Source organism: Muscardinus avellanarius, assembly GCF_963383645.1.
Source record: "Muscardinus avellanarius genome assembly, chromosome: 6".
Lineage (NCBI taxonomy): Eukaryota > Metazoa > Chordata > Mammalia > Rodentia > Gliridae > Muscardinus > Muscardinus avellanarius.
The window spans coordinates 52772632-52844720 of NC_137791.1; positions in this window are offsets into that span (position 1 = coordinate 52772632).

A 72089-nucleotide genomic window follows, 5' to 3' on the forward strand; every position below is an offset into this window, starting at 1 on the left:
TTCAATATAGGAATTAAGCTGGAGAAAGTGGACTGAAACCCAGGGACCTCCTGGAGCCTGCCCTTCTCTTTGACTTTCTTTAACTTGTGGCTGGGAAAGTTCCTTTGAGGGCTCCGATGGGAGTTTGCAGGTCATGTTTTTGGAGAAATCCCTTAGGAGTAAAAGGTTTTACATGTGTCCTTGGACAGAGCATCAACTAAGCGCTAACTGAACTCTAGACAGTACTAGATTCAGGTCACAGGTGAAAGAGTTCAGAACACGCCACCCCTTCAAATATGCCACCCTGGGACAGTGATTATTTTGAGTTAAAAGCACTTGAAAGCAGCAGGTGCAAGAAGGCCATTCTGACCTCTCTTCTTGCTGATAGTGTGTGAAAGGTGCCCTTCTTGTACCGGGAGGAAGAAAAACATTTTAACACCAGAGCTGGGGGAGACAAGGTCAAAAGAAATCTGTAAAAACAAACCTTGTTAGACTAACCCTCATCTGCCTTGGCATTTTCTCACCATTAGCTACCAGCCTAGCCCAGAGATCTTTTGTCTAGATACACGGTCATGACTTACTACTTTTGTTCGAGCCCAGTGAGTGCACAGCAATTGGTACTAACTGCTTCTTTGGGCTTTCATTTTTCTTAGGAGGGTTCCCTTGCACATGGAAAAAGTTATTACATTTTTTTTTTTTTTTGCTTTTCTTCTGTTAATGTTTTCTGTCAATCTCATCCAGACACTAAGAGGGTTGGAGGCAAGCTTCAACTCCCCTGCACAGGTAATAAGAGAGGTCCAAGTCTGGCTTCTACTGTGGAGGAAAGGGAAAGTGGACTTGAGAACACAGACCACTGATGGCGAGCTGATGAACAGGGGCAGGGTCAGCAGAGCCGGCTCCAGTGCCGCCCTCACCCGTGCATCAGGAGAGGACGGAAACACACTGCACCTTAAGCGGAAAACCAAATAATAATAATAATAATAATAATAATAATAATAATAATAATACCCAAACTGGAAAAACAGGGATTTTTTTTTTTTGGTGGCACTGGGGTTCCTGGAAGCCCCTCTACCTCTGGGCTTCACTCCTAGATTTATTTTTATACTTTTCTTCACTCCTAGATTTATTTTTATACTTTTCTTAGTTTGGAAACAGGGTCTCTTAAGCCAGTGTGGCTGGCTTCGAACCTGCGCCATCCTCCTGTCTCCGCCTCCCAAGCACGGGGCTTACAAGCGTGTGCCACCACGCCCGGCAAACAGGGATCTTTGAGATGCCAATTAAGAACAGAGTTGGCCCTCTCTATCAGAGTTGGTAGTCATAAAATAAGTTATTCTCGGTGAGTTATCCCATAGAATCCCTGCCATTTATAAAACACTACTGTATGCTTAATAACCACCTAATTCTATCTAATACTGTATGCCCTATGCTTTGCAAAAGTATTTTATTTTATTTTTATACTTTTATTGGTGCATTATAGTTCCATATCATAAGGTTTACCATGATAGTGACATACATGCACACAGCACTTGGTACACAAAAGTAGTTTAGATGCAGTCAAAGTTACTACTATCACCTAAATTGTTTGAGATGATTAGTATTTTCTTTTCTTTTTTGCGGTACTGAGGATGGAACCCAGGGGCATTCTACATCTGAGGTACACCTCCAGCCCTATTTTTTTATTCCTTATTTTGAAACAGGGTCTCACTGAGTTACAAAGGGCCTCACTACTTAGCTGAGGCTGTCCGCAAACCGTGATCTTCCTGTCTCAGCCTCCCAAATGCTGGGATTACAAGTGTGTGCCACCATGCCCGGCTTGATGATTAGTACTTATTTATTTACTTACAGTACTGGAGGTTGAACTCAGAGGCATTCCAACTCTGAGCTGCACCTCCAGCTCTCTTTTATTTCTTATTTTGAAACAGGGTCTCACTAAGTTGCTGAGACTGGCCTTAAGTCTGGGGTCTGGATGCAGGACTGTCACTCACACCCATCCACTCGCATGTGCCTCCGGCTTCACCGAGCAGGTGGGGGGCTCCACTGAGAGTACAGAAGGGGCCTCTCTGGCCTGGGTACTGGACGCCCTCACCCACCTGCAACAGGTGCCTCCAGGCTGCTGAGAGACAAGTCCGAGTGCAAGCCACATGTGGCCCCCCATCTCCTGACCTGGGGGAATGAGACTCACGGAGTAGCAAGCATGTTTCTCAGGGTTGTAAGAAACAAAGCAAGCAAGTACTTTACAGAACAAATTAGATAGGTGCTGTAGACTTTCTTTTTTTCTTTTTTTTTAAGAAGAAAAAAATTGATTTGCAAATCAATTTCAATCACTTTCCAGCAACTCATGGAACATACTCCAATTTCCCAGCCAAAGCCACCTTTTCCACTCACCATTACCTCTTTTCACCCTGAACTTTAAAGCAATACAATCAACACTTGGAGGGCAACTCATTAAGAATTTATTTTTGGAACAGAGTTAGCAGAAGTGTGTGACCCACCTGTGGCAATGGAGCATCCTAGCGTGCCTGGCGTGAGCTTGGAGCTGGCACCCCAGGCACTGGCCGTCTCCCAGACTTGGCTGCTATATTTAGGTGCACTAAAAGTTCTCCCCTGCAACTGAGCCCAAGGCCACATTTTCAGTTCCTGAGTTTTGCATGTGGGGTGGCTTGTTTCCTTGGGGGCCTTACCTTCTGAACCTGGCTCTGCCATTGCTCTGTAAGGGATTATCAGAGGGCCTGTCATTCAATCCCCGGGACTCAGCCTGGCCATCTATAGAATGGAATGGTTCGTGGACACCTGCCATGAGGCACAGCTGATTACTGGAAATGACTCTGGAAATGCGGAATGCTCTGTGTCACCAGCATCTTCCATTCTCAGTAGGATGGGGGCAACATGTGCACATGGCAGTTTTTCACGGGGAATGTGGTGTGGGCATGCTGGCAGATTTAGACAAGGGTAAGCAGAAGAGGCCACAGGTCAGGAACGAGCCAGATGAGGCCTGGGGTAGAGAAGACTTAACTTGAGATGGCGTCCAAGGCGCGAGAGGCCTGCACTTTGCACTCCTCTTTAATATCACACTGATCTTGCATCATGGAAATTTGCAACCCAAGAAGCCGTAATTACCTAAAATCATTTCCATTAGTAGTAAGAAGGTGAATCTTGCCTTCTGAACAAAGAATACTGTTGTCCTCTTTTCTTGAAAGTTTGCATGTTCAGAATGTGTGGTAAAACACAGTCTTGTTGAAGCGTCTTTCTTTGTTACACATTTGCTGATTTCTTTTGTTAACACACACACACACACACACACACACACACACACACACACACCACATTAGCTTTGTGGAAACTACCTAAAAATCAAAGAAAGAAGTACTGAAAGAAGTGGTGAATTTCGCAAGTGTATTTTTTCTTTTAGATGACTTTGTATTCAAATCGTAAAAGTGATGAAATAATAGAGGAATCAAGAAGTCTTTGGATAAAGATGGCCAGCTACCTGGCAAACTTAACTAAATTGTCTGATACAAGTGGAGGCAAAAGCCAAACATGCATGTGTATCTAGGCTCACGATTGCTCAGGACTCCTTGGCCATGAGTACTCTTTGTGAGTGATGCATATCATTATAGCATGCCAAATGGTTCAACATTGTTTCAGAGGATAGCTACGAATGAACTTTTAAGAGTTCCGAATCTGGCCAGGCGTGGTGGTGCATGCTTGTAATCCCAGCATTCGGGAGGCTGAGACCAGAGGATTGCGGTTCGCGGACAGCCTCAGCTACTTAGTGAGGCCCTCTCCAACTCAGAGACCCGGTTTCAAAATAAAGAATAAAAAATAGGGCAGGGGGTGTAACTTGGAGGTCAAATGCCCCTGGGTTCCACCCCTAGTACCATCAAAAAAAAAAAATAAAAAAAAAGTGTTGATACCTAATTTGTTCAAGATGATTATTTACATGCTATGCAAGATTGGTTAGAAGTATTAATTATAATGAGTTGATCTTTTTTGAGGTTTTAAACCAATAAATACTTAAAATAATTATTCTGGATTTACATGAGGGTGTTAGCTTTGCCAGAAAGGAATCTAAAAATTTCAGCACATTTTCCATTTAACTGTGTACTTTCAGCTACTGTTGAACTGTGTGGCCAGAGAGTCTCTTCTGACCCCCAGGCTGACCCGAAGAACATTTCACAAAGTCTTCTGACTCGAAGGCTGCCCAGGGCAGAGGTTTGTTCTGGGATCCACCTCTTTGATGTTTCCCCAGGTAAAAGAGTACCTGGAAAAAGAGTAAGTATAGCTCTTGTAACACACCAACAACAATTGCTAATGTTTTCAGTAGCTGAAATTAAAATAAAGGAAACTCAGTCTGTGCCATCAGGTCAATAGCTGGTCCCTCCTTAAAAGGAAGAAAGACCATGGCCTTCATAGTGCTGTTATAAGACCCCATGCAGTATTTTCTTTGACTCTTTGCTGAAGATTTCCAGGAAAAATTTGATCTCTGAGAATATTTTTCATCTTTTTTTATTTGGAAGATTCACTGGAAAAAGAATAGTCTTAGGCTGGGCGTGGTGGCGCACGCTTGTAATCCCCGCACTTGGGAGGCAGAGACAGGAGGATCGCGCAGGTTTGAAGCCAGCCTTGTTGGCTTAAGAGACCCTATTTCCAAATAAAAATATAAAATAGGTCTGGGAGTGTATCTTGGGGGTAGAAGGGTTCCATCCCCAGTGCCACCACCACCACCAAAAAAAAAAAAAAAAAAAAAGAATAGTTTCCCCAAAGTTTAATTTTCCAGACAAACAAAAGAGCCCGATGAACACACTGTCACTATCACTAAGAGCAGGTCAGTGTTTGACAGACAGGCCTCCCTCTGTCCAGTGCTGTAGAGAGCAGCGGGGAGCGTGTCTAGTTACTGCTGGGTGGATTCCATGTTTGTTGCTGGCCCACACGCGGCTGAGCATCATAAGTGTCCCCCTGGCTTCCTCCATCCTGCCTCTTCCTTGCTTCAGATTTCTCGCCAGCATGAATCCACTCAAAGCAAATTCTCATCCGGAGATAGGCAGCCCTAGGCTAACAAGTGCAAGTTTCTATGTTTGTATATGGTTCTGGTCCTGTTCTGGGAGGAATATTTATTTATTTATTTATTTATTTATTTATTTATTTATTTATTTATTTATTGGTAGTACTGGGGTTCTTGGAAACCTGTCTACCTCCGGGCTACACTCCCAGACCTATTTTTATACTTTTTTTTTTTAAACCAGTGCGGCTGGCTTTGAACCTGCGCGATCCTCCTGTCTCTGCCCCCCAAGCGCGGGAATTACAAGCATGCGCCACCACGCCCGGCTTGTGAGGGGCATTTATGAAAAGTCCTGTGGAGGCCCGCACGCCCTCACCACCCAGACCGGCAGCTTGGGAGCCAAGCTTGGCTTCTGTCTGCACTCTGACCATGCACTCAATCTGCTTCTGCCCATCCTTCTTACTCTCTCTGAACCATGTCAGGTGTCCATTATTATCTCACTGAGTAACGTGGTTTCTGGTCTTAATCAGCCTTTGGAAACACCTCTGCTTTGTCGGTCACATCCTGGTAGCATACTAATGCTCATGTATGAACATGCCATGTCCCCCGCTCAAAACTTTGAGAAACTCTTTCTTATTTATGCATAGAAGAAATTATATACCCTTAGTCTGGCTTTTAATTTCTTCCTCATCTAGTTTCAATCTACTAATTTTTCGGGGGCACTGGAGATTGAACCCAGGGGCATTCTATCTCCAAGTTATAACCCCAGCCCTTTATATTTTTCTGTTTTAAAATGAGGTCTCAGTTGCGAGGTTGGCCTCAAACCTGTGATCTTCCTGTTTCAGCTTCTTAAGTACTGGAACTATAGCTGTGTGCCATTGTACATGACTCAGACTACTTTTTTTTTTTTTTTTGGTGGTACTGGGTTTCCTGGAAACCCTTCTACCTCCACCACACCTGGCTCAAACTACTTTTTAAAACATATTTTAAACCGGGTGTGGTGGCGCACGCTTGTAATCCCAGCCTCTGGGAAGCTGAGACAGGAGGATCACAGCTCAAGGACAGCCTCAGCTACTTAGTGAGGCCCTTTACAACTCAGTGAGACTCTGTTTCAAAGTAAAGAATAAAAAATAGTGTTGGGGGTGTAGCTCAGAGTTAGAATGCTCCTGGGTTCCATCCCAGTACCACACACATACACACACCAAAAAAAAAAAAATAAATAAAATAAAATAAAATAAAATAAAATAAAAAAAATAAATAAAATTTGCAGTTGGGCGTGGTGACTGATGCTTGTAATTTCAGGACTTGGGAGTCTGAGGTAGGAGGATCACACAAGTTTGAAGCCAGCCTCAACTACTTAGTGAGGCTCTCAGCAACTTAGTGAGACCCTGTTTCCAAATAAAAATATATATAAAATAGATCTGGGACTGTAGCCCAGAGGTTGAAGGTCCCTGGGTTTCATGCTGAGCACCACACACAAAATAAAGGGGCAGATCGCGTGGAGCACGCCAGACCCCTGGAGAAACTGGAGCCCAGTACCAAGGCCTGGGGTCCGGTGGGGGTCAGGCGGGGCACGCCGGACCCCGGAAGAGCCGGCCCGGGTTGCAGGACTCTGGGCCCCAGGACTCTGGGCCCCAGGCGGGATTGCGTGGAGCATGCCAGACGCCTGGAGAAACTGGGGCCCTGGGCGGGGGTCAGGCAGGGCACGCCGGACCCCTGGAAGAGCCGGGGTCCAGGTCGCAGGACTCTGGACCCCAGGCAGAGTCATGCGGAGCACACTGGACCCCTGGGGAAACTGGGCCTGGGTCATAGTGCTACTGAGTACCTGATCCCACAACCTCCTCAAACCACACATACTGTCTTCTCTTATTTAAAAAAAAAAAAAAAAAAAGGAAAAAAAAAGGAAAAAAGAAAAATATTGGAGAGGGGTCAAGAAGGTCATGGCAGATGCCAGGATACTAGAGATGCAGACAAAACTTATCCAAATGAACTGGAACTTTTGGAAAAAAGGGGTTAGGCCAGTGCTGGGGCCAGCGAGGCCAGGATTGGAGCCTGCCATGAGGCAAGGCTGGTGCTGGGGCCTCCGAGGCAGGGATCGGAGCCTGCTGAGGGGTTAGGCCGGTGCCAGGGCCAGCGAAGCTGGGATCGGAGCCTGCCGTGAGGCAAGGCTGGTGCTGGGGCCTCCGAGGCCGGGATCGGAGCCTGCCAAGGGGTTAGGCTGGTGCCGGGGCCAGCGGCTGTCATCGGAGCTTTCCATGAGGCAAGGCCACTACTGAGGCCTCCGAGGCAGGGATTGGAGCCTGCCATGAGGCAAGGCTGGAGCTGGGGCCTCTGAGGCTGTGATCGGAGCCTGCTGAAGGGTTAGACTGGTGCCGGGGCCAGCGGCCGGCATCGGAACCTTCTGTGCGGCAAGGCCGCTACTGAGGCCTCCGAGGTCAGGATCGAAGCCTGCTGAGGAGTGAGGCCGGTACCAGGGCCAGCGAGGCTGGGATCAGAACCTGCCGTGAGGCAAGGCTGGTGCTGGGGCCTCCGAGGCCAGGATATGAGTCTGTTGAGGGGTTAGGCCGGTGCCAGGGTCAGCAAGGCTGGGACAGAGCCTGCCTTGAGGCTAGGCCTGTGCTAGGGCCACTGAGGCCGGGATGGGAGCCAGCCAAGGGGTTAGGCCAGTGTGGGGGCCAGCGAGGCCAGAATCGGGTCCTCCCATGAGGCAAGGCCTCTGCTTGAGCCAGCGAGGTCTGGATCAGTCCACCGGGTAGCCAGGCCACTACTGGGGACCTCAAGAGTGGGATCGGTACTTGCAACGCGGCATGCACAGAGAAATATCGCAGAAAATAAAAACCTGATTCCCCTAAGCAGCAAAAACCAGGAGGAAAGGGGCAACAGGAAGATGTTGAGTTATAGAAAGGGCCCTATAATGAAGCAACTAAGGTGACCAATCAGAGGGTATGGTATAGGGGAGGATGGAGCCTCTTTAAAACTCAGGAGGTACATAAACAAATGTAGCAAAGTTAATCACCAAACAAGCATAGGATCGAGGGAGGGGGAGAGAATGGGATGGGAGCTGGATGAGGGCTAATTGGATGATATGTGCTTGTATATCCTCTCAAGTCTTGTATTCCAATGTGATATATGATTACAATGCACCAATAAAAATAAATTAAAAAATAAATAAATAGCATATTTTGCATTACATCTTCTCTAGCACACTGGGTTTCTCTTCATATCTTTGTATACTTTTGTGCCTTCATTATTTATGGAGTTTCTTTATTATGGAACATTTCTTTTCCCAGACCATCCAGAAGAATATTGTATGTTTTCAAAATCCAAGTAAAAGTAAATACCTGAGTATTTATCCCAGAAACCCTCTCTCAAAACTAATTGCTCCAGCCTCTGCTTCTCTTTCGCATATCAGTGTCTTTCATTTTGCTTTAGCCCACTCTGATCTCTTTAGCCTACATTTCATGTATTTAGCTTGTTTAGAGATTTTACACCCTTTGAGGGCAAAAATTGCCTCTTTGATCTTGTTGCTTCACTTCAAACATTTTGCAGAGGGCCATACACACAGAAAGTATCCATTAAATGTGTTTTGACAAATTGGAAAAACAATAACAAATAAGAAGTTGTGCCTCTGCCTAATGTATTTATTTATTTATTTATTTATTTATTTATTTATTTATTTATTTATTTATTGTGGTACTGGGGGTGGAACCCAGAGGCTTTCTACCTCTGGGCTATACTCCCAGACCTATTTTCTATTTTTATTTGGAGACAGGGTCTCACTAAGTTGCTGAGAGCCTCACTAAGTAGCTGAGGCTGGCTTTGAACCTGTGCGATCCTCCTGTCTCAGCCTCCCAAGCGCAGGGATTACAAGCAGGCGCAACCACGCCCGGCAATTTGCCTAATGTATTTAGAATTCAACTGTAGCTCAGAGAGACACAGCAAATGGCCGGAGTCACTTTTCCTAGGTCCCAAGCTCAACAGTGTTATACTATTACAGCTTTGTGATCCTTTTGGGACAAAATGTCAGGCGTAGATGTAGCCATTGACTGTGACAGTTAATTAAGTTCAGGTGTCCTCAGAAGCCACATGCAAAGAAGACGCACTCATGGGCCTCTGCATGCTTGCTAATCTCGAGGGCTGTGGAGCAGCCCAGTGTGGTTTTAATTGAGTTTGACTAGCAGCAGCTTTGTTTAGACACCTGCTCTTCTTTAGTAACCAAAGGTAACTGATCTCTCTGTGCTTGTACGTGCTCAGACAGCCTTCCAGTTCCAGTCAACTAAAATTATCTTTCTTCAGGGATCTATTTGAATCTGACATTTGCTTATTTATTTTCTTCAAAACATAGTGGAGAAAACAAGAGGCTACTCATGACTATTTGGGGGATAGATTTCCACATGTTCCTGTAATGAATCCACATGTTTCAGGCTTGGGGGTTTTTAGAATCCCATGGGGGCCAGGCAACCCTGCATTTTGGAGGAAGGGAAGAATGGGCTGGAGACAGTTTTCCTCCATGGAGAACTTCTCGGGAGACATGTCCCTGGCTTGGGCCTCTGCCATCAGCACCCTCTTGACTGAATCTTACTTTCTGGTTTAACCTGAGATACTGCCCGTGTTGCTTGAGCCTCCCTTAGCTTAGCATAGGACATCATCTCATCATCTCTTTTTGCTAAAGGGCCCCCACTTCTCAGCAGAACTGCCTGATTTGCATTTTTATTTGCATTTTTTTGGCATCTCACTGTTCTGAAGATGTTCCTTGACCTTCCCAGACAGCAGGCAAGCCCTTGGTGCTGTTGTTATTCTTCTCTTGCTGGCCTACCACCATGGCCCCGCTTGGCAAATACTCCTTGGCTGATTGGAAGCCACAGAAATTAAGCTGAATATAACGTAATTGGTGCTGTAACTACCAGAGCAGTCTCTTGATGCCCCTGATTCCTTGAGCTCCTTCAGAAATTAAAAAGCAGACGGAATCCTTGCTTAAAAGGATAGCTTCTAAAAGAATTAAAATATTACAGGGAATGTTAGGCTAATGACAGCTTCAATAATTTGTAGGCAGCTTTTATCCCAACATGAATAACAGTCATAGAATCTCAGAGGAAGAGACTTGAGGGGTAGACATTTTTAAATTGTGTTAGCATATGGAGAAGGTAGCAATACAAAAAGGTCCCTCAAAAAGGACAGGATTAGCTCAGGGACTGATTGGTGACATACTGAAATAGTAGAAGCTATGATTTGCCCCACTGAATTCTTAAAATCAGCCTGAGAATTTTCCAGGCCATATATACTATGTATATTTAAACATAACATTTCTGATTATCTCTTGTTGAGTTCGACATCTGGTTCAATCTTTGGATGTTAAGAAATCTATTACTGCTGATTTTTAGCATGTTATTAAAGCCTATGTGTGTGTGTGTGTGTGTGTGTGTGTGTGTGTGTGCGTGCGTGTGTATGTGTTTGTGAGTCCATGCTTGGGACTAAACCCAGAGGCATTCTACCTCCAACCTACATCCCTAGCCCTTTTTATATTTTGTAACAGGGTCTTGCTAAGTTCCTGAGAGTCTTGCTGAGGTATTGAGGCTGGTCTTGAACTTGTGATCCTTCTGTCTCAGCCTCCCAAGTACTGAGATTACAGGTATATGCTACTACACCTGGCTCAAAGCCTGCATGCTTTTAGTGGTGGTGAGAATTTCTTTTTTTCATGTAGACAGTGTGCATCTATAGGTTTGCTGGGAAAGCAGACACTGTACATTTGCTGCAGTAAGGCAGCAAAATTGGATAAAATTTGGATAAAACAAGGGAGATGTTTATTATAATTCAAATTCTATAAAATGAGGATGGACTTATGGAATGTTAGAATCTTATTGCCGGAAAAAGTCTTCTGAATGAGTGTGAGGGAAGCTTTGGATTAGCCAAGAATTTTTATGTATTTGATTTGTATTCTGTTTACATTATCAAAAAAAGCAAAGGCACCATTGACGGTTATGAAGACTCATTCTTGCCGGGCGTGGTGGCACACGCTTGTAATCCCAGCATTCGGGAGGCTGAGACCAGAGGATCGTGGTTCACGGACAGTCTCAGCTACTTAGTGAGGCCCTCTGCAACTCAGTGAGATCCTGTTTCAAAATAAAGAATAAAAATTTGGGTTGGGGGTGTAGCTCAGAGGTCAAATGCCCCTGGGTTCCATTCTCAGAGTCTCTCTCTCCCTCTCTCTCTCTCTCTCTCTCTCTCTCTCTCTCTCTCTCTCTCTCACACACACACACACACACACACACACACACACAAGACTCAGCGGGGCGTGGTGGCACACGCTTGTAATCCCCGCCCTTGGGAGGCTGAGACAGGAGAATAGTGCAGGTTCGAAGCCAGCCTCCTCTGGTTTAAGAGACTCCATTTCCAAATAAAAAATATATAATAGGTCTGGGAGTCTGGCCTAGAGGTAGAAGGCCCCTGGATACCATCCCCAGTACCCCCCCATCCCAAAAAAAAGCGCCTCATTCTTTTCTGAAACTGGCTAGGATTTAAATTTAGTTAAATATGGTGTGATAGGTTAATAGAACTGGTAAAAGGAGCAAACATAGTTTTATATAACAAGAGTGCTGTAAACCTGTGGAAGAGGATGAAGTTATCATGACCAAGGTTTTTCACTTAGGAAGAAGAAGAGTTCCAAGTGGGAGATGCCTTCAAGAATCAGTTCACCGATTCACTCAAAGCTTATTGAATATCAGGTTTGTGTCTGGCATTGGAGATAGAGTAAAAGAAATAGACAAAAGTCTTTGGCCTCAGTGGGACTTATATTTTAGCAGGGTGACAGTTGAGAGTAAAAGACAAATAAATTACACCTATCTTAAATAGTTACATGGCCCCGGGAGAGGAAGAAAGCAAGCAAGGGGGCTAGAAGTTGGGGTGAGGTTTGTTATGTTAAGAAAGTGACCACGGATACGTGGTCCTCATCAAGGCCTGGAGGAGAGAAGACGCAGCCAAGGCTGGAAAAGAAGTTGGAGCAGAAGGCCCAGTCCACATAGGCACCTTGAGGCAGGAGCCCGGGAGGCTGAGGGCACAGCCAGAGCGTCCAGAGCTGACCGCTTGCAGTTGAGCAGGGCGGGGATGACAGGGCACTGCAGGGCGGCCTGTGAACGGGCTTTGAGCAGAGCAGAGATATGACTTGACCTTGGTTTTAACAAGGTCCCTCTGGCTGCTGTGGAGAACAGAGTGAAGGAAGGTGTGTCTGTTGGCAGGCAACGCCACAGGCTCCTCCTCTCACAGTTCTGGAGGCAGAGGTCCCAAGTCAGGGTGGTGGGCTTGGTGAAGGGAGGACCGGGCCGGGGAAGAGCCCAGCAACTGCTGTGTGCACCTGCCACCATCACTATGAATTACACTGCACTGTGAGGCTAAACGACTAGAACACACCAACAGAAGTATAAAAAAATAAAAGCCAGAAATAACAAAAAATGACCAGAAACCAAGTATTTATATCATTTGAATATTCTTCGTAAAAGAGTACCCATCGATAGCATCATGGCATTTGTGTGCCTACAGATCCTGAGAGATGCTATACTTAGAAGAAAGTAGTTTCTCAAAAAATGGTAGTTTGGGCAAAAGGAATGAGGAATGAGGAATGAAAAAAATACAGAAAGATAGAAAAATACAAGAATCCACCTCTTGTTATCTGGGTGGCCACAGGCAAGATAACTTCTCTATGCTTCACTTTTCAATTTCCTTTGAGCCTTATTCCTATTTTTATTTTATTTTTTATATTTCAGTTGTACTGGGGATTGAACCCAGGAGAATTCTACCTCCGAGTCACACCCCCACCCTTATTTTGAAACAGGATCTCTCTAAGTTGCTGAAGGTCTTGCTAAGTTGCTGAGGCTGTCCTTGAACCTGTGATTCTCCTCGCTGAGCCTCCCAAGTGTACTAGTATTGGGAAGAGGTTTTAAAATGTATTAATGTACCGCCGGGCGTGGTGGCGCACGCTTGTAATCTGCTCGCTTGGGAGGCGGAGACAGGAGGATCGCGCTGGTTCGGAGCCAGCCTCACTGGCTTAAGAGACTCTGTTTCCACATAAAAATGTTAAAAAATAGGTCTGGGAGTGTAGCCCGTGGAAGTGTATACCAGAGGTAGAAGGGCTTCCAGGAACCCCAGTACCACCAAAAAATAAAAATAAAAAAATAAAATGTATTAATGTACCAGTATTGGGAAAGATTTCCAATTTAAAAAATATATCCTTTATACTAAGAAGGCCAGGGCTAGCAGAAAGGAGGGACTTGTAATTTACATTTTTAAAGAGAAGGAAAGAAAGCTGGAGTTAGGGATGGGAGGAAATCCCAGGTCCTGGAGAAACAATTTCACACATCTTGGGGGATGGAACAAAAGATGATGGGGCAGCCCCCCCCCCTTCCAGGGCAAATCTGCCTGGAGACAGCAGAGACTGGGCTAGAGATAGGGCTAGCATATCTACAGATCAAAGGACCTGCCACGGACTTGGGCGGGATAAAAACACTTAGTAAACTGGAGTTCTTTGGTATTTTCATTTGAATTGCCCCCCTGTGCCCCTCTCTGGCACAGGGCTGTAACTATCTCTGTATTTCTATCTTTTTAATAAACTTCTTTAAATCTTCAGCAACTGTCCAAGCTATGCATATTTATTCTTAGCTTAGGACAAGAATCCACTTTTTTTTCTGTTTTTGGTTGTTTTGGGTTTTGTTATGGGTTGGGGGTAAGTGTGTCCGGGACCCTAGCAGGGGTTTCCGGGGAACAATTTCCCCACAACCATATTCTCCCAATCCGTAACACCAAGTACTGGGCTACCAGGTGTGAGCCATCATGCCCAGCTTATTTCCTTCTTTAAGATAATTATGGTGACAGTGTCTTTCCCATTGGAATATTGTGTATGATAAACAAGTAGTCTAATATATACATTTAGAATAATGACACCTCAGAGATAATTTAATATTATCATAATAGGCGAGACCAATGGAGAGAATTCTGATTTTTTTTCTCAATATCAGAAGCCAGGAGTATATGTTTTTAACATGTCAAAATGCTCTTAAGGAATTAATAGTGATGCTCATTGCTACCGCATCTCATGCAGATCTTGAGAAAGCGCGATCAGGGGATCCGCAACGGCGTAGATCCCCCATGAAGGATGTCTGGCATTCCTTTTTTTCATAAATTTATTTTAGGATTATTTGGATTAATATGTATAATTGGAATTTTATGTATAAACATTATAACTAAAACTGATGGGGAGCGGCTTGTGAGAGACTCAGGCGGCAAAGATATCTTCCCAAGGATAAGCATATTGGGCCAAATATTAAGTTCACATTGACCTTAGTTAGAGCCACTGTACAAGAGGAAGTCTGAGTCAGCTTTGTGACGTGAGACAAAACATACCATGATTATTTAAATGTCTGGCACCCTTGCCCTAAACTTTGTAACAAATAATTTTTACCGTCCTTGGCAGTCCTGCTTGCATGACTATGCTCTTGCTTTTCTGCCAAAAATTAAAGTATAAAAACTATAACAAATCCTGAATAAAATGGAGAAGATTGATCTCGTGTGGCAATTCTTTTCTCATTTCGACCTCGGCTCTTTTCTCACTGGCACACGAACCCCGACTCTGTTAGGGCTGGACCCCGGCAGTTCATGAAGATTTTAAAAGCAAAACTGTCCCCATTTCCAACCACAGAAGTTAAAGAAAAGTAATTCAGAGAATGTCAGAGCATGCAGAGGATAATGGGGCTATTAAAAATGCAAGTGGCCAAGAAGGAGGAATCATGTTTTGAAAATTACAGGGTGGTAGTAGCAGAGGGTGGTGTTTGGGGAAGGAAATTGAAAGGGAATTCAGGAATGAGAGGACAGTGTTATTTCGTGATTTGATTTTTAAAAATTTATATAAGTAATCCATAGTTATTATATAGAAACTTAGATACACATGTAAAATAAAATAGTAACAACAACCCCTAATCCTACTGTGGAGGGCGGAATGAGAGATGACACAGGTGTCTCTGCCTGACTCCTAGGCACTGCAAACGTGCTAGGTTACACAGCAAGGTGGCATTCAAAGCTGCAGATGGAATTAAGCTTGCTGACTTATCCTCTTTTATCTGGTCAAGCCCAATGCAATCACCAGGGTCCTAGAAAGTAGAAGAGGAAAGAGGAACAGGCTTATGAGCTAGTGGTATCAGGAGGACACAGTCCAGTCGTGCTGATCTTCTGAGCAGAGGAATGGCGCCAAGGAATGCAGGCAGCCTCCAGATGCTGGAGAGGGTGAAGAAACGGATTCCCCCTAGGGCCCAGAAAGGAACGCAGCCTGCTGACATCTTGATTTTAGCTCCCTGGCACTCCTTTTAGACTTCCTAACTATAGAACTGTAAGAAAATGAATTTGGGAGCGTGTAAGCCACTATGTATATGGTAACTTGCTGCAGCAGCCATAGGAAATGAACATTCACTACTACCTACCAACATCGTAATATATATATTTTGTGTGTGTATTGCTCATATAATCAGAATTTTGAAAACAGAGTTCTATAAGGGATGGCTTAGGAAGCAGGAAAAGTAAGGAAAGAGAAATAATGTGGGTTAAGTTTCAGTTACCAGCTGACACCTGAAGATGGCCTGAGTCAACATGGCCACATAGGAAAATGCTGTCACTGGTATCCAGAGGCCCAGCCATGGGCCCCGCGGGAGTCGCTCATGCCAGTGAGCAGCTGGCCAAAGCAGAGCCGCTTGTAAGCTGAACAAGGCTGAGGCTGAAGATGAAAAAAATTGTCTTCTAGCCAGGCGTGGTGGCGCACGCTTGTAATCCCAGCATTCAGGAGGCTGAGACCGGAGGATCGCGGTTCGTGGACAGTCTCAGCTACTTAGTGAGGCCTTTGCAACTCGGCAAGACCCAGTTTCAAAAAAAAAAAAAAGAATAAAAAATAAGGCACGGGGTATAGCTCAGAGGTCAAATGCCCTTGGGTTTCCCAGACCCGCAAAAAAAAAAAAAAAAAAAAAAAAAATCTTCTGAGGTAGGACACGTTCTGTCTCGGTTCCCAGTCCTGCTGCTCAGCTGCCAGCTGTTCGCCTTTCCACCAACAGGTACTGGGCTAAGTGCTTTACATGCAAGGTTTGATATACTTATTTATGGCAGCCTCAGGGGGGCTCTGTGTAAACATAATTCTTTGATGGACACCGCTGTGTGGTGATCCTTGTACGGTCCTGTCCTCCACAGTGCTAAGTGAACCTGTGCCTTGCTTAGAACCCACAGAATGTGGCAAAGGTGATGGGATAGCAGTTCCCTAGTTAGGTTACATTATGTGGCAAAAGTCACCTGATTATGTTGTTATTCATGGCTGGGGTTTAGCTAGAGGCCTTCCCTCCTTGTGGCTGTCAAGAGGTAGCAATATTGGAGAAAACTGTTCTCAGCCTGTTAGGCCTGAGGGCAGCCTCCAGCCTCTAGCTTCCAGCCTCCAGCCTCCAGCCTCCTGCCTCCAGCCTCTGGCCGGTACGGATCTGGGATCCTCAGGCTTACAGCTGCAAGGAAACAAATTCACATAAAATAAAGGAGTTTGGAAAATATTCTTTCTCCAGACTCAGAAACTATGAGATAATTAGTATAATTTATTTATTTATTTATTTATTTATTTATTTATTTATTTATTTATTTATGGGTCTGGGGATGGAACCCAGGGGCATTTGACCTCTGAGCTATACCCTCTGCCCTATTTTTTTTATTCTTTATTTTGAAACAGAATCTCACTAAGTTGCGGGGGCCTCACTGAGTAGCTGAGGCTGTCCGTGAACCGTGATCCTCCTGTCTCAGCCTCCCGAATGCTGGGATTACAAGCGTGCACCACCACGCCCGGCTTAGTGCATGTTGTTTAATCCACTAATTTGTGGTCCTGTATTACACAGCACAACAGGTTGACTTTAGAAATGTTGTCTTTGGTGGGCACACGAGAGAAGTGAAGTTGGAAGTTAGCTCAGTGGGTCACGTGCTAGAAAGTCACACTGAGTGCTGCCTCTGTGTTGAACCCGGATGCCATGCTGCCCCCTACAAAGCCAGGACCCACGAGACAAGGAGCATCAACGTGTTAGAGAGGTAAGAGGAGGGGATGTTTTAGAGAACTTGGTATGCCGTTCAGAGCAGGAGGCAGCAGAAGAAACAGAAATAAAAGTTAAAATGTGGGAAAATACCTTGGGCTGGGAAGGAAGTGGAGAGAGGAAAGGTCTTCAGAAAACAGAGCACAGTTGGACACGTGGCCCCTGGTGCTGTGTTTGGATGGGTGGTGGTGGTAGAAATCTGCGGAGAGGATCTGATGTTAACCCTGAAGTGAAGCACAGTAGTGGCTGGTGAATCCTGACACAGGCCACCACGGGTCAGGGGTTAGGACTCTTATTTATTTTTCTAAGTTCGGATAAGAGATGACAATTACAGAATGAATTCTTCCAGTTCTGAAAAGATACACGAGAAAGAGTAGTTAACATAGGGATTTTGCTAACAGGGAAGGAATCCTCTATAAAAAAGATGCTTTAGGTGGCTGTGGGACAAGAGAAAAGTCCCCAGAGAGAATCTCAGGGAAGTGTAACGTCAACAACTCCAGGATCACAGCTCGGCTGTCAGAAGAATAAGAAAGCCGGTCTTGGCCCTCTGTGCAGGCCCACTCTTGTATTTTATTTAGCAACCCTGTTTCTTTCATCCGTGGCATTTAGCACAATCAAATCAAGATTTGTTTACTTCCTATTGCTCCATAAGAACTGGGCTGATATCTGTTCTGTTCATTATTGAATTGGCAGAGGCAATAATACTCCTGTGCCGTATGTGTACACAAGTTCAACAAACAGTATTTCAGATGAGTGGATTCAAGGGGATCCACGTCCTTGTTTTATAAGATGTAAAAAAAAAATGGAGAAGAGCTATAGAAAGGAGTAGCCCCATCATCGAGATCTGGGGCGCGCACTCAGGAAACAGTCATGAGCGAGCAGCAGTGATCCACATAAGCCACAGGATATGAGCTGGCTTTGGGCGCTGGAACACTCGAGGCCGAGAGCAAACTGCTGAGCAAAACAAGGAGGGAAGAGGGGAAGGCCAGACCTGCGCCTTTGAAGGCTCTGAATAAAGGATGTCTAGAGGTGGGCAAACTGAAGGAAGAAGGAGAGCAGACACACACTTGTGTGGAAGTGGCTACTGATTTAGTGGTAATGCAGCTGTGAGAGAAGAACTAACTTGAAGAACAGGATACAGTCTTGACTAGATAAGATTCTGATAAATGAAAGGAAAATAGTGAATGCTTGGGACACCACAGTTATAAGGAATGGCTCTCATTTACCAATGGGAAATTCTTGATAGTTGAAATAGGTATAAATGCCATAATTAAATATATTTTAGCATCACAATTTGCATATTTAAATACCTGTTTTAATAGAAATCTGAAGTGATGTACATAAAAGAATTTGCAAAAGTGCTATAGTGCAAACAATTTTTCTCCTTATAATCCCAGCAGTGAGGACAATTGATGTAAGTGTCCTTTGGAGAGTTGAAGTGCCACAAGCCAGTCAGGACTTGAGACACAGGATTCTTTTTCTCACCAAAATACTGTATGAGCAAAGCAACAAGATGCTCAGGAGGTGAGCAGCTCTGCAGAAATGAGATGAGCGCCCGGGAGTATTAGGCAGCACACTGTTTGCATCTTTTTTCTGGATGTGATTTCTTTCTTTCTTTCTTTCTTTCTTTCTTTCTTTCTTTCTTTCTTTCTTTCTTTCTTTCTTCTTTCTTTTTTGTGGTACTGGGGATGGAATCCAGGGGCATTCCATCTCCAAGCTACACCCCCAGCCCTATTTTTTTTTATCCAAAGAATGGATTTTATTTTCCTTTTTCTTTTTTTAATATATTTTTATTGGTGCATTGTAGTCAAACATCACAATGGAATACAAGACTTGTGAGGATATCCAAGCACACATCATCCAATTAGCTTTTATCCAATCCCCATCCCATTCCTTCCCCTCCCTCAATCCCATGCTTAATTTAGTGATTAACTTTGATGTATTTGTTTACATACATCATGTGTTTTAAAGAGATTCCATCTTCCCCCATCCCATCCCCTCTGATTGGGCACCTTAATTGCTCCTCCATAGGGCCCTTTCTTCAACTAGATTTCCTATTACCCATTTCTTCTTAGATTTTGTATATTAGGAAAAGCATCTGATTTTTTATTTTCTATGATATTTCTCTGTGTATGCCACATTGCAAGTTCCAATCCCACTTTTGAAGGCCCCGGCACTGGCCTGGCCACTTGGCAGACTCTGATCCTGGCTTCACTGACTCCAGCACTGGCCTTGCCTCATGGCAGGCCATGAGGCCCCAGCACTGGCTTTGTCTTAAGGCAAGCTCCTAACCCGGCCTTGCTGGCTCCAGCTATGGCCTCACCGCATGGCAGGCACCAATTCCACCCTTGCTGACCCCAGCACCAGCCTTGCCGTATGGCAGGCTCCAATCCTGGCCTCCTTGGCCCCGGCACCAGCCTCCCCACTTGGCAGGCTCTGATCCAAGCCTCCGAGGCTCCAACACCGGCCTTGCTGTGCATCAGGCTCTGGTCTCTGTCACTATGAGCAGGTCATCTAGAGATGTTTCCTTTTTTCTTCCCTTTTTATTTTTTTGTGGTACTGGGGTTCCTGGAAACCCTTCTACCTCCAGGCTACACTCCCAGAGACCTATTTATTTTATATATTTTTATTTGGAAACAGTCTCTTAAGCCAGCGAGGCTGGCCTTGAACCTGTGCGATCCTCCTGTCTCTGCCTCCCAAGCACGGGGATTACAAGCATGCGCCACCACGCCCAACGTTCTTCGATATTTTTTTTTAATATGAGAAAGCAGTACATGTCTTTTGTGAAAGCTGGTACCCCAAATACCTAGTGGCAATGAATTTTGTCTTCCTTCCAAAGGCAGAGGTCCACAGCTTCACTTCGGATAGCAGGCTCTGCTGCTTCATGTGCACCCTGGCCTCCCGCTCTGCGCAGAGGAGGGATGTGGCCATGAGGGCTGATGACTCCCAGAACACGCAGCATGGCAGCCCATCCCGGCTATGCGGGGCTCCCTCTGAAACTCCACAAACCCTTTTACCACTTAGCATATTGTCCAGAATTCCCGAGCATGTGTGACAGGAGCAGTCTACTTTTGGGGAGATTTCCTCAAAAGTTCAAGGTAAACTGGACTGGACCTGTCTGCCCCTCCAAGTTCTGGTCACCACCACCACCGCCGCCGCCCCTGCCACCTCAGTTCTCTCCTGAACACCTTTCCCACACAGTTTGTTTTCCAGAACTCCTGAGTATGTGCGGCAGTAGCAGTAACCTTGGAGGACGTTTCTTTAAAATTATGAGGTGGATTGGATTGAATCTCTGCCTCTACCAAATACTGACCACAGCTGCCACTGCCACATCCATCTTGGTTCTCTTCTGAGCACCTTCTTCACACAGCATGTTGTCCCAAATTCCCAAGCGTGTACGGTGGTAGCATTCTACCTTTGGGGCAATTTCTTCAAAAGATCAAGGTGGATTGAATCAGATCTCTGCCTCTCCTGAATACCGGCCGCTGCCATTGCCACTGCCTCCACCATCTCAATTCTCTCCTAAACACTTTCCCGCACTGCATGTTGTCCAAAATTCCTGAGCATGCGTGGCGGTGGCATTCTACCTTTGGGGCAATTTCTTCAGAAGATCAGGGTGGGATGGATCAGATCTCTGCCTCTGCCAGATACTAGCCTCCACTGCCACCGCCGCCACCTTCCTCCTGGTTTTCTCCTGAGCTCCTTCCTTACATGGTATGATATCCAGAATTCTTAAGCATGTGCAGCAGGAGCAGTCCCCCTTCGCTGGGATTTTTTTTCTAAAAGTTCTAGGTGAATTGGATAGGATTTGTCTGCATCTCCTGAATCTTGGCTGCTGCTGCCGCCATCTTAGCCCCTCTCTCACATGTGAATTTAGCTTTCCATGTTGTTTCTTTTGCCATGCTTAAGATCACCAAGCCTAACAGTATTAAACGAAACTAATGATTCACAAAAAGAGTGGAGGAGAGGGTGTCAAGTGGGTTGGTATCTTTAAAAAAAAAAGACCCAGGTAACTCATCTTTTAATAAATTTATTCTATTCTCCTCCTTCACACTTTTCTTCCCCACTTCATGTGACCTATAAATACATCAAAACTAAATTCAGTGGAAATTTTACCCAAGCACTTTTAAACACCTTAGTAGACAGCACCAATTTCTCTGCAAAAAGTAAAAAAAAATCCTTTCCCATTCATTTGACACATTCCCCTTGTCATCCTTAAAAGAAACACAAGTATTTATTGTGTTTCCATGCTTAATTTATTGCTTTAGAAATACAGATTATCAATTAAAGTATATGAGGTCAATTTTCAAAAAATATACTTTTACTGGTACATTGTAATCTCACATGATAATGCAGTTCAGAATGCTAGGGATAGACATGCACACAGCACGGGGCAAGCTTTCCCCTGATTCCCTCCTCACTTCAATGTTTCAATACTGTGTTGTCAGTAGAGCACTACCTTCACTTAATTCCAGATCTCTAGTTGACTACCTTCAAGTCCTTCTGGTGAACTGTGGGCAGCTTTTCACTTTCCAGTTCGTGCTGCCTGAAATACACTTAGTACTTTGCCATACGAGTCTCTTACCTTGAGTTTCTCTCTCTCTCTGGCCAAATGTGGAAGTGCTGGTGAATGAAAGGAGAGGACCCTTGGGCAGGACCCAGCGCCAGCACCTGCTGGGATGTGGGCCCTGTGCTTCCGTGCTATCTGTGCCTCGTTTGTCTCCTCCATTCTCCTGCTGAAGGTTCAGGCTTGTCTTCCCGGCTTGCTGTGGCCCTGGCTCTCACTTGTTTACTTGCACATGGCACCTGCAGGAGCAGTGCACGAAAGAAGAGATACCAGAAAGGGGTGGGAGCTTTGGGCTGGCTCTGATCCAGGGACCGACTGGGATGTAATAAAGATACCATCTGCTGGGCATGGTGGCGCACGCTTGTAATCCTCACGCTTGGGAGGCCGAGACAGGAAGATCTCAGAGTTTCGAAGCCAGCCTCAGCTACTTAGTGAGGCTCTCAGAAACTTAGTGTGGCCCTGTTTCCAAATAAAATATAAAATAGGTCTGAGAGTGTAGCCCGGAGGTAGAAAGCCCCCAGTACCCCCCCCCCCCAAATAAATAGATAAATAAAAAGAAAAAGAAAAAAGAAAAAAGATACCATCTAACCCAGAACTGATGTTTTTCTTCTGAGAACCACCATTGTGGCTGTATTTTGGAGAACTGATTTTTCAATCTACAGCCTTTGTAGGAGAGAGGGCACGCAATACTTCAGATTTTCAAATAAAACCAGGCCAAGTGCAATGGCACATGTCCGTAATCCTAATACTTGGGAGACTGAGATGGAAGGATCGCAGATTTGAGGCCAGCAATTTAGTGAGACTTTCAGTAACTTAGAGAGACCCTATTTCAAAATAAAAAATTTTAAAAAGAGCTGAGGGTGTAGCTCAGAGTTAGAATGCCCTTGGTTGAATCTCTAGTACCAAAATAAAGAAAATAAAATAAAGTAGGTACTTGATTTAGGGAAGAAAATCAATAATAAAATAATTCTTAAAAGACTCAATGTTTTACTTAAGATAGACAAAATAAAGTCAGTTTTAAATTTATTTAAGAGGTAACATCTATGAAATTACTAAACTGTGCATTTCTTGTTTGATGGTAGGAGGAGCTCAGAGCCAGTAGTTTGCTGTTCTTATGGGATTCATTTGGGTGGGCACGTACCCAGCTCCCTCTGGCACACTGGTTGCTAATTCTCCTTTTAAAAAAGAAGGGGAAGCCAGGAATGGTGGTGCACGCTTGTAATCCCAGCATCTGGGAGGCTGAGACAGGAGGCTTGCGGTTTGCGGCCAGCCTCAGGTACTTAGTGAGGCCTCTGCAATTTAGTGAGACACTGTTTCAAAATAAAGAAAAAAAGTAGGGCTTTCAAGTAAGATTATTTTAAAAGTCTCTTAGATTGAAAAGCTTGTAAAGAAAGCCTTGGCTCTGCAATATCTCCTTGATGATTATACACTTCTGAGAGGTGTCAACCACCCTGCACTTTTGACCTTCTGAAACCTGTCCCATCCCCACCACTCCTGGGTTACCTGGTGACCCCACATCTCCTTTTCCAGTCCAGGATCCTCCCTGGGTTAGATTCCTATATTCAGTTTACTTCTGGAGCACTCTCTCTACTAGGATATTATATAGCTACCTTGTAACCAATAGGTCTAGAGAGAACTCATTATTTTCCTCCAAAATTTGCTCCTTCAAATTTCTTTTCTTCAAATTTCTTTTCTTCAAATTTCTTTTCTTCAAATTTCTTTTCTTCAAATTTCTTTTCTTCAACTGAAAGATAAAAGCCGGGTGTGGTGGCCCACACTTGTAATCCCCGTGCTTGGGAGGCAGAGACAGGAGGATTGCACAGGTTCAAAGCCAGTTTCAGCTACTTAGTAAGACTCTCAGGAACTTAGTGAGACCCAGTTTCCAAATAAAATATAAAATAGGTCTGGGAGTATAGTCCAGAGTTAGAAAGCCTCTGGGTTCCATTCCCAGTACCATCATAAATAAATAAATAAGTAAATAAATAAATAAGTAAATAAATAAATAAATATTAAAAAATAAAAAAGAAAGATAATTTACAAACCAGAGATCTAAGACTTACTCCTCTTTTCCTTTCCCCTGAGAATAGTCACTGGTCTGACAGACTTTATCGAGTGATTACATGTTCTAAACTGTTCCTCCTGAGCATAGTCCTTTTATCCTAATTCAGGTCTCCACTAGCTCTCAAGTGGGTTATTCTAATATAAAAGTAGAGAGAGACACTAGGGAGGAGGAATAAGCTATTCTTTGCCACCCTCTCAACCCTGACTTGCCTAAAATGCCCCTGTGAGCTGGAAACTTGCCTGATTAAAATCCTTCAGTAGGTTCCATCCCATGCATGATCAAGCTCAAGTTTCTCAACCAGGACTTAAAACACAGTTGCCCATAGCCCACTCTACTGTTCAGGTAAAATTGTATGAAGTAGCCATTTCTGTGGAACGGAATAATGTTTTATGGTTAACTTAAAACTTCTCCGGCTTCACTTCTTGCCTCTCCCTAACCCCTGTTCACATGTGTGGAAAAATTTCTCTATTAGAATCCGGATCCTCAGATTCTTCACTGGCCAGGTCAAGACCACACATCTTTCCTATCTTAGTTCTGGCAGACATCTCCTCCAGATATTCTCCAAACTGTGTACTGGCAAGAAGTTCTCTCTCTGTATTCCCACAGTCACCACTGCAAAGGGCAGCCTCGGGCAGCTCTTAGACACCAGGTCACGGCACCACATGCTCTGTTGGTGTTCTGGCCATCCCCAGCAGACCTTCAGTTGCTCAAAGCATCTTTGTCTCTGCTCTGACAGGCACAGCTCTTTTTTTAATTCATGGAATGGATTAAAATGATCAAGTTGTGTAAATAGTGATCAGTAATAAGTTAAATTGACTTTGGATTTCATAGGCATATTTGAATTTCAGAACTCTTTGGGGGATTTGAGCCTGGCCAGTGTTTTACCTGTTAATAAATATGGCAGGAGACATGAAACACCAACCAAATAACAGACTTTGAGAGTTGAAGAAAAGATTAAGCCAAAGGCTATTTTAGCCACAATATTTATTTCACAATAAATTATTCAAGTAAAAAATTTCTGGAACTGTATAACGGGAGAACATTTTTATACTCTAAATGGTGCAAACTTCCATTCACAAATCCTTGCAATGTGCAAATTTGCTTTTCTCCTGAATCTTCTCTTTATATGCAGATCTGCATAGATAAACAGGAGATATTTATCCCTCTCCAAGAAAAACCCTGAGAAGATTGTAGGCAAATAGTATTATTAGTTTAGATAAGAAATAATTCTCAATCATAATTATAGAAACCCATCTGTGGAACTATACATGCTATGAGAACAGACAAGCTATAATTCACTATATGAATTAACCTGCATTATTTACTCTTATTTACTGTCACCTGATTCTTATTCTCTGTGTAACTTGTTGAGTTTGGTGTAATCATCTCCATCTTTTAGATAAACTAATGGTGAACAAGAGTGGTTTGGTTGATGTAGTAGTTGGTACAGACACACACACACACACACACACACACACACACACACACACACACACAGGGCTGTGAGGAGAAGTGAGCAGATGTTTATTCATGCAAGAATAAAATGTTCCCAAATAAAGCTCTCCTGCCTGGCAGGGAGGGATAAGAAGCCATCCAGCAAGCCATGCCTGCTAATTGGCCGCATAGCTGCTGTGCGGGACTCCTGGAAGAGCAAGCCGAGCAAGGAAGACAGCAATCCATCAGCACACTTGTCTTGGGGGCCAGGGCCTGCCACTGTGCAGGCAAGAAATAAGTGACAGCTCCATAGATCTAAAGAAATGCAGTAAAACAACAACAAATAGTGGGTTTGAAAAGGAGGTTTTAAAAACTAAACACCTTTCCTAGATACTGGGCCTGGTGGACGGCCGTTGTGAAGAACGCCTTCTGGTAGCTTACTCCCTCTTCCTTGAAGTGCCATCACTCCTCTTACGCCATTGAACTCTCCGATGGGTGGCAGGAGCTGAGGCCTCAGCATAGAGCAAATTTGTAAAGGTTCTTCGATAGTTAAACCCTCTCCTATAGGAAAAGGGGGAAATGACCAAGTAGAAGGAACAAGGTCAGGTGCCAAAGTGACTATCCTGTGCTCAGAAATGGCCGTATGCCCTGGGTACCGAAGCTGCGTGCATGGCGGACGTTGGCCCTTATCGTGATCGGTGTAAAATCTAAATATAGAGAATGCTTTGTTTCTCTCCGCTTCTCCCTCCCTCTCGTCTTCCCTCTTGGTTTGGAGTTGTTTGGTTCAAGAGGAAGCAAGGCGACCTTTCCACATGCAGTCACATGGAGTCTTATTTTCCACACCTCTTTTCAATCCCTATGGAACCCAGATATGTCTCTATTTTGAGTTTATCTTCACATGGAGTTCTTTAAGCATCTGGTGTATCCCCATTTCCTTTATTCTCTCTCACCCATCATTGTTGTCCTGCTTTCTGGTGGCTTTTTCTAGGCCTTGACGATAAGCTTCTTTTCATAGGTTTTTTTTTTTTAATATTTTCTCTGCTTCTTATAATAATAGTGATAATGGTGTATGTTGTTTACCTTTTACTATTTTTTGTGTGTCACTGTGGGGAATTAACATGCCCTATTTACTCTCATTTACTCTTATCTGATTTTATTCTCTGTATAATTCATTGAGTTAGATATTATTATCTCCATCTTTTATATAAACTAATGGTGAGCAAGAGCAGTTTGATACAGTTGATACCCAGCAGAGCTGGGATTTAATCTGTCTTTGGCTTCAGAGTTCAGATTCTGACAAATTCTGCTTCATTGCACGTGGCTCTCCACCACCATATCTGTTCTTTCCTCTTACCTCTGAGTTGTCTCCATTCCTTTTTCTTTCAAAGTATTCTACATATCTGTCCAATACTATTGTGAAGATTTTCCAGGCTTACCTTTCTGATCTAACTCACACTGAGAGCAACTCCTACCTAGCATTCTCAGAGAATGTTCCCCATACTTTTACAGAAAGACAAAATATGTGATCCTTTTTTTTTTGCAAGCCCTTCCTGGTTTAGATCTTTTCTCTAACATTGTTATACTTCAGAGTCTGTCTTGTCCCCTAGTCAGACAATCTTCAGGACAATTTTTAATCTTTCCTATAGCAATGTGCTTAGTCAAATACTATCTATCTATCTATCTATCTATCTATCTATCTATCTATCTATCTATACAATGTGTGTGTGGTTAGGTGGTACTGGGGTTCCTGGAAGCCCTTCCACCTCCAGGCTACACTCCCAGACTTATTTTTTATATTTTTATTTGGAAACAGGGTCTCTTAAATCAGCGTGGCTGGCTTTGAACTTGTGCGATCCTCCTGTCTCCACCTCCCAAGTGTGGGGATTATAAGCCTGCGCCACCATGCCCGGCTCAAATACTATAATTTTGAATGTCCTTGAACTGACCTCCCCCATCTCTCTTAAGGCTATCTATTTCTTAACTCTAATTCATTAGGGACAGTTTTGAATTGTTTCAGCACGAATATCACGAGAAATAAAAAGTGAGCCAGGTGTGGTGGTGCACACTTGTAATCCCAGCATTTGCGCGGCTGAGACAGGAGGCTCGCGGTTCATGGACAGCCTCAGCTACTTAGTGAGGCCCTTTGCAACTCAGTGAGACCCTATTTCAAAATAAAGAATAAAAAATAGAGCTGAGGCTGTAGCTCAGAGGTAGAATTCCCCTGGGTTCCATTCCCAGTACAGAAAGAGAGAGAGAAAGAGAGAGAGAGAGAGAGAGAGAGAGAGAGAGAGAGAGAGAGAGAGAGAGAGAGAGAGAGAGAGAAAGTAAGTGAGGATTCCTCTTCTGGTATCCAAAATAGAATTTTGCAATGATGGTTCTGAAAGCTAGGTATTTTGGAGAAATAACATTTTAAAATTTCTTTATCTTCACCTTTAGGAGATGAAGGGCTAGGTCTGGTATACTTTTTCATATCAGTGGAAAGTGCTGATCTGAGAGGAAGAAGAAGGCAGGATGCACCATGGTGGAAGGGGAGACTTCAGACAGTGACACCCAGAGAAAGCCCAAGGGCTGAGCATGTCCAAGGAAGACTGCAATATGGAGGATCCTCAGAAGAATGGGAAAGAACCTACCATATGACCCAGTAATACCCCTGCTGGGTATCTACCCAAAAGAATGGAAACCAAAGTACCAAACTAATGCATGTGAATCTATGTTCATAGCAGCACAATTCACCATTGCCAGACTATGGAACCAGCCAAGATGTCCATCAATCGATGAATGGATTATAAAACTGTGGGATATGTACACAATGGAATTTTACTCAGCTATAAGGAAAAACACAATTACATCATTTACAGGGAAATGGATGGAACTGGAGAACATTATGCTAAGTGAGATTAGTCAGTCACAAAAATAAGAAATCGGATGCTCTCCCTAATATGCTGAAGCTAGGGAGAAAATGGGTCATAGGAAGAACTCTAGACGAAGAAGGAGATACTATAGATGAGCAAATAAGGTGACCTGAGGGGGATGGGAGAGGGAAGAGGGAAATTCTCTAATGCACATAATGTATTTTAACAAACATATCAATATCAATCACTAACATGAGAAGGAGGGAGGGAGGGAATGGGACAGGAATTGGGTACAGGCTAATTGGGTGATGTGTGCATGTATGCCTCCACCATCTTGTACCCCATTAAGATGTAGGACTATAATGCACCAATAAAAATTTAAAAAAAAGAGTGCAAGAATCCCAGAGAAGGAAGACCTAGGGCTGCTTCCAATGCCAGGTGGGGAGATGGAACTCACGCCCAGGTCTCCAAAGTAGAACACCCCTGGGTTCAATCCCTAGAACAAAATTTAAACACACACACACACACACACACACACACACACAGAAAAACATACCCAAACAAATTTTTTCCTTGTTATAGGACACAGAAAATATTCCCCTAATATGAACACAAAGTAATCATACACAACAACTTTTAATATCTTGCAACAGATACTCCCAGATATTTTCCAATATTGTCTCACATCTCTCCTCACCTCCTCCCTCCCCCATCCTCCCTCCTTTCTTCTCCTCTCTGGTTCTGACAACACTCATGGGACCTTGAGAACATATATGGAAAAGAAACTTAATAGTAATACCTACTTACTTTATTTCACTGTTTTATAATGAAATAAGATGCATATAAATACTTAGCAGAACATCTAGCACATAGCAAATATTCAAGATACTTCATCTCTTTAGGTTTTTAAAAGTGGGCATAATTGTAACGTATTTTAAGGTAAGAATGTGCTGTTAATATCTTTTTATTTCAGTAGATGTGTTTTTCTATTAAACTACTCTAAAGAGCAGAAGAGTACTCATGCATGTAACTGTGCCATAATTGATTTAACCAATTCTTTTTTTTTTTTTTTTTTTTGGTGGTACTGGGGGTGGAACCCAGGGGCATTCTACCTCTGGGCTATACTCCCAGACCTATTTTATACTTTATTTGGAAACAGGGTCTCACTAAGTTGCTGAGAGCCTCACTAAGTAGCTGAGGCTGGCTTTGAACCTCTGAGGTCCTCCTGTCTCAGCCTCCCAAGTGCAGGGATTCCAAGTGTGCGCCACCACGCCTGGCTTAACCAATTCTTTTATTGTTAGATGTTTGTTTTTCTGACTTTTCTATTATCAATAATCCCCCTACAAATATCTTTATAGATACATATTTGGAACAAGTCCTTAATGGTTTTTTTTTTGTGTGTGTGTGTGTGTAGGTCTGGGGGTGGAACCCAGGGGCATTCAACCTCTGAGCTACACCCTCTGCCCTATTTTTTATTCTTTATTTTGAGACAGGATCTCACTCAGTTGCAGAGGGCATCACTAAGTAGCTGAGGCTGTCCATGAATGGCGATCCTCCAGTCTTAGCCTACCAATGCTGGGATTACAAGTGTACCCCACCACACCTTGCTTCTTAATGTTTTCTTTAGATTGTTTCCAGATGTGCAACATTTTAACACTTTGAATACATATTTTTAGGACCTCTCCAGTAAAGCAAGCTTGACCTTGATATGCTTTTAAAAGATTCAGCAAAATCTAAAATAAAAAAATGAAAAAATAAAAGATCCATCAGAGAGTGTCTGACTGCATAGCCTTCAGCATCCATGACAATGTAGCGACGCCAGGTCGCCAGGTCGAGTTCTCTTGTGAAATGAAGAAGCCCCAACTGGAAAAGAGGTTTGACATTTGCTTTTCTCAAGAGTGAGATCTGAGAGAAGCAGAGAAGCAGGTTCTCAGCTTACTCCTGCCTTTATAACTGATGGCCAACTGTCTCGACTTCCTGACTGACACAACCTGTCTTCTCTTTGTAAAGCATTTTATAAAGCTCTTGTTTGAAAGACACCTACATTTTAATTGGCCAGAATCCTGTATCATTATGTTACAGCCCTAACTGAAAATGACATTTGAAAAAAAAATCCATTACCCTGAAAACCCCTCCGGTCTTGAGATTAGTCCTCACCCCCGCAGGGATCATCATGGCTGTGGCTTCCTTAGGGATTACTCACAGGCACAAGAACAGTCTGCGTCTTGCACGGAGAGATCGAAAGCCACTGATCTACGGCACTTAATTTAGAAACAACCTGCAAAAGATAGTTAGCAACTAATGAAGGTTAACTGAGGCCTCCCTGGGGATGGTTCTCTGGGCATAGCTGTAACTGCGCAAAGCCTTCCCTTCGCATCTGTTGCACCCAGGAGGCCAGGGAGGGAGCGAGAACTGACTGGAGAAAACAAAGTTGGCTCTTCTGCCATCTCCCTGCTGCCCTACTTAGGAGGGGACTGAAGTTCAAACACATGCTTTTTTCAGACAGATATTTATGAACATTCTCTTTAGATTAGAGCCCTATGGAATGACAAATAACAGCCACAATTGCTTCAGTTGTCTCTGGTCAAACCTTGATACAAGAATATATTGAGCTATAAAGTACTTATGATATCTTGGTTATTTATTTGGATGCTTTATATATTTACTTATTTATGGTACTAGGGGTTTAGCCCAGGGGCACTCTACCTCTGAGTGACATCATCCACTACCCTATTTTATTTTTATTTTTTAAAACAATTTTTTTTTGGTAGTACTGGGGCAGAACCTAGGGACATTCTACCCCTAAGCTACACCCCAGCTCTATTTTATGCTTTATTTTGAAACTGGGTCTCAGTACATTGTAAATGACCTCATTAAGTTGCTGAGGCTGGCCTTGAACCTGTGATCCTCTTGTCTCAGCCCCCCGATTACTGGGATTACATGCATGCGCCATCACACCTGGCTTCTTTTTAATTTTGTGTTTTTATTTTTTATTTTATTTATTTATTTATTTATTTATTTATTTATTTATTTTTTTATTGGTGCAATGTATTCATACATCATAGCGGGATACAAACTTTTGTAGACATACACGCACACATAACCCAGTCAGCCCCCACCCGATCCCCACCCCATTCTCCCCCCATCCCTCCTTCTCATGCTTGGCTTAGTGGTTGACATCTAGTATTATAGCAATTTATCCAAATTAAAAATGATAATCTCACATAACAGTTTCATTTGTCTGATACCAAGCTTTTGTTGACTTAAAGATAACATTTCAGTATTTCTTTTTGCTTTCTTTCTTACCAGAGAATATTTTTTTTCTATTTTTTTAGGTGAAACTATCATATATTTATATATTTACTTTTCAGAAAAAAACTATCCTAATATGGAATATGGATTCTAGATACCCAAAACGATCTTGAAAAAGAACAAAGCTAGAAGATATATATTTTCTGATTTCAAACCATATAAAGCTACAATAATTGAAACAGTGTAGTACTGTTCTAAAGGCAGATATATAAACCATTGGAGTTAAATACAAGCCTAGAGCTAAATTCTTCCCTATATTGTCAAGTTATTTTTGACAAGGTTTCCACGAACATTTGATGGTGGAAATAATAAACTTTTAACTAGATATTGTTGAAAAATAATAATTACATGGAAAAGAATAAAATTGGACCCTTACCTAATCCCATATACAAGTATTAACTCAAAATAGATAAAAGACCTAAATATAAATCTTAAGACTATAAACTTTTAGAAGAAAATCTGGGTCATAAAACCTCACAACATTGAAATTGGCAGTGATTTCTTGGATATGATTTCAATGGCACAGAAAACAGAGTATACAAACTCCCTAAAAAATAAAAAAATATTGTATATCCAAAGACAATGTAAACAGAGTTAAAAGTTACTAATAGAATGGGATAAAATATTTCTAAATGCTATATCTGAAGGTATATTAATATTCCAACTAGAAATCCTAAAAATTAACAACAATAAAGGCAAACAATACAATTTAGAGGTAGGTAAAAGACTAACATAAATAATGAATCTCCACAGATAACCAAAATTAGTTGTCTGTTGGATGGAAAATCTTGTTTCTCTGGTTCTGGTGTGTGTTACCTACTTTTTCTTTGTAGTTAATCTCTTTGAGTATTTTCTCTAGTGCTGGTTTTGAAGACATAAATTCCTTCAGTTTCTGTTTGTCATGGAAGCTTCTTATTTCCCCATCTAATTTGATAGAAAGTTTTGCTGGGCAGGAAATTTTTGGCTGGAAGTTGTTTTCTTTCAGAGTTTGGAATATGTTACTCCAAGCCCTTCTGGCTCTCATGACTTGGTTTGGGAAGTCCGGAGTGATTCTAATTGGTTTGCCTCTGAATGTCACTTGGCCCTTTGTTTTTGTTGCCTTTAAGATTCTCTGCTTGGCTTCCACATTGGTCATTTTGACAATTATGTGGTGTGGGGATCCTCTTCTCCGATCCTGTCTAAAGGGAGTTCTATAAGTTTCCTGGACCTGTGTATCGACCTCTTGCTCTATGTCTGGAAAATTTTCTGCTATTACTTCCTTGAAGAGATTGTTGATCCCTTTGGTTTCACCTTCTTTTCCCTCCTCTATTCCAATTATTCTTAGGTTAGCTCTCTTAAAATGGGCCCATATTTCTTCAATGTCAGATTCCTGCTGTTGGATATTTTTTTCTAAATTAGAAACTATGCGTTCATTTTTGGAATGATCATCTTCTAAGAGCGAGATTCTATTCTCCATGTGGTCTAATCGGTTCTTTGTGCTTTAAATTGAGGCCTTTACTTCATTAATTGAATCCTTTATCTCTTTTTGGCTCTCTCTGAGTTCTTTTCGAAGCACCTCTATTATTTCTACAGTTATTTTCCTGATTTGATCTTCTAGAAATCTCTGATTTTCTGTTTTATCGGGTTCTGATGTTGTGGGGTTGTGGGCATTCATTGCTCCAGTATTATTCCTCTTTCCCATGATTTAGGAAGTTTGTGCCTTCTCTGGGTTCTTCCCTTGGGTCACTATGACTTCACTTAAGGTGCTCTGGATCTCGAGTCTGTAGTATCTCAGACCCCACTACTCCTTTACTGGATTGTATTACAGAGTCTCCGACCCAGGGAGTCGATAGAGGCTGCTTTAAACTTTGGGGGGTGCCAGATTGCACGTTCTCCTATGGCGTGATATCTCCTCCACCGCCACTCCCCCACTGGGTCAAGTCCCAGGAAGTACAGTACTGGGATTTCTCTCCTGGGGCCCGCAATTTGACTCACTGTTCTTGAGTTCACAGATGTAGCTGTACTGGACTCAATGAATTCACTGCTGCTGCCGCCGGTGGCAATATGGCACCACTGCTACGCCCTTGGCCATGAGGCTGGCTTATTTCTTCTTGGTTTTGAGTTCCACTCTGGGTCCCTGCAGCGTGTGCTGAGCTCAGCTACTGGGAGCTTTAGATGCTCCCTGCGCTGAAAAATCCCGCCTGGCTGTTCCGCAGCGGCTCACCTCGGCTTGCTGTAGCCGTCCGGTGAACTCGCCGCTGCCGCCGGCAGTATGGCGCTGCTGCCGCTTCCTCGGGTGTGAGGCCGGTGTATCTCCTCTGTGGCTCTGAGCTCTGTTCTCAGTCCGCTTTCTCTCTGGAGCCTGGTGATTTTTTTGTTTCTCTGGTGATGGTGTTTTCTGGCTATAAAAGGCGCTGATTTTGTGGTAATGGAGATTGGTTGTTAGCGGGGCTCTTACGCCCCGCTTTTCTCAGTCGCCATCTTCCTGGAAGTCTTCTTTTTAATTTTGAAACAGGTTCTTGCTAAGTTTCTGAGGCTGGCCTGGAACTTGCAATCCTCCTGACTCAGCCTCATAAGTATTGAGGTTATAGGCATGAGCCATCATCCCTGACTACTGAAATATTTTAAAGAAAATCAAATTTCTCTATTAGATTTCTTCTGTGGTGTAAGGAGTGACTCCATAGTGAAGCAGGGCAGAGGACCTAAGAACAGAAGGGATTAGAGAAGGCCATCTGTATCATCTTCTGTGAGGTGGGGGAGGTGAGCAAGGAGGTGAGACACCAGTGGCACCAGGAGATCAGGGCCACCAGCCCACAAGATAGCAATTCAAATTAGGGATTGAAATTGAGCAAAAGGCACTGGTCCCCCAAGACTCAATTCTGATTAATCATAAAGAGATGTCAAGCCGGGCGTGGTGGCACACACTTGTAATCCCAGCATTTGGGAGGCTAAGACTGGAGGATCATGGTTCAAGGACAGCCTCATCTACTTAGTCAGGCTCTTTGCAACTCAATGAGACCCTGTTTCAAAATAAAGAATAAAAAATAGGGCTAGGAAGCTAGGCGTGGTGCACGCTTGTAATCCCAGCATTTGGGAGGCTGAGACCAGAGGATCATGGTTTGCAGACAGCCTTAGCTACTTAGGCCCTCTGCAACTCAGTGAGATGCTGTTTCAAAATAAAGAATAAAAAATAGGGCAGGGGCTGTAGCTTGGAGGTCGAATGCCCCTGGTTTCCATCCCCAGACGTAAAAAAAAAAAAAAAAAAAAAAACCCGAAAAAATAAAGATGCCAAGGAACCTCATATAAGGTTTATAGGGTTTTTTGTTTTTGTTTTTGGTGGTACTGGGTTCTGGAAGCCCTTCTACCTCTGGGCTACACTCCCAGACCTATTTTATACTTAAAAAAAAAAATTGGAAACAGGGTCTCTTAAACCAGCACTGCTGGCTTCGAACCTGCACGATCTCCGCCTCCCAAGCGCGGGGATTACAAGCGTGCACCACCACGCCTGGCTCTCATATAAGGTTTAAAACCCACTTCCCTAGAGTTTCAGTGGTTATTTTCTTTCAGGCTATTCTCCCCCCATGTGGAGAGGAGATTTTTTTTGTCTTTTATTTTTTCTTGACTTAAACTTTTATGTTTCTTTCTTTCTTTTCTTTTTTTTTTTTTTTTTTTTGGTGGTACTGGGGATGGAACCCTTCTACCTCTGGGCTACACTCCCAGACCTATTTTATATTTTATTTGGAAACAGGGTCTCCTAAACCAGCGCACGGCTGGCTTCGAACCTGCGTGATCCTCCTGTCTCTGCCTCCCAAGTGTGGGGATTACAAGCGTGCACAGCCACTGCCGGCAACTTTCATGTTTCTATACCCTTCATTAGTCCTTGAATTTTATTTATCGAAATCCACTGGACAAGAACCCGAGACGGGGATATAGTCCCATATCAAGCATATTAATATCCTTAGATAAATGACTTGGGTTGTCAAGTTCTTGCTCAATATTTCTGATGGGAAACGTACATTTAGGCAAAGCAAGTACATTTCTCCCAGAAGAGTTGAGAGTCTGGAGTAAGAGTCAAATACAAACACAACTAAAATGCAAAGTAGAGGATGCTAGTTGGCAGGAGAGGCTTATTGACTAAGCATTACAGGGTTTTGGAGGAGAGACAGATGCTGTCCAGAGTGGTGAAGTCAAGAAGAGCTTGCTGATGGGAAGAGGTGCTCCAAGTAGCTCTGGACCTGCTGAGATAACAGCAGAGGCCTGCGGGTGGGGTGGGAGGTGTGAGGGCGATGGGAGGCATTATGGGATATGGTTGCAAAGGCATAGAAACCAAAACATAGATCTATAAAATATCAGCATGTTCAAGACCTTCAGTCTGGGATTGCTTATTTCAGCTTCCTATTTGATGTCAGAGGAAAATGAAGCCCAGAGAGATGCTTGAAATTACACAGCTGGTTGAGGAGCAAGGTCAAAATAATCAGTGGACCTGAGAGTTTCAAATGTCTCAACTTATAGTTAAATTTAACATAAGATAGAACTAAAGTTGATCATCATTATAACATGAAAGATTTAAATAAATTAATTATTATTTGAAGCAATTAAAAACATTCATTAGCTGGGCATGGTGGTGCATGCTTGTAATCTCAGCATTTGGGAGGCTGAGTTAGGAGGATGGAGGTTCATGGACAGCCTCAAGCTACTTAGTGAGGTTCTTTGCAATTCAGTGAGATTCTGTTTCAAAAAATAAATAATAAGTTAAGGGTCAGGTGTGGTGGTGCAAGCTTGTAATCCCAGTACTTGGGAGGCTGAGACAGGAGGATCGCACAGGTTAGAAGCCAGCCTAAGCTACTTAGTGAGGCTCTCAGCAATTTAGTGAGAGTCTGTTTCCAAATAAAGTATAAAATAGGTCTGGGAGTGTAGGCTGGAGGTAGAAAGCCCCTGGGTTCTGTCCCAAGTACCCCCCCACCCCCCCCCCACACACACACCCCACACACACCCCTCCCACACCCCCCCCCCCACACACACACATTCCACACAAAGAATAAGAAGTAGGGCTGGGAGTATAGCTCAGAGGTAGATTGACCCTGGATTTCATCCCCAGTATAGCAAAAATCCAAAACCCTCCTCACCCCAAAAAACCACCCCAAACCAAACCAAACAAAACATTCTTTAAACACTACTAATATATATCTACAGCAATTTGCTAAGTGTTCAACAAGGACATTTTTACTTATTCTTCCCATTAACTCATTGAATAATTGTTGCTATTATTTCCACTGTACTCCTTAGGACAATGAGGCTGGCAGAAGTTAAATAACTGGTTCAAAGTCGCAGAACTAATGAATCATAGCCAAAGCTTGAGTCCACTCCCTGACCACATGCTTCTAAGTGTTAACCTCTCTGTCTCTCAAAATATTCCCTATATCATGAAAAGTTTATCACTTTGTCCCAGTGATTTTTTTTTGTGGTACCAGGGATGGAACCCAGGGGAATTCTACCTCTGAGCTACACCCCAAGCCCCTATTTTTTTTATTTATTTATTTAATTTTTTTTTTTTTTTTTGCGTACTGGGGGTGGAATCCAGGAGCATTCCACCTCCGAGCTATACCCTCAGCTTGATTTTTTTTATTCATTATTTTGAAACAAGGTCTCACTGAGTTGCAAAGGGCCTCACTAAGTAGCTGAGGCTGTCCTCAAACTGGGATCCTCCTGTCTCAGCCTCCCAAAGACTGGGATTAAAAGTGTGTGCCACCACGCCGCACCAGTGATTTTTAAGTTCTTAGATACTTAAAACTTGAAGTATCTAGACCAGAATCCATTCTCAATACCCACAGAAACCCATCGACTATTTCTTGTTATCAATAATTGAATTTAACCCCTTAATTAATCTATTCAGTAAAGTTTTATGCACAAAACAGACATAAATACCTTTCTTCATTGATTTTATATTTGAGGTGCACAGTTTCAAAACTATGGATAAATGATACTCTTAGTGCATCTGTGCTGCTAGAACGAAATACATCAGCCTGGGTAATTTTATAAACAAGAAATTTATTTTCACACAGTTTGGGAGGCTGGAAAGTCCAAAATCAAGGTCCTGGCAGAATCAGATGATGAGTGCTGCTCTCTGCCTCTAAGATGGCAATTTCTTGCATATCCTCATGTGATGGAAGAGATGGGAGGACCAGGCAGCTCTCATTGGTGTGTGTGTGTGTGTGTGTGTGTGTGTGTGTGTGTGTGTGTGTGTGTGTTATTGGGGATGGAACCAGGGGCATTTTATCTCTGAGCGACATCCTTACCTATTTTATTTTTTATTTTGAAGCAGGGTCTCACTAAGTTGCTGAGGGCCTTACTTAGTTGCTGAAGTGACCTTAAACCTACAATCATCCTGTCTCAGCCTCTCCAGTACTGAGATTAGAGGCATGCAACGCCCTACCCCACCTCTCAAGCCTTTTAAAATCCCATTTATGAAGGCTGAACCCTCAGAACTTAATCATTTCCCCAAAGGCTCTATCTCTTAATACTACCACAGTGGGTAATGTTCCAACATAACTTTTGGAGAAACAGAAACATTCAGATCATAGCAAATGCAAAAGACAACTTTGCTGACAAGTTCTTAAAAACTTTTTATAACTTACATTCATACGATGCACTCATACAAAAGTGCACAAATATTAAGTGTATAGTTTTATCAACCTTCATAGTGTGAACACTTCCATGAAACAACAACTAGATTAAGAAATAGATCATAACCAGGACCCCAGAATTCTCCAAGTCACCATCGATTCCCCCAAATTAATCACTATCTTGACTTCTCAAATGTTAGGTAAGTTCTGCTAGCTTTCAATGTTCTGGAAATGGAATCATAGACCATGACTCCTTTGTGTATGGCTTCTTCCACTTGATATATTTACTCATTCTCATTGCTGTGTACTAGTCCAGTGTATGAAATATAAATATACTTATCTATTGTACTTCTTATTGATATTTTGAGAAGTGTTCAGCCATTGGGATATATGCACACGTATGTGTTTGGAGTGACATAGCTGGAACCAGGGGTATTCTTGAGATGCAGATTCAGCTTTAGAAGATATGACCAGTTTTCTGAAATGGTTGTAGCAATTTGAACTGTGTCTATTGTTCACTACAACTTTGTCAACACTTGGTATGGTGTGTTACAGTTCAGCCATTTTGATAAGGGCATAGTGTATCTCATTGTTTTAATCTGACTTTACCTGATGAATAAAATTATCATATATTTATTAATCATTTATAGATTATCTGGCATAAAGTGTCAATTCAGAATTTTGCTCATTTAAAAAATATCTGATTTTTTTGTACCCAGTTTCTTTGCTAAATCAATAGTTTTCCTATACACAAACCATGAATCCACTGAAAAGAAATCTAGCAAACAATTCCATTCATAATAGCCTCAAAAACCAGAAAGTTAACAAACAAAAACTCCCTTTGGAATAAATATAACCAAAGAGGTAAAAGTCTCTATAAGAAAAATTATAGAACACTATAGAAAGAAATTGAAGCTTAGAAGATAGAAAGTCGCCCATGTTCTTGGATAAGCGCTGGTGGAGGCTGGGATGCCACAGTGAGGCCAGAGGGAAAAGCCAATGTGTGTGTGTGTGTGTGTGTGTGTGTGTGTGTGTGTGTGTGTGTGTGTGATCTACCTACCTACCTACGATACTATTACAATTAGGGATGATTTAAAATCACTTTACATGACATGAAAGCAAAGGAGAAGATGCATTAACAGGGTAACAGGAAAGGGGAAGGGAGCAGGAGATTAGGAGACTAGGGAAACCAGAGGAAGAAGATTAGGGAGGGTGGATTCGATCAAAGCATGATATATGCATGTATAAAAAATATTGATGTTTTAAAGTTGCTCTGCAACACTGGAAGTCACTTAAATGATTAGCTTCATCAGAGATCACTTAAGTGTAACTGGCTTATCTAGGACACACCTGCTCAACCACGATGTCAGCGGAGTCCGGAGAACATAGGCGGGTCCCAAAGTCGTTCACTAAGCACTATACTTTGACAGTGTAGTTTCTCCTATTGGCTTTTCTCCCCTCTGGCCTCACCGTGGCATCCCAGCCTCCACCAGCGCCTCGTGTTCTGTATCCTGGGGAGGGGAGTGGAGGGCAGGAATAGTTGCATGTAAAACACCACATTTCTGTTTCTTTTTATACTTTGCTTACATGAAAACATTTAAGAGTTTTTGGTGTGCAAAGGCCTATATATGAATTTGAAAGTAGGGACAAAAGAGACTTTAAATGAATCGGGAGTGAGAAAAATCGAGGAAAAGACTCCATCCTGGACAGAACCTCTAAGGAGAAACTGGGAGGGTAGTGGGCCGGTGGAGGGGGCCTCCGAGTCCTGGAGCAGGACACAGCCAGCAAGACAGTCCCAATAAAGGCATCGGAGTGACTTCTGTGTTTTACTTTTTAATTATCTGAAAAATATGTACTGGTACTTGAGAGGCAAAGACAGGAGGATTGCAAGTTCAAGGCCAAGAGGGTATGGATAGCAAGAGCCTATTTCAAAAATAAGAAAACAAAATAAATAAAATAGGAAGGCTGGGGTAGAGTTCAGAGGTAGAACATCCCTGGATTCAATCCCTAGTAACACACACACACACACACACACACACACACACACACACACTTCTGAAAAAATGCCTTATATAATTCACAAATTAAAATAATATAGAGGAACCAAAGTCCAGCTTATGTCCTCATTACCTTATTCCACCCCTCCCCCCAAAAATATCTTATTTTGTTCCTATGGTATCTTTCCAGTGTTGCTTTATGCAAATACAAACCAAAATAAATTTACATTATTATGTTTCCACTTCCAAAAACATCTTAATAGTGTTATCTGGTATTCAATTTAAGTTATTTGAATTGTAAGAAGAGTCCTCAAATTTTAGTAAGATCAATTTTACATGACAGTCTTGTACAAAGTTGGTGCATGTCAAGCAAAGAACTGAGACCCACATTTGCACTGACATTGTGTGAAACCGGAGCATGTGTTGAATAGAGAGGCAATCTATGCACTGAATTAATCGAGCAGAAGCAAAATAAAGGCAGATGTGAATGTCAGATCATAAATTCACCAGGAATTGATAGAAATCTTGGAAATAATATTAGATTTTCCACAAAATGTGCATCAGTGGTTGGAGTCAATTTTATTTAGCTTTTATGGAACAGGATCTCCTCAGCTGACATCTGAATTACACATGATTGACTTCAACTATCAAATAATCCTTAATTAATTATTAACTCACACACTGGGACTTGGTGATAAAGTATCGTCATGGTCAAGCTAAGAAGCTAAGATGATTCCAAAAGGCAAGTGAGGAGTCATTAGAGATTTTGCAAATGGGAATGACATAAACTGAAATACATTTCCAGAAGTTTAATTTGGCAACAGAAAATAAATGAAGAATTCCTGGGTATGTGGAAGTGTATTAGTTATCGATTGCTGCATAACAAATTATACCCAAATTTTGGAGTTTAAAATGACAAGCACTCGTCATCTTATGGTTTCTGGAGGTCAAAAATTAGGGTGTAGATCTTGGTGGGACTCATCTCTTCAAGACAAATTTACTAGAAGCCTCCACTCTTCAGTGAACATTCATCAAATTTCTCAGTTCCAGCCGGGCATGGTGGCCCACGCTCGTAATCCCAGCATTCGGGAGGCTGAGACCGAAGGATTGCGGTTCACGGACAGCCTCAGCTACTTAGTGAGGCCCTTTGCAACTCAGTGAGACCCGGTTTCAAAATAAAGAATAAAAAATAGGGCTGGGGGTGTAGCTCGGAGGTAAAATGCCCCTGGGTAGGCCAGGTGTAATGGTGCACGCTTGTAATCCCCACGCTTGGGAGGCTGAGACAGGAGGATCACACAGGTTCGAAGCCAGCTTCAGCTACTTAATGAGGCTCTCAGCAACTTAGTGAGACCCTGTTTCCAAATAAAAAATATAAAATAGTTCTGGGAATATGGGAATATAGCCTGGAGGTAGAAGGCCTCTGGGTTCCATCTTCAGAACCACCAAAAAAAAAAAAAAAAATGCCCCTGGGTTCTATTCCCAGTACCACCAAAAATAAACAAATAAATAAATAAATAAATAATTGCTCAGTTCCTTGCCACATGGGCTTCCATGAGGCAGCTCATAATGTTGTACTTGGCTTTCATCAGTGCACATGGGAAATTAATACAGGGAAGCAAGAAGGAAACCAGAATCCATTTGCTACCTAACCTTGGAAGTGATATCCCATCACATGTGCCATATTTTTATTCATTTCAAGTGGATTGCCATGCATGGTCTACACTCAGTGGGAAGAAATCCAGCTAGGGTGTAAATACCAGCAGGTGGGGATTGTTGTAGGCCATTGTAGTGATTACTTTAACTTAGCAAGCTGGGGATACTGAGACATTGTAGTAGGTGGTTCTGGGGAGCAAGGAGTGAGAGAATGGCATGGAAATTAAGATGGAATTAGAATTGCCAGGACTTGCAAAGAGATTGGATGGAGAGGTGAAGGGAAAGAATGAACTGAGCCTGGCTGATTGGGATGACTGCCTGGGGAGTCACAGAAAGAGGAAACACATGAGGAGAAGCAGATTGAGGAGAGATGTCAAACAATGAGAAGAGGTTTTAGCAGCCTTAGCATTAAGGAATCAGGAGAGAAGGAAATAGGATTTTATTTGGTGCCATTAACTTGTAGCAGCCGGTGCAGCAGGAAGAGTGTGTAGACTAGGGGTCAGGCAGAACGAGTTCAGATGGCAACTCTACATCAGTGATGAGTCCTGCCCCACTGGACAGTCTTCTCTGAGGCTCAGTTACTTTTCTGTTAATGTTGAAGCCAGTTCCTACCTCTCCTGATTGTTTACATTGTTATGTGAGACAACCTATTTTAAATGATCAGTACAGAGTAGGTGCTCAAATAAATACTACTGAGTATGTTCCTCTACATATTAGCAGAAACAGGCATGGAAAGAAATTCTGTCAGCATCTCTTTTAAATCACTGAATAATCCCCTCTTGAGTCACATCAGTGTTTACTTCAATAATTGCCATAAAGTTTACCTTTGCATATCTGCATAACTCAAAATAATTTTATGTACACACTGTTAGTCAGATTTTAGTCATTGTGACACAATACCTGAGAAAATCAACTTACAGGAGGAAAGATTTATTTTAGCTCGCCATTTTAAAGATTTCAGCCATAGCCACCTGGTCCCATTGCTTTGGACCTTGAGTGAGGCAGAACATTTTGTTGGGAGCTTGAAGAAGAGATGGGCTGCTCACCTTACGGTGACCTGGAAGGACAGAGGGAGAATGAGGAGAAAAAGGAAGGACACTGGGACAAAATATATCCTTCCAAGGCATGCCTCAGGGACACAACTCTTCCAACTTGGCCCCATCTCCTAATGTTTCCACAACCTCCCAGGAGCGTGAGAGCTGAGGGTCAAGCCTTCAACACGTGAGCCTCTGGAGGATGTTCCAGCCCCAAACTAAAACAATAAGGTAATGCCTTAATTGTGTTACTCAATATCCCCCAAATAAGAACACCTAAACCTTTACACATGGGCGTCACTAGGTTTCCTCCTCGTTCCTGTCCCTCCCCCTCCCACATCCCTCCTCTATCCTGCTCCAATCCCAACTAGAATCTTAATTTCTAAAAAATTTTTAATTGGTGCATTGTAATCATACACTTTGATGAAGTTCAAGGTGGTAGAGGCACACAGCACTCAGTGAGCCCTCCCCCGGTTCCCGCCCTACTTCTTCCCCCTCCCCTCCTTCCCTTGCTCAATACAGTGATTGACTTTGATAAGTTTGTGTAGTACATCATGTTCATTGAGTGTTTCCCTCTTTCCCCATCCCATCTCTTTCAGTTAGATCGCTTTCTTCACTCATCTAAAGTGTCTCCTTTGTCTAGAGTTCCTCCTATGACCCATTTTTTCCCTAGTTTCCACATATTAAGGGATACATCTGACTTTTTACTTCTTGTGACTGACTAATCTCACTTAGCATAATGTTCTTTAGTTCCATCCATTTCCCTGCAAATGACATAATTTTGTTCTTCTTTATGGATGAGTAAAATTCCATTGTGTACATATCCCATAGCTTTGTAATTCATTCATTCATCTGCTGATGGACATCTTGGCTGGTTGCATAGTTTGGCAACTGTGAATTGTGCAGCTGTTAACATGGATATGCATTTGCTTTCCAAACTACCAGGTGGCTAGCCTCACTGTTTATTGCATAGAAAAAGTAGTAAGGGGGGGGGGACCAAACTGTATTTGAAGATACTAACTTTCTTTATTGATTAGCCATATTAATTTTTTGCAATCCATCTTCTTCATTCATAAAAGTGGGAATAGTGTTTTATGCCTTATGTCCCTGCAGAGAGAATAGTTGAGAATTACAGAGGTGGAAGTTGTCATCATCCTTGTCTTCCCTGTAGACAACGAAGCTTGCAACTGAGAGGTTAACAGGCCTTGTCAGTGGGTCTTCTTAACTAAGCGCCTAGTACTGAGCAGGCACTGAGAGAACTCAGTACTGCTGATTGGTGCTATAACCCCCTTCAATAGCTGAGAAAATGGAGGTGTAGATTGGCTGCCTTGGAGATATGGGGAATAACAGCTGAGCGTCAATGATCTGGCAGCCTGCTGTGGAGCCCACATTTAACCATTATGCTACAGTTTAGATTCCAAAGGAGAGTTTTCAAAGTTTGATCTGCCAACTTTTTGGCCTTCAAGTTACCTTCAAATATTCTTAAAATGTAGACTCCTTAGTGCCATTCCTGACCTACTGAATCAAAGGACCTGGAAATGGTCTCTAGAAATTGCAATTTTAGTAAGGGTTTTGCATTATTCTAATACCTATTAAATTATAAGACCCATTGTATAAAATAATGCTTAGCCTCAAATTGGCCAAGACTTAAGGACATCAGATACCCATATGGTGCTCCACCCCAGGTCCCTTTTTCCTGTACTAGCACTTTCATGCATGTGACCATTTCTGCTAACAACAGTCACAGGACAGCTCCCATCTGAGATGTTGCCTGATCCTATCGGATGTCTGTCGCAGCTTCTTGGTTCCTGTCTGGAGAGCCCCAAGAAGCCCCGTGCCTCCAGGGCTGAGCCTTGCCTTTCCTCCCTTTGAGCTGATCCTTCCTTCCAGGATTGTGGTCCTGTCTCTAAACCCCATCTGAACTTCTTCCACCGGCTTAGCACTCCATTCTCACATCTTGCTTGCCTCAGGGTTGCAGGCTTAGCAATCCTGATGCACTCTCAGTTGCTACTTAGGGCATTTGCTTCATGACTCAGGACTGTTCTTGCTCCATGTGCTATTCTCCTGGTTTGGAACACTCTCCGTGTCCCTGTCTTTTCACTCCTTCTTAAAATTTGCTTCTAATATGACTTTCTCCTTTAACGCCTCTCAATACTAGGTCAAGTATCACTCCTGTGAAATCGGCACCATTCTGTAATTCTGCATCCAGAACTCGCCACGTTATTGTGTAATAACTTTTTACTTACGCAGAGTCCTTCCTAGGTTCTAAGCTTCATGATGAGAGAGTGTCCATCTGGTGTAAGGGATACAGCGTCTCCTCAGAGCCCAGTGTGTGCTAGTGAGGTAACGAATGAGACAACAATGAATGATGTTTTTCCAGATGCTGGTTAAGTTCCTGTCTGAATCAGTGCTCTGACTTGAATGGATGCTATGGGGCAATGCCTGGTCCACACCTTTATAACCCTTTACTTGATTCTCAACATTCAAGCAGGGGCATTTGTTGCTATGCCTCTCAGATACTGCATTTGGCCAGTGGGACATACCCAAAGAGCAACACTTGGTCTCCTGCTGTAGTCTATGACTTGTTTCATGCTTTTTCCTCTCTAATCTGCCACTTATTTTGATTTGCATCCAGTGGTGCATCCTCAAAGATGGGCTCCAATGGTTCTCACCTCCTGGTCTTTGTGTTTGTGTATACTCTGGATAGCGTTGAGCTGTGTAACCAATAGGATGTTTCAGAAATGATGGAACAATAGGATGTGACTTCTGAGGTTAAATCATAAAAGATATCGATTGCCACTTCATGTTCTCTTGGATTCCTATCTTTGATGGAATCCAGCCGCCATATCACAAGGACACTCAAGCGGCCATATGAAGCAACTAAGGCTTCCTACCAAGAGCCAGCTTCAATTTGTGGACATGTGAATGAACCACCCTGAAAGCAGCTTTTAGATGCCCACAGCCCTGGCAGACACTTTTCTTCTCTTCCTCCTTCTCCTTTTATATTGGTGCATATGGCTATACATATTTACTGTTACATATTTGTACATGCATTGATACATTATGTTTATACAAATCCACATACATAATTTGGTCAATTTAGTTCTCCAGTTATAAAAGACTTTTTTTTTTTTTTTTTTTTAGGTACTGGGGATGGAACCCAGGGGCATTCTTCCTTTGCGCTACATCCCCAGTCCTATTTTTTATTTTTTATTTTGAAACAGGGTCTCACTGACTTGCAAAGGGCCTCACTAAGTAGCGGAGGCTGTCTGTAAACTGCAATCCTCCTGTTTCAGTCTCCCGAATGTTGGGATTACAAGCATGCACCACCATGCCCAGCTAGAAGACTTTTTTTTCCAGTACTGGGGATGGAACCCAGGGACATTCTACTCCGAGCTATACTCCCAGCCCTGTTTTTTATTCTTTATTTTGAAACAGAGTCTCACTGAATTGCAGAGGGCCTCACTAAATAGTAGTTGAGGCTGTTCGTGAACTGCGATCCTCCTGCCTCAGTCTCCCAAATGCTGGGATTACAAGTGTGAACCAACACACCTGTTGTATAGAAGAAATTTTGACTATAACATCATGAGAAAACATGAGCCAGGAAAAATCAAATAAATTACTCCAGATTTTGTACTCTATAAGAACTGTAAGATGAATATTTATTGCTCTTTTAAGTTTCTGGTTCTAGAAATTTGTAATGCAGCAATATCTAACTAATTAAATCATTCATCTGGCATCATTTTACCAGTGAGAATGCTGAGATTACTAAGTCACCCATGAAAGTAGTCTTACCAAGATGTTGGCAAAGACATATAGAAACCTGACCAAGAAGAAGTTTAACAAAACTGTAATGAAAGCCAACATACATACTATACACACACAACAAAAGGCGATGCTCTTCCCCACGGTTCCTACACACAAAACCCTGTTGACCCATTTAACTACAATACACATGACAAAATAAAGTCATATTTGGCTCTAAAGAAAATAAGTAAAACACAGTGTACATGCATGGCTTTTCAATTGCAATGCTAATTCAACATTTAAGGAAACCCACTGGTTAACCTGGACAAAGAGAGTGGTAGGAAGATCTAAAATGAATACAGTAATAAAGGGACAGCTAGAGGAGAGTTGATATTAGAGTTTTTAACCTAGAAGATAATATTGAAAAGAAATATAATTGAGTTTTTAATATTCTATAGAATGTGTAAAATTCATCTGATGTCAGTGTGAATGCTTGCATGTCTAACAATATAGTCTTTTTAGATGTCTTATGTATCTATCTATATTTTTTGTTCTAGTTGGACTGAACCCAGGAACTCTATCATTGAGCTATATCCCCATCCCTTTTAAAATTTTTATTTGAGATAGGGTCTTGATAGCTTCCCATGCTGACCTTGAACTCGCGATCCTCCTACCTCAGCCTCCCAAGTTGCCGGAATTACAGTCACGTGCCACCGTGCCTGGCAGTATATTTGGATTATGAAATGAAAATGCATACGCACCAAGAAATAAACATATTTTAATCCTATAGAAATGTCAGGTCGAAAGCATAAACAGATACATGCAAATGTATAATGATCACAGGCTTTGAAGAACATGACATGAACAGGTAATGTCCTCTTCTGTTATTAACTAGCCCTTAGTCTTCGGTCTCAGACCAATACTGAGATCTCTCTTGGGGTCCTTCAGAATCCTCATCCAAATCAGCCTTCTAACAATGGTCTCACTTTTCCCCATTCATCTTTCACAGGCCAGGAGGCATGTTCCCCTAAACCATAAGCCAAATATATCTCCTTCGTTTAACTCCTTCAGGTCCTTCCTTCTCGTTGCCCTCGATGCCTGACTGATTCATTAGACCCCTAGTCGTGGGTCCTGCCACTTCTTGAACTCCATCCCCCTGCCTCTGTTATTTCCCAGCAATCTTCCAACCCTTTCCCCTCTGCGCTCTGACCTTTGGAACAGTTCCTGGGTCCACTCACCCTCCTGCAGTTGCAGCCTCCTTCTTCCTCCTAGAAAGCCTTTACCAAGAATGCTTCAAGAACATTCTATGCAAGTCAAGAGTTACTTGATTATTTGATTGATTTCTTTTGCAGCATTTATCATTCTCTGAAATTATATATATTTAGTACTGGGGGTTGAACCCAGGGGCATTTTACGCCTGAGGTGTACTCCCAGCCCATTTTATTTTGAAATAGGTTTTAGTTAACCTGCTGAGGTTGGCCTCATACCTGCATTCCTCCTGTCTCAGCTTCCCAAGCACTGGGATTACGGGCATGAGCCAATACATTCCACTTGAAAAATTATTAATCTATTATTGTTCTTTTATACCACTAACTTTACATTTCAAATGTCTTGTTCAATATTGTACTCCTAACACCTGGCACAGTACCGGTCACTATACATTTATAATTATTATTAATAGCAGCAGGCCGGGCGTGGCGGCCCATGCTTGTAATCCCGGCGCTTGGGAGGTGGAGACAGGAGGGTCATGCAGGTTTGAAGCCAGTCTCTCTGCGCTCTGACCTTTGGAACAGCTCCTAGGTCCACTCACTCCCCCTGCAGTTGCAGCCTCGTTCTTCCTCCTAGAAAGCCTTTACCAAGAATCCTTCAAGAATAAGGCTTAGGAGACCCTGTTTCCAAATAAAAATATAAAAATAGGTGTGGGAGTGTAGCCCGGAGGTAGAAGGGTTTCCAGGAACGCCAGTACCACCAATAAATAAATAAACAAACAAATAAACAAATAATAAAATAGCAGCAGCAATGTTGCTGAGTATTGAATCAGACAAAATAGACAATTGAACTGCTGTGTATTTATTTTCCCCCTCTCTTTGTTCTCTCTCTCTCTCTCTCTCTCTCTCTCTCTCTCTCTCTCTCTCTCTCTCTTCTGGTGGTACTGGGGATGAAACCCTTCTCCGGGGTACACTCCCAGACCTATTTTTTATATTTTTATTTGGAAACCGAGTCTCTTAAGCCAGAGAGGCTGGCTTCGAACCAGAGCGATCCTCCTGTCTCCGCCTCCCAAGCACGGAGATTATCCTCTCTTTCTTTTTGTACTGGGAATTGAACCTAGGAACATTCTACCTCTGAGCTACACTCCTAGCTCCTCCCCCTTTTTATTTTGAAACAGAGTCTCGCTAAGTTGCTGAGGCTGTCATCAAACTGCGATCCTCTCATCTCAGCCTCCCAAGTACAGGGATTACAGGCGTGTCCCACCACACCTGGTTACTTCTGGGCATTTCGTGGCAAATGTCTGTCACTAATACTCTTCCACCAGTTCTCCTTTACCCTTTTCCTTCCTCGGTCCTTCGCCCAGTCTCTCTCTTGATTTTTCTGGGGCTTACACTCCCTACAGCTGAAGCTTTCCACGGGCTGCCGAGAGTGTGTGAGACAAGTGTGGTCTGCTCTTAGCTCCTTGTGGCAACATCGCTTGGCTAACTGCTCGCTCACCACCTGCCTTAGTTTCCCTTTTAGTATCGTAAACATGTATTTTCTATTTGGCAAAGACTTTTGACATATTTAGCCCAATGGTGTCTTTCTGATGTGGAGTATTATTAGTGTGTGACAGAAAGTGCTGAGTGAGTGGTGGAAAGAGCCATGGGCGGCAGCGCTATTAATAGCAGTTGTGGGAACTGAGCGCCCAGGAGCAGACACAAGTCCATCTCGAGAACGCGGTATCTGTGCTAGGCAGGAACAACAGGCCCTCGGGAAACAATGCTCACTGAACCTTTTTCCTTTGCACTTGACTAAAATGCAGGTTAATGTGACCTTAACAAAAATCCAGCAACACAGAAAATAATTCTTTATTTGTTAAATTGCGTTGAGCTAGATTTATTTTGATAGCTTTCATGTTATTACTACATAAAAGGTAATATCCCCCAAACTGTATGCTTTTGTATAAAATTTAAAAGATTTAGTTTTTTCATTCATATTTTCCCCATATACATGTACTAATTGAGGTAATAATTTTTGCATAATGATGGAATCGTAGAATGAAAATCAAGATGGAGAGAATGCCTAGTGTGGCAGCTTTGAGATTTGGGAACCAAAAGAAAATAAATAAATATTAAGAAAAGAAAGCCGAGCGTGGTGGCGCAGACTTGTAATCCCAGCATTCAGTTGGTTGAGACAGGAGGATCGCGGTTCGCCGACAGCCTCAGCTGCTCATTGAGGCCCTTTGCAAACTCAGTGAGACCCTGTTTTAAAATAGAGAATAAAAAATAGGGCCGGGGGTGTAGCTTGGAGGTAGAATGTCTCTGGGTTCTCTCCCCAGTACTGTAAAAAACAAGAAAAGATTTACTTTTTTTTGTGTGTGTGGGTCTGGGGATAGAACCCAGGGTCATTCGACCTCTGAGCTATACCCTCTGCCCTATTTTTTAATTCTTTATTTTGAAACCAGGTCTCACTGAGTTGCAGAGGGCCTCACTAAGTAGCGGAGGCTGGCCGTGAACCGGTGTCCTCTGGTCTCAGCCTCCTGAAAGCTGGGATTACAAGCGTGCGCCACCACACTCAGGTCAAGTTTTACTTTGAAACTCTACCCTCCAGAGAGGAAATTACCCTAGTTTTATTTAGTAGGCTCTACTTTTTTGTAATAGGGTTTATTTATCAATTATCAGTAATCAAAATTGAGTATACAATGCAATGGCATGCCCACAAATCCGAAGCCTAGTGGTCTGAAAGCCAAGAGTTCTTATTTGCTTTTGCGACAAATTCATTTGGCAATAAAATCCAACTTCAACTGATGCAAGACTTTTGATAGTCTTTTTTTCCCCCACTCAGTATGAACAAGCATACATTTTACTGAATATTAATGTTTTTAATTCTGGGTTGTTTGAAGTTTAAATTCAGTAACATGTACAAAATGCAGTCCCCAGGTTTTCAAATAGGGAACTGAGAATCATGAAATCACAAATAAATGCTGGGCTTGGAAGGCACTTAAGAGTTACTATATTCCACCTTTCTCGTTTTATGAATGAGGACTCTGAGTCCTGCCAAAGGGCTTACTACTTGGTTAGTAGCAGAGATAGAAATAGACTCTAGTCCCAGTGTGCTCAGGTCCCAGCTCCTGCCCTTTACTGAGCTCGTCCTGTGTGTCTGGGATTGCTAAATGAATACAATATACATGATGGTGCCGAGGATCACTGCTTCAGTGTGAAGGCACGTGCATCATTGTGCACACACCTACTTTTGGCTTTTTCAGTAGATATATTTTGAATATTTTAAAAATAATCTTATTGGTGCAATGTAGTGAGATTGTAGTGGTGCACTGTAGTGAGGTTCAAGAGTTACATTCCTGTATGCACACAACCTCTCTTGGTGTGTTTCTCTTCATGGTGTAGTGGTTATCATGCTGGCCTCACACACCTTTGGAAAGAAAAAATGTCCCTCTTCTCTTGCCAAATTGATCTCTATAAAACTAACCCTCTAATTAACACAAAGGCTGTTCACCCTCAAGATCTTCTCTGGTTAGTTAAGCACTGTTTCAAGTGCTAAAAAGGCAAAGGCCTCCATGGTCACCTTTAACTTCATCTTTGGACCAGTTTCTATTAAAAGTACTTCAGAGCAGGGCGTGGTGGCGCACGCTTGTAATCCCCGCGCTTGGGAGGCTGAGACAGGAGGATCGTGCAGGTTCGAAGCCAGCCTCAGCTACTTAGTGAGGCTCTCAGCAACTTAGTGAGACCCTGTTTCCAAATAAAATATAAAATGGGTCTGGGAGTACAGCCTGGAGGTAGTAAGCCTCTGGGTTCCACCCCCAGTACCACCACACACACAAAAAAAGAACTTCAGGAAGCATAGTAGTTTTTGCCAGAAATTTATGGTGATACACTCCTATTGCCCAGGACTGTGACTGGAATAAATAAGAAAATTTCATCCAGGGATAAGTTGTCCTTCAGGGAATCTTTGGCTGGAGATATATTTACTTATCAGAGTTGTGCTACTGGAAAAAGAAAAGAAGGGAAAGGAAAAGAAAAGAAAGAAAACAAGCCCTGGCTTAGACAGTCAAAAGTGCTAAGATTAAAAAACTCCAGGGGCGTGGTGGCGCACACTTGTAATCTCAGCATTCGGGAAGCAGAGACGGGGGGGGGGGGATCACAGTCTGTGAACAGCCTCGGCTACTTAGAGAGACCCTTCTCGACTCAGTGAGTCCCTGTTTCAAAAATAAAAAGACTAAAAAAATAGGGCGGGGGGTGTAGCTTGGAGGTACAATGCTCCTAGGTTCCATCCCCAGTACCACAAACACACACACACATGTGCGCGCGCACACACACACACACACACACACACACAAAACAACCCCTCCAGAACTAAATATATACAACTATACTCTTTTTCAGAGGCTATGTACTCTAATTGGAAAACAATAACAAAATATGTATGAAGAAGAGGAATAATTGTTATTTCAGTGGTCTGAAGACTTAAAGTTAGAAAACTAAAGTTCAACCCCCACTAACATCTACTTACCCTGTGGCATTTGAAAGATCATTTAAGCATGTGGATCCTCAGTTTGATAATTAGGCTAATTATTTCTTTGGGTTGCTGAATCAAATGAGAGTGTTTGTGAAAATAATTTGAGAACTGTAAGGTATTATATATATAAATATAAAATAGGACTACTTATTCTTTATAACACTGCCTTTTACCCAATATAGACAGACATAGTCCATGTTCATCAACCTGACCTCGACTTGCAGAAGCCTCCACCTGATATCAGTGAACAACAGCGTCATCTATTGACGATCCAAGCCAGGAGCTCCGCATCATCTTTGATCTTTTTCTTTCACTCCCCAATCAGTTACTGAGTCCTGGGGAATCTTTTCAGTCTTTTCTTTCCCATGGTACTGGGGATTGAGCCCAGGGGTGTTCTACCTCTGAGCTACACCCTCAGCCCTATTTTTTATTCTTTATTTTGAAACAGAGTCTGGCTAAGTTGTGGAGGGCCTCACTAAGTAGCTGAGGCTGCCTGCAAACCCAGATTCTCCTGCCTCAGCCTCCCAAGTGCTGGGATTACAAGCATGCGCCACCATGCCTGGCTCAGTTTTTCTTTTTAAAAGGAGTTCAATGCAGGACTAGAATTCCAAATTAACATTTCACCTAGGCATTTAATGGTGAATCAAATATTGCATCTAAATTTGAACCCTAGGCTAATACTTCTCTTTAGTTATGTTACGGTATCTTCTAATTCTCCTTCCATCTTTCCCTCTACCACTTGAAAGTTCTTCCCTTATTCTTTGACAGGAAATATCTTCTTGGAGGGTCAGTAATAAGTCTGTTGTTACCTGACACCACCTTTGTGTGTATATATAAATAGACCCAAAGCAGATGGATGGAAGCACAGGAATGGGAGGTCCAGTGCAGGAGGGCAGATGACAGAATTTCTCTAGTTCCCTGCCTTCCCAAGCTAGACTCCGAGGACCTCTGGAAAACATGAGCTAGCTGACTAAACTGGGAATGTCTGCCAACTACGTAGGAAGCACCACAATTTATGACTTCGTGTGAGTATTTTGCCTAATGAACACTTAGCATGTGAACTTGTATTTATATCAAAAGATTTACTATGGCTCAGTTTTTCACTGAAAGGTGTTCTATTTATGAACTTATCCCAAATTCTGTAAGAAAGACCATCCCAGTACAGTTAGAATATATTTTGACTTAGAAGCATGTTTTAAAAGCTTATCTTTTCCGATGTGTCAAGTGATGTATATGGCACAGCAGGGAAGGACTGCGTGGATGGGAGGATTGTGTAGATGCACACTGCTATGGTTTGGATGTATCCTCCAAAGCTCGTGTATTGGGAATCTAATCCCCAGTGCAACAGTATTAGGAGGTGGGATCTTCAGGCGGTGATTGGGTCCAGAGGTTTTGCTCACATGGATGGATTAGTCTTTATTGTGGAAGTGGGTTAGTTATTATGGAGGTTGGTTGCTGAATAAAGGATACATTGTGTCCCCTTCCCGTTTGTCTTTCACAAGCACACTCCCTTGCCATCTTGCCTTCTTTCATAGGATGCTGCAGTAAGGAGGGTCCTGCTAGATCCAGGCTCCTCGACCTGGGACTTTCCATTCTCCAGAACTGTAAGAAGTGAATCTCTGTTCTTTAAATATTACCTAGTCTTAGGTATTCTGTTACAGCAGCACAAAGTGGACTAAGACACACAAATTGAAAAGGAAGAAAATTACATCTTTCAAAAACATATAGATACAAATTAATTTATAGAGCCAAATTCAGTTAAAAATTATAGCATCTTATCGCTGATTGTATTCATATCACTTACTGTTGTTTAATATGGGATATAAATGATTATATTAAGATGCTTTTTTTCCTTGGTGTATTATAATTATAAATAATACTGGAATTCATTGTCATATATTTGTATATGCACACAACATAATTTGGCCAATTTCATTCCCCAATAATTCCCCTTGAAAGATAGATTTATTTATTTATTTATTTATTTATTTATTTATTTATTTATTTTGTGGTACTGAAGATAAAACCCAGGGGTATTCTACCTCTGAGCTACACCCCCAACCCTATTTTGGTTTTTATTCTTTATTGTGAAACAGGGTCTCAATGAGTTGCAAAGGGTCTCACTAAGTAGCTGAGGCTGTATGTGAACCACGATCCTCCCGTTTTAGTATCCCAAATGCTGGGATTACAAGCATGCACCACCGTGCCCGGCTTAAGATTTTTATTTTTACTTTTAATGTTTTTATCTTTATTATAGTATAAACTCCAGCAGCCACAAGTTCATAAATACAGTGTTCTTCACAAATTTCCCTGGTGATGATACAATCAAATAATCTTACTGGTTGGGTATTTCCAAAGAAATACCCAACCAGTAAGATTGGTTGGGTGTTTCCAAAGACATCATTACGTTTTCCTCCTGTGATACTCAGAATAATAGGATTACCCCCTGGAAAATGGATTTTTCCTAAAACACAGGACTCTGCATTTGGTCGTGGTGGTTGAGAGTGTGCCAAGCACCAAATCCAAGGCCTCGTGCATGCCAGGCCAGCACTTCTAACACTGAGTAACATCCCCAGCCCCAGCCTGCATGTTCTGATTTGATCCTAGCCATAAAACAAAACAGAATAATCTCACCTGGCTGCAGAAGTTGACTCTGCCAGCTTGATTATCATTATACAATGACAGACAGAAAACTTCTTTCTAACATTAACAGTATTTTTTTCTTTTCATATGCCACATATACCTTTGATGCCAGCTTTCTTCATATATGGACACAGAAATGTTCTCCTAGCAGTGGGCATGATTGAGGAGCAGGGGAAAGGAATTTTATAAATTATAAGAAAATATGGGCTTGCTGGTATACTCTAAACTCTAGCATAGTATAAGCTAGATTACCCTGATGTATTTTTATCCCATTACCTACAGCCCTATATCTCATACTTAGCAGTTTCATATCTAATGTTAGTGCTTATGGGTTTTTACTGATAATACTGCCAGAGAGCTGTCTTCTGGGTTTAAATGGGAAAACTTCCCTTATATAGAAGCTCAGACCAGAATGAAGACCTTTCAGGAAAAATCTCTGTTTAATCCAGAAAAATACCATCCTCTATTCTTTCTTTCACTGAGCTCCATCTAATGGCATTCTCATGCTTTTCAACAGGGAGGGAAATTCATGGCTTCAGGTAAAGGGTAAACTCCCAAGGGTGTTAGGGAGCTGTGTTTGGGCTTTCTCAGCAACAGTAGTAAGCTTTGGGGTTTATCCTTTGCTGCATCAGGATTTTACCAATTGGATTGATTTCAGTTGTAGCCGCAGAGCAAGCCAATGAAAGAGAAAGCATATGCTTTCATTTAATCATATCGCAAAGCAACACACCCCTGATGCGCAGCTCCAGGCTACATTTGGCAGGGGCTGGAGCTATCCAGCTGTTCTAAATGCCAAATCAGTTAAAGAAATAGCAGGCTTGAGACTGAAGACGGCAGGAGGTCTCTAAAACAGCCCTATACCGAATTGCTTTATAATACCCAGGCAACTTAGGAACGCGAAGAAATGCACGTAGCAGTGAGCACACATTTTAAGATGGAAACAGTAGGAGCAACGATATGGTGCCTCATCGCTTACTATATGCACCCAAGAGTGGAGAGACCCACGTTCAGCTTCCAGGGCTGTCGTTCCGTGCTGCTGGATACGCGCTCTGCTGAGTCACTGGCCTTGGCAAGTCACGCTGGCAGAGACCTGGTAGGCAGGTGGCAGGAGAAGAAGGGAGCAGCTCTTGAAACCAGGCTGCACTTGAAACAGTCTTTCGTGTAAGACTCACTTTTTATTTTAGTCTATCCCTTTTCTTTTCTATTCTGTTTCTTGTGCTTGAGCTATGCAGACAGTACTGTAAATATTCTTTTTTTTTTTTTTGTATTGAAGATTAAACACAGGGACATTCTATCTCCAAGCTAAACCCCTAGCCCATTTTATTTTTTATTTGAAATAGGGTCTGAGTTTCTGAGGATCTCTGTAAGTAGCTGGGGCTGGGCTCATACCTGTGATCCTACTGTCTCAGCCTCCTAAGTGCTGGAATTACAGGTGTACGCCGTGGTGCCTTGCTTTAAATATATTTATTTAGGGATCGTTTGAGTAACTGCAGATACATATTAGTCTCTAGGGAGAAGGAGGCTCTTTTTGGGGTCTTTCTTCCTTTCATATAAACACACACACACACACACACACACACACACACACACACACACACACACACATTTTCCAGAAGGTATTTATGTTTTCTCCCCATCAATACTAGGATGGAGATATTAACAAATCTAATCCAGAAATACAGAGAATAAATGAGCAGGCCCCTCCCAGAGCCCTGGGCCCTGTGTGATGAGAGGCATCTCCGGCCTCCACTGGAGGCGGGCTCCTTCAGGAAGCCCTGCCAGCTCCCACCTTGGACCACTATGCCAACTTGCTTTATTGTGAAGGTTTTCTGTCCTATGAGTGAGCCAGTAAATATTTCCGCTGAAAGGCTGTGGAAGGTGGAATCTCACATCCGGAGGCAGCTGTTTGAGATCCAGAACACCCAGCAGGCCAGCTGGAGGCCCCTTTATTGTCCTGTTGATATCGGTCGCTCCCTATAGCGAGGATCCTGGCTCTTTCAACTGTTTTACTATATTTACCCATGGTTGGTGGGAGTGAGCTTGCTTTCCCAGTCTGGGGTGAATGCTTATCACAATGCCTTAAACACAAAAGATGATCTAAGGGCCAGGGTCGTTCTAAAAGAAAGGCAAAAAAAAAAAGCAGTAGTATATCTTCATTTCAATCCCTTTGGTACCTCCCACCTCCCCCAAAAATAAAAATAAAACCCCCCACAGACTCCTTTACTGTCTCCTCTGCAGATTGTTTTGGCTCTTGGCCATAATTTGTTTGCAATTAGGAATTTTTTGTCCTGCGCTGCCTCTTTCTAAAGTTCAGTGGAATGGCAACATCTGTGAGGACATTATTTAGAGAGACAGAAAAACCTTATGTAGCTTCCTATTGTGTGGTCTCCACTGAAGTGCCACACTGTTGCTCAGGAGGCTTTCATAGCACTGGGGGACTGATCCTTCAACTCAGTTCTTTAACCCTTTCAGAATGCAGGCTCTATCGAAAGGGTTCCTTAGCATTCGTACACCTTTACAATAAACACCCCGAGCTGGGCATGGTGGCGCACGCTTGTAATCCCCGCACTTGGGACGTGGAGACAGGAGGATGGCACAGGCTCGAAGCCAGCCTCAGCTGGCTTAAGAGACCCTATTTTCAAATAAAATATAAAATAGGTCTGGGAAATGTAGCCCGGAGATAAAAGGCCCCTGAGTTCCATCCCCAGTACCACCAAAACAACAACAAAAACCAACCAAACAAACAAAAAAACCCACTACAACAAACACCCACATCGGATCTGCATCTAACAATAGTAATACGGTCTATAATCCTCTTCCCTTTTTTTTTTTTTTAAAGAGAGGAAGGTGTATTTCCTCAATTCTTCTCATTCGTCCACCCCCTGACATGATCTCAGATGGGTCTAGAAATAAAAGGCTCAGGATATGAGGTGTCAACATTCAAGCTCCAATGATCCTCTTAGAGAGAGCTGCAGCACTTCAGCAGTACTTTGGGATTGTTTGTGTTATACTGACAGATATTCATTCAGCTGAAAGGAACAGAGAATTGACCCAAGAAAGGCTTAAATTCAAGAAGGTAATTTCCCAGAAACGCTCAGACTATATATATTTTTTGTGCTGGGGATGAAACCCAGGGGCATTCTACCTTCAAGCTACACCCCCAGCCCTATTTTTTATTCTTTATTTTGAAACAAGATCTCACTGAGTTCTGAAGGGCCTCACTAAGTAGCTAAGGCTGGCTTCGAACCTGGATCCTCCTGTCGCAGCCTCCCGAATGCAGGAATTACAAGCGAGTGTCATTATGTCTGGCTCAGATTATATTATTATTATTATTATTATTATTGTTGTTGTTGTTGTTGTTATTGTTATTATTATTATTGTTTGTGGGTCTGGGAATGGAATCCAGGGGAATTCGACCTCTGAGCTACACCCCCTGCCCTTTTTTTTTTTTTTTTTTTTTTTTTTTTTGCGGGCCTGGGGATGGAACCCGGGGGCATTCAACCTCTGAGCTATACCCCCTGCCCTATTTTTTATTCTTTACTTTGAGACAGGGTCTCACTAAGTTGCGGAGGGCCTCACTAAGCTGAGGCTGTCCGTGAACCACGATCCTCTGGTCTCAGCCTCCCAAATGCTGGGATTAAAAGCATGCGCCACCACACCTGGCTTCAGATTATATTTAATTGTCCACAAATGGTGTCACTTTTAAGTAGCATCACCCTCCAATGCAAAGAAAGTATAGAAAGTTGAGATTATTGAGTCAGGCACATTGTCTCCTCAAACAAAATTATTAAGACAGTTGAAAGATGGGGTTGGGTTGAGGGTAGGGGAATATTAGTGACAGCTACAATCTCAGCATTTATTGTGCATATCCAGTATTTATCAGTGTCTTGATTACAGATGAATCTTCATTAATCGTGGTGGCCAGTGGTGTCTGACTTCAAAGGAGCCTTGAGGCTCATATAGAAGCTCAGTTGAGCTCATGTGGATTATGATCTCTGATATATTCCAGTAACGGTGCAGGGCTCTGAGAATACAGACATTCCTTGGTATTTGTACAGAATTTGTTCTAACACCTACTTAGATACTCAGGTCCCTTATATTAAATGGACAAAGTATTTGCCTATAACCTACACGCATCCTTTTCTGCATACTTTATATAATCTCTAGATTAGTTATGATACCCAATTAAATGTACAGGCATCATAAAGAATTATTATATTGTATTGTTTAAGGGGTGATGCCAAGAAAAATCTTTACATATTCAGTACAGATGAAATTTAAAATATATTTTCAGAAATTAAAATATTTGAAAAGTTGGCTGGATCTGTTGATGTGAAACCTGTGGATATGAGGAACTGTGTAGTATGAAATCATATGCTCCTCAAGAAGTTTATAATCCTCCGGTGAGAGACGTTTCTGATATGAGGAGGGTTATCACAGATGGGCAAGCATGATGCCTGTAACCTAGTTATGGGATTAAATCCTCTTAGAAAACCATTCATGAGGCTTCTAGAGGGATATGAAGTGGGCCTTGGTATACGGCATGATTTTACCAAGTAGAAGGAGGTGGTTACATTTTTATCCTTCTGCACTTGATTCATATTTAAATCACCTCACATTAGCACCAGGCAAGAAATAAAATTAAGCTAAGCATGAAAACAGTCAGTGTTTGGGAGAACGGATATTTGCATTTGAATTAAAATCATACCTTTGCAGGTTACTAAAAGCCGTTCAAGTTACAGTTACCAGGTACATCACCGCCACAGTCATAAGGAATCAGAAAAGAACTGGAAGAGATTTCGCAGACTGATAAAACTCTCCAGGGTCTACAGACACAGACTTTCCTTTCTCCCAGCCTTCCTCCTCCCTTGATAGAGAAGATTAGGAGTCCCAGGCAACCTTCATTACTTTGTCACTGTGGCGTGGGAATTGCCTCTTGGCTCCCAGGAGAACAGAACATCCCCTAAACTAAGGATTCTGAAATTAAAGCCTGATCTAAATGATGAAAATATTGTAAAGAACATTTAAAAATTAAGTCAAGAATGTAACTATTTTTCTTTAGTAGCTTAAAATACTCAGTGGATCATAGAATTCAAAATTGGAAAGCTGGAAAGTCAGCAAAAAGCATTGTGACAAAAATCTTCAGATGGAAGCTTTGCCCCTAGGAAGTAACAGCTGTGACTATTTATAGGCTGAGGAGCAAACTGTGCCCCTCCGACCTCCATTCTAATGGAGTGGAGCTAACTGTGCTCCTCTGGCTAACATAAAGGGAGCAGAGAGAATCTGGCTTGAAAGTCACATGGTGTGCCACCTCTGGAGAGGGGTTTACTATGCTTTACAGCCTATTTACTGCGGTACTATTTTGTTTCCATCGAGGTTCCAATTGAGCATAACAAGGTTGCATGTTTGATTTTTCATTTTTCTCTGGCCCTTTTTTTGCCTTTTTATAAGAAGTTGATACACAAGCCAGGGTGATGATTGGTACTCTAGTGAGAGTAGCTCTCCATCTCTGGTGGGAATATAGGAAATGGAGCAACCTCCTCTGTCTTAAAACCAAACAGGGAGCCAGGTGGGGTGCAGAATGAAACACACCAAGAATGTGTCCACCTATGAACAAACACATCACTTTGAATCTCACCATGATATATAATTACAATACACCAATAAATTGGTTTTAAAAATCAGGCATTTGCACATAACCTATGCTCAGCTGCTATCCAGATTGAAGCTGCAGCCTGACTTTTTAACTGGAATCATGGAAATGTCCTACTCTCTACATACCATACCTGGGTACCTTATCAAAAACTAACCTATCATGGAAGTGACATATCCAGGGCAACAGCTTGCCCAGACCCTCCCCAGCAGTTGCCTGGATGACCCCCCCACACACACACACACACACTGTGTGGCTACTAAGGAGCCAGTCACCTGAAGATCCCTACTGTGCCCAGGGAGGGCAGGCACAGACCGGGAAGTGAGGGGGCAGGCAGGGAGGCAAAAGTCCTCCCCCAAGACCCGCTTCTTCTCAGAGGCATTTTTCCTGCTCGGTTGGGTAGTAGCAGTCTTTCTTTTTTTCTTTCATGAAGTGTGTAGACCGCTCACTAAAACGCTTATTTTTTTATTCATTGCAATTAGGAATTAGATGTTTATGAAAAATAGAAATCTTTCAAGTGAGGATTTTTAAGATTTTTTAAATAAAATAATGGAATTTAATCCACTTTAGGAACCTAATAATTCTGAGACATTTAAATATTTGCTTGCTACAGAGACACTGTCTTATTTTCTTGTTTAAATAAAAGAAGCAGATAAAATCAAAATATAATTAACTGATTAGCAGATTATAATATAATGCTACTTTATCTCATGTTGTTTGCTTAAATTATGGTGTTATCATCTTTAGGAAGTACAGTCATCCTTGGTATCTATAGGGGAATGATTCCAGGATCCACCTTGGTTACCAAAATCTGCAGATGCTAAAGTCTCTATAGAAAATTGTGTTTGCACAGGATTCATGCACACTCTCTCATATGTTTTAAATCATCTTTTTGTTAACTTATAATACCTAATATATTATAAATGTTTTGTAAATAGTTGTTATATCATATTGCTTATGGGATAATGATAAGAAAAAATTTGTATGTGTTTGGTCTAGATACAATATTTTCCCCAAATCTTTTCAATCTTCAGCTGATTGAATCTATGAATATGGGACTCAAGGGTAGAATGGGATTACTGTACATTAGTTTTTTAGGGTTGCCATAATGAACTACCAAGATAAGGTGATATAAGCAACAAAACCTCATTTTCTCATAAATTCTGATGGGTAGAAGTTTGAGATCAAGGTATCGGCAGGGAAGCCGCTCCTTCTGACTCATTGTAGATGACCATATTTTCCTTGTCTCTATATCATCTTCCCTCTATTCTTGCCTGTTTCCTAATCTCTTCATATGAGGAGACAAATCATACCTTATTAGGGTTCACTCTAATGACTTTGTTTTAATGTCCTCTTTAAAGGCTCTATCTCCAAATACAGTCACATTCTGAGGTTATATGTATATTTGGGGGGGTCACAAAATCAGCTCCAAATAAGTGGTATTGACAAAAAAAAATAAGTTTTGTTTTGTTTTTGGGGATTGAACCCAAGGGCATTCTGCCTTTGAGCAACACCCCCAGCCTTATTTTATGACTTATTTTGAAACAGGATTTCACTAAGTTGTGGAGGGCCTCACTAAGCTGGCCTTGAACCTGCGATCCTCCTGTTCAGCCTCCCACCACACCTAGCTCAAAAATATGTTTTTAATTACATCACAAAAGTTTAGAATTATATTTCATGCCAGGCAAAGGGATAATTGTTTTATATACATTATTTCATACACAGACAGGTTGACTTTTTTTTTTTTTTTTTTTTACTTTATGATGGTGTGAAGGTGGTACACATCTGTATCTTCCTGCACTTCCAGCTTTGAGTTTGGATCCTTTCCTGGGCTAGTGATACCTGATGCAATGCTCTGTCTTAATGCCGGGCAGTGACAGCGAGCCACGGCACCCAGCAGCTGCAGTGACAAGGAGTCACCACAATACCTGATCGCGAACCAGGTTGCTAAGCTGTGGTGTTTGGTATGTTAAGTGTACTATGTTTTCAAGTTATAGTGGGCATATTAGCATGTAAATTCATCCAAAGTCAAGCAACTAGATATCTATACTTTCTACAGTGACCTGAAAAGCTTAACGATCAGAACATTCATTTTACAAATGAGAAACTTGGGCTAAACAAGTTGAGTAACTTTCCCAAAGCTTGTAGAATGCATTGTAGAAACCAGGTATGTTGTCTCCAAGAGGTGTGCACATTGCCATGATGATCCTGCACTATTTACCAAGTTCACAGAGCTGTCTGGCAGCCAGCGCACGCCTCCTGTTTCCCATTGCAGCACTCTATCACACCAATATGCAGATGATACAAAACAGATCTACAGTTAAGCAGTTGTAGTTTTTGCTACTCTGCTTATTAAAAACAAGAACTTTATGATTTTGGTTAGGCTTTTCTTTTTCTTTTTCATTTTCTTTTTTTTTTTTCTGTTGTACTGGGGCTGGAACCCAGGGGCTCTCTACCTCGGGCCTACACTCCCAGACCTATTTTATATTTTATTTGGAAACAGAGTCTCACTAGGTTGCTGAGGGCCTCACTAAGTAGCTGAGGCTGGCTTTGAACCCACGCGATCCTCCTGTCTGAGCCTCCCAAGTATGGGGATTACAAGTGTGTGCCATTACACCTGGCTAGGATTTTTATTTTTCAAGGGACAGAAAATATTGAACAGCACCTCAAAAATATTTAATGCTTGTCTTGTTGAACAATTTTGTTGTTGTTGTTGTTGCAGTGCTGGGGATTCAACTCAGGGACCTGTGCATGCTAGGCAGGTGGTCTACAACTGTGTTACACCCCCTTTCTCAGAAATGGTTTTAGAAATGAGTTAGTCCACTTTTCGCTGTGACAAAACACCTGAGAAAATGACTTAAAGGAGGGCAGATTTATTTTGAGTTGTGGTTTCAGAGGTCATGGTCATGGTATCTCAGTTCATGGTCAGCGGGCTTCTTTGTTCTGGACATGATATGAGGCATCACGGTAGAAGGGTGGGGTAAGGTAAAGCTGCTCAGCTGATAGCAACCAGGAATAAGAGAAAGGAAAAGGCCAGGGACAAATTAGATCCTCCTGGAGCATGCCCTAGTTGCCTACTTCCTCCTGTTGTTTCGACCACCTCCCCAAAATGACATCAGATTATGAATCCACCGATGAGGTTAGTGTCCTCCTGACCCAACCACTTCCCAGGAGCCCCTCCTCTGAACAAAGCTGCACTGGGGATGAGCCTTCAACACATCAGCCTTTGGGGGACATACCATAACAAAGTAAAAAAAAAAAAGTTAACAAAGAATGGCTACTTCCAATTCTATTTTTCATAAATTTCTTAATCTTAAAAGCTTAATCTTAAAGATAATCTTGAATTATTTACATTCCTGCATTTATCATTTATTCTCATTTTTACTGAGCACCAAGTACCTTTCAGGCACTGTAGGACTATCTATTTTGCATAATTTAGACAACCTTTTTCCAAAGTAAAACTGTTATGCTTTAATTCCCAAATTATTTCACTAATGAGAAGTCGGCATATGAGTGGTCAGAAAAAGAAATATAATTCCAACTTCAAAAGATTACCAGGTTTAAGAGCACTTGCTTTAAGATTTTACCATCATTGTCCATGGAGATGAGAAGTTCTATTTTGCAGCACACAGCTAGCTCAGATTACTAGAGAAGAGTTCTAGTGGCGAAGGAAAGTCATTCACTAGGTTTTGTCTTAATCTCTTAGAATATCCTGAAAAGCCAACCAATTCTCTTAATTTTCATTTTTAATAGTCACTTAAAAATCACTGATAATTTTTCCAAATAGTTTTTCTGATGAAAAATAAAACTTGCAAACCAGCTGACACAAGAGTTCTGTTTTCTTGGCAGTCATTTTTCTCACAGTGAATAACAGGCACTCTAATGTACAGATTTATATCTCCCATGTATTGATTCATTGGGCCAAGATTTCCTCAAACTTTTAAAGGAAAGTAACTCAATCAGCTGAAAAATCCTCTGTGACCCAAAATGAGACTGCTAAGCATGGAGCAGAATCCCTTCCATCTCTTTCTCTGCAGCTGAGTCTATGTGCTAAGTTGAGTAGTAAATGTAAATGACAGAAGCCACCAAGGTACTTCTGAAAGCAGCTGGTATTGTGAGTTTATCCAAAAAAGACCCAGATGGAACAGATCCAGAAACAAAGACTGGGCTGGGGCTCTCAACTATGGAGACCAGGATGGGAGACATGCTCCAAAGCTGGGACAGGTAAGGAGTATGTGCAGGAGCTGTGGAAGGTTAAGGTGCATGTACAGAGACTATGGCCAGGTAAGGAGCATGCACAGGAGCTGCGGAAGGTAAGGTGCATGCGCAGAGACTACGGCCAGGCAAGGAGCATGCGCAGGAGCTGTGGAAGGTAAGGTGCATGCGCAGAGACTACGGCCAGGTAAGGAGCATGCGCAGGAGCTGTGGACGGTAAGGTGCATGTGCAGGACCTGTGGCCAGGAATATAGGTGCAAGGAGTGAGGAAAAGGATGGGGAAAGACTGAAAGCTGGGGAAAGGGATTTTTATTTTCAAGAGCTAAATCTGAATATTGGATTAAGAAAAGTATCCCGGGGTGGGAAACAAATTGTTTCTTTAAGAACCAAAAGTCTGAGGAAGAGGCCCCAGCAGGCCGGGGCCACTCTGTGCCACTTACTACTCTGCACAAGACAGCATCCTATTTGAAAGGCCTCTCATAAATTAAGTCTGTTTTTACACTTGGTCTAAGTCTTGCTGTGAGGTTGAGAACCAGACAGTTCTGAAGGGTCATTGCTGTGCCCATACGTTGTTGCCAAGCCAAGGCAGGCTCTCTTGTTGCTCAGTAAACACTAATAACCTCGGACGGTGTTTAAACTTCTCAGCGGCTGCTGAATGAAACAAACATATTGACTTATAAGCAAAGGAACGGTTTCATGGATGAGGTTAACCCGCAGTTGTACCGATTCTCTCCCTCTTGCATTTTACCTTTTTGCTTTGATATAGCACTGTCTCTTTCCAGAAGCCTAGGCTAGAATAGATGGTGTGTCTTCCACACACCACATCTTAGTCACACACTGCACCTCTCATCCTGTCTTCACTGCCACCGCGTAGTTCACCTGAGCAGGGATCTTTGTCTCCAGCATAGAACCGGATGGTGCAGAAAGCATGCACCACTTCACCTAACCTAATCACATGGAATCTTAGCTTGAAAAGCTTAGTCCGTCTTCACTCCTTCTGAATCCTCACTTGTCTTTTTTGCTAGATTCAATTAAGTATATTGGGCACTGCTAAATATATGGTAATGGTATCTCTCACAATGAATTACAAATATCACTTCCAGGTTTAGATTCCAAAGTTGTGCCTCAGGGTCTCATGCCCATGTGAGGGAGAAGCCAGTCTCAGCATGTCCTCGGGCTTTCCTTCCTGAGTCAGCAGTGTTTCATTAGGGCCCACCGTTTGTGGACACCTCTTTGACCTGGAAGCCCTGGTGTTCAGTTGTAAATTTCCATCCATTTCTCTATAATTTGTTTGATTCACTTGCTATGTTTACTAGCTAGTAAGATGCTAAAGTCCATTTTATAAAAAAAAAATAAGCTTGGCTCTCACTATTTCAAATTTGCAATGGGGCCAAGTCTTGTTACCGATGGGTCTTTGATGACAGACCCCATCTATCCACATTTCACTTACTTCCAAGTATCAGAAAGAGAATCGCTGTCTTTTCCTTTTAAAGGTGTCCATCCCCATCTTAGTTTCTCACTAAACTCCTATTTCCTCTCTAAAAGAGTTAGGAATTAGATCGTCCTCAGACAGAGACTCTCAGTGACTAAGCAAACTCACTGCAAGCAGCTCCACTCACTGGGCAGCTCATCTCTGGGGAAACTCTGAGAGGTCATTTTCTAGAATTCTATTCCCAACATCAGCAAAACTATTTTAAACTGACTACAACCACAACGAATGTGGTTTCCATCAATATGAGAGCCTATAACTGACATATCTAAGGTGCCAATCACTTCCTAAAATTAATATTGAGAAGAACCCACAGTCTCGATCCTGAAAGTGGCATGCTTGCTCCACAAAACACATTAGTGTGCCTCAATAAGATATTTTAAAAAGTATTTACTACATTAAATTTACATTAATTAAATTTACTACATTAAAGTTTACTACATTAAACTGTACTCTGGATAATTTATACTATACTAAGTCATTCAGGAAAAGTAAGATGTTCTTTTTTGGGCGGGGAGGGAGTCTGGGTATGAAACCCAGGGGCATTTGACCTCCAAGCTACACCTCCTGCCCTATTTTTTATTCATTTTTTTGAAACAGGGTCTCACTGAGTTGCAAAGAGCCTCACTAAGTAGCTGAGGCTGTCTGCGAACCTCGATCCTCTGGTCTCAGCCTCCAAATCCTGGGATTACAAGTGTGTGCCACCACACCCGGCTTAATATGTTCTTTAATAGAACTAATCTGTAGAGTCTATATGTGGCACAAAATGTTGGTATCAATTAGATATTAATTCATTAAGTGCAATAGTACTTTTTCACCCTATAAGCATACTGTATACTTTTTAAATTATTTTTTATTGGTGCGCTGTAGTCATACATCTTAATGGAGTACAAGATGGTAGAGGCATACATGCACATATCACTCATTTAGCCCTTCCCGAATTCCCCTCATTCCCTTTCCTTCCCTTCTTCTCATGTTTGGCTTAGTGATTGCCTTTCATATGTTTGTGAATGAGCATACTCTATACTTTTAATGTTTCTATTCTATTAAAAATTTTATTTTTAAGCCAGGTGTGGTGGCACACACTTGTAATCTCAATACTTGGGAAGCTGAGACAGGAAGATCCAGGTTCACGGCCAGTCTCAGCAATGCAGTGAGGTCCTCTGCAACTTAGTGAGACCCCATTTCAAAATCAAGAATAAAAAATAGGGCCGAGGGTGTAGCTCTGAGTTAGAATGCCCCTGGGTTCAATCCCCAGTTTTGCAAAAATAAAATTAAATAAAAAATTTTATTTCTATGGGATTTTTTTTGTATTTGTTTTAATAAGAGGACATTCTGTATTGCTTCATTATTTTATTAGGAAATATTAGGCATGCATATTCTGATAAGTTACATAGCCAGTTGGCTAGTCAGAAATGATTCTGTGTTCATCAGTGTGGGCTGTGACAAATATGTGTGTCAAAGGGCAGCCAGGAACATTCATACAAGCACAATATTAATCAGAGGAAATGTGTAGCATGCAAATGAGCAGGGTATCCCTTCCAATGATAAATTACACAAGTAGCTCTCTAGTTTCAGCTTTAATACCTTGTAGCTTCTTGGTCATATAATCAGAATAATGCTTTAGTTCTACCAGAAAAATAATTTACTACCTTTGAGAAATGAGATCTGATTTTTCTTTTCAGGGAATATTTTGTGTGAATCAGATTTATTTTAGCTGAAGATAAAGGTACTTGGTCTGTGGAAGCGTAGACACAACATGGAGTCTAACATCTCAGTTTCTCCTTCTTTATGTATGGTGTACGACAGAGGTTGAGCTATAGTTTTTTTCATACATTTATTCTAGTTTTTCCAGGTCCATTTTTTTAAAAGATTATTATTTACTCATTGAATTGCCTTTTGTTTATTTATTGAATTTCTTTTTTTGTTTGTTTGGTTTTTTTTTTTGCAGGTCTGGGGATGGAACCCAAGGGTATTTGACTTCCAAGCTACACTCCCTGCCCTATTTCTTATTCTTTATTTTGAAACAGGGTCTCACTGAGTTGCAGAGGGCCTCACTAAGTAGCCGAGGCTGTCCGTGAATTGCGATCTTCCGGTCTCAGCCTCCCAAGTGCTAGGATTACAAGTGTGTGCCACCATGCTCAGTTTATTAAATTTCTTAATAATAAAAAAATTAATGGACTTTTTTGTATAGTTCTAGTTCTCATTTCATCTATTTAGTTATCTATAATAATAATTTCACATTATCTTAAATACTTTTGTAATAAGTTTTAAGTCATAGAATGTGAGTCATATCAGCTTGTTGTATAATCACATTGTGAATATCTACAAAACAGCCTTAGTGTTCTGACTAGGATTGTGTTTAATCTATAGATCAATTTGGAAAGAATTGACACCTTAACAATAGTCTATCTACTGAACCATGTACAGTTTATATTTCTTCAGTTATTTAGTTTTCTAAATGTCTTTCCTCAAGAGTTGCAGTTAGTAATACAGATGTCTTGCATGCCTTTTTAAAAATTTATTCTGAGATATTTTATATACTTGTTGTTTTTATTTAAAATATTTTCTAATTGTTTTCTGACAGCACACAAAAGTAGAACTAAGTTTTTGACTTTATATTTATATTGATATTATGGCTGGTCATCTTTGTAAATTTATGTGCTAGTTTTAGTAGAGTTTTGAAATATAGATTTGTAGGCATTTCCACATTAACAATCATGTCATCTGAGAATAAAGATGATTTTCTATTTTTCTTTCCAATTTTCAAAGCATTTTCCTTCCTCTTCTTGCTACATTGAAGCAGTTAGTCTCGGCACACTGACATTTTGATCCTGTCCAATGTCAAGCATTGGTGAATGCTTGGCAGCACCCCTGGCCTCTGCCCATCAGATGACAGCAGCCTCTGCTTCCTCCCAGAGTCACGAAAATCAAACATGTCTCCAGGCATTGCAGAGTGTCTCTTACAAGGCAATATCACCCTGTTGAACCACCACCGTATTGCACAGGACTAGACCTCCCATAACATGTTGAATATAAGTGGTGCAAATAGACATACCTGTTCCTAATCTGAAGAGAAAAACACTTAAACTTTGTTGCTAAATATAATGCTAGCTGGGTGGCTATATTGGACTCCGGAGGCTTAATTTTACCTGGTTTTGGTGAGTTTTTATGGACATTAAATATTTTGCAGTGAGTTATTGTGTGTATGGAGATGATCATATGCCATTTTCTTCTGTATTTTATTAATATGGTGAATTGCATTGATTGATCTTTAGATGTTAGGCAAACCCTGTATTTCACTTGTTTAGGGAATATTGTGCTTTTTATGTTTTGCTAGATTTAAGTTGAAAATGTTTTATTTAGGATTTTTGTACCAATATTTATGACAAGTATTGCTTTGTAATTTCCTTCATTTATAATACTTGTGTCAAGTTTTGGAATCAAGTTATGGTGAAGAGCAGACCACTTTTCAACATATACCTCTATTTTCTGAAATAATTTGTGTAAAATTTATATTGTTTTCTTAAATGTGGCAGAGAATTTACTAATAAACTCAATTGAAATATAAACACACACATACACAAAAACACACATGTGTGTATGTATGTGTGGTATTGAGAATTGAACCCAGGGGCATTCTACCTCTGAGCTACTTTCCCCAGCTCTATTTTATTTTTATTTTGAAACAAGGTCTTGCTAAGTTGATGAGAGTCTGTCCTTGAACCTGTGATCTTACTGTCTCAGCCTTCTAAGTACTGGGATTACAGGCATGTGCCACCATGTCTGTCTTGGCTAAAACACTACATTTTTGTGGGAAAATTTCTTGTCGTGAATTCAATTTATTAAATACATACAAAGTTGTTAATTTTTTTCATTTCCACTTGTGATTTTGGTAATTGTTTCTGAGATTTTGTTTACATCAACTAAATTATCTACTTATTAATTATAATCATGATTGGATCTGTCTCAGATTAATATTAGCACATGTCACCTATCATATAATGTATATTTACATAGAGGTCCAAAATTAAAAATAAATGACAGAATTAATTAGGCCAAAGTAGAAAAAGAACCTGATTTCCCATTACTTATAGTCAGTAAATAAGTCTAAACAAAGAGGCTAAGTAGGTATAGATGATTATTCAGGTTAATATCTATGTCTGTAGCCGGGCGTGGTGGCGCACGCTTGTAATCCCCGCGCTTGGGAGGCTGAGACAGGAGGATCGCACGGGTTCGAAGCCAGCCTCAGCTACTTAGTGAGGTTCTCAGCAACTCAGTGAGACCCTGTTTCCAAATAAAATATAAAATAGGTCTGGGAGTATAGCCTGGAGGTAGAACGCCTCTGGGTTCCACCCCCAGTACTACCCCCCCCCAATATGTATATATATATATATATATACATACACACACACACACACATATATATATATATATCTGTAAAAACAGATATATAGCTCTTAAGACAGAAACTAGTGAAATATTTAGGAAATGAAGGTTTTAGACAGCTAGACATAGAAAACTCAGAAAAACTGGCATGCACTTGGGAAACCAAAGAAGACATGTAGGCAAACAGACCTGAGGAGTTTTAAGACACAACAGCGTGACTCGTATTCTGGAACCACAGAGTTCAAAAACAGGGATGTGGTTACATAAGGGTTGATGCCTTGGGGAAAGTCTCTAAAGGGCCAGAAATGCCAGAATGAGAAAGTTTAGATTTTCTTCTTTTAGGCAACGGTTTTAAATAATACACAGCTGAATAATATCAAGACTAGATGAAGTCAGAGATGCTTTATCAAAATTTTCACTGTGGCAGGGCACGGTGGTGCATGTTTGTAATCTCAGTACTTGGAAGGCTGAGACAGGAGGATCTCAGGTTCGTGGCCAGCCTCAGCTCCTTAGTGAGGCCCTACACAACTTAGAACCTGTTTCAAAATAAAGAATAAAAAAAATAGGTCTGGGGGTGTAGCTTGGAGGTAGAATTCCCTAGGTTTCAACCCCCCATAATTGTGAAATAAATAAATAAATAAATAATGATAGATAGATAGATAGATAGAATGTGTACTATGGAGAGGAAGCCTGGGACCCGCCAGGTGATCCTCCCCTTGTGTTGGCTCCTAAGGGACACCCCTGGATTTCTTTGAAATCTTTTCAGAATGTTTGGTAATGGGAAGTCAATGGATTTTGTTTTGTCTTGTTTCATTTTTAAAGAGACAGGCTCTTGCTATGTTGTTTGAGGTCCAGATTGGCCTGGAATCCAGCACTCAAGTGTTACCTCAGCCCCCTAGGACTTCAGGGGCTTGTCGCTGCGTGGTGAAAGTCAATGAGAAGGCAAGCCTTTCCCCAGCTGTGAGGATTGAAAACGCTATTTATCCTCCACAGGGCTCATTTTCTCCTTTGTAACATGGAGATAATAATACCTTCCAGACAGGTTATAATAATTAGAAACAAAGTACTGGGCATCATGCCCGGTCTATTGGTGTTCAAATAAATGCAGTTGTGTAGTTTATAATCATGATTATGCTAATGTAAAAGAATGTGTTTCTAGGAGCCAAGATCTATATTTGTGAATGGATTCTTGGTTGACTTCAAAGACAGGTCTGAACCTGTGTAGCCACTGTGGGGAGTCACCACTCCATCAGCTCTGACTGGCTTCCCATATCTAGGCAAAGGAATTCTCCCCGAAGCTCTCTAGAGTCTGGCTGTGAGGTGAGATTGAGCAGTGCCTGCCTGGTGGCTCTGATTCTCCTGCATGCCTCCATTCAGAAGAGCTGCTTTGATGAGAAGTTGGTATGCACAAGGACAGAACAAGGAGGCCCAGTGTGCCACAAGGCCTCCACACAGTGTGGCACCACCCCGAGTATTTCCTACACCCCAGGAATCCCTGCAGTCACAGTAGCTGCATTCCTCTGCTCCAGCTCTGGAGCTCTGGGGAAAGAAATCAGCTATGCTTTTTTCCTGTAAGCCTCTCAGGTGGTATTTTATGGATAAAATACATATGAATTTAAAAAAATACAAATTATGTTATAGTTATGGCATGT